Below are 70014 nucleotides of genomic sequence, written 5' to 3'. Positions count from 1 at the left end.
TACAGCAGTTAGAAGAAGCATTGACAAGGCACAGGTGGAAGTTGAATTTGAAGGGATAAGTTAATGGACAAGAGAGGAATGTAGGAGAAAGGGAAAAGAAGAGGTAAAATGGCATTAGTTATTTCACAAGAGGCAAGGAAAAGTTTTTGCAGTGGAATAGAAGAGGGAGAATGAGTAAACCTTACTCTTTTTGGAACTGGGCTCAGAGAGGGAATAACATACATCCTCAGTTGGGTGTAGAAATCTATCTTAGAGGAAATTCAGAGGGGAAAGGTAAGGAGAAAAGTGCAGGGTAGGTGATAGAAGGGAGGGAAGATTGTGAAAGGGGGTAGTCAGTTTTGCAAAAATATAAAAGACTTGGGGCAGCTAGGTGGCGTAGTGCATAAAGCACCGGCCTTGGAGTCAGGAGTACCTGGGTTCAAATCCAGTCTCAGACACTTAATAATTACCTAGCTGTGTGGCCTTGGGCAAGCCACTTAGCCCAATTTACCTTGCAAAAACCTAAAAAAAAAATACAAAACACTTGAGAAAGGACAGGGTGAAAGGAGAGAGAGAATAGAATAAATGAGGGTGGGGGAAATAGGATGGAGGGAAATACAGTTAGCAATAGTAACTGTGGGGAAAAAAAATTTGAAACAAGTTTTAATAATGACCTCATTTCTCAAACATAGAAAGTGGAGTCAAATTTGTAAAAAATAAGAACCATTCCCCAATTACTAAATAACAAAAGATAAGAACAGTTTTCAGATGGGGTTATCAAGATATCCATTTAAATAATTTTTTAAATGCCCTTACTATTGATAAGACAAATGTGGATTGGAACAATTCTGGGGAACTACCTATACCTATTGGATTCTCTAATAAGACAGAAAGAGAAAATGACAAAAGTTGGAAGAAATGTAGGGAAAAATGAGACATTAATGCACTATTGGAGGAGTTGTAAAATGATTCAACAATCCTGTGGAGCAATTTGGAACCATGCTCAAAGGGCTATAAAACCATGTACACTTTTGGTCTTGCAGTGTAACTACTAGATCTATATGCCAGAGGAGATGAAAAAAAGGAAGGAAAAAGAATCTATGTGTAAAAGGATATTTATAGCAGTTCTTTTCTGGTAAAGGGGAGCAGGAGATTGAGGGGATGTCCAATGTGATATATATGATTATGGTGAAATATTATTCTGCCAAAAGAAATGATGAACAGGATCCTCTCAGTAAAAACAAAAACAACTTACATGAGCAGCTACAAAGGGAAATGTGTGATATACAAAATAAAAGAAATATTGTAGGATGGTCAGCTGTGAATAACTTACATTTTCTTAGTAATACTGTGACCCTAGACATCCTTGAAGGACTTAGGATAAAGAATACTATTCTTCTCAAAGACAGAGCTTGATGGTGTCTGAATACAGATGGGAGAATTTTTTTCTTGAAATTTCTCTTTTTTTTAATGACTATTATGGTAATGTTTTGGATGACTATACATTTTTAATCTATATCAAATAACTTGCTTTCTCAACAAAGGAGTTTGGGGTAGGAGAAAGAGTGGAGGAAAATAAAATAAAATTTAAGTGAATGTCAAAGGTTCAGGGTGATGAGAATAAAAGCTAATGAAGCTTCTCAAGTAGTCAACTAGGAGATCAAAACTAGACATTGAGAAAAGTCAAGGTAAGAGAGAAAGATACAGAGAGAATAGATACAGAAGAGGATCCAAATTCACAAAAAGAGTAAAGAATATATTTAGTGTGTATGACAAATGGAGAACAGACCATTGTAATTAGAGTGAAATTTCAAACTCAAAATACTTATTTCCATTAGTTTAAGATTTTATGTGTGACCTAATTCTGGTGTGTAGCTGAAATGAAGAGGAGAAAGATGTCATGAGAGTAGAGAAGTTTGAAGAATTGTATGGTTAAGTAGAGAGAAGGGATAAGCATAAATATTAATATTTAAGTCCTCTAGGGTGATGACAAGGAATGAAAGAGAAGACCAAGAGTCAGGTATGAAAGCCATTAAAAAAGTTGAAAGAATGATGTGTGACTCCAAATCCTATTAGGAGGGGAGGAGAAATCTACAGCAACAAAGCTGAGGAAATGATAGTATAAATAGATTATATTTGAAATAGGAAAGGTCATTGAGAGACAGTTGGAGAGAGGACTGATTTGAAAGTGGCAGAGGAGAGCATACAATATACCCAGTCTTCTATGTGTCTTTAAGAGTCAAAAGAAATGGGCATTAGTGAAGGGAAGAATGGATGACAAAGTATCCATAATCCTTACCACAATTGAACCTTGGCATTAGTTTTTCATTCCCACTCTGGATTCTGACATTTACTACTTGTGTGACTGGGAACAAGTTATTAAACCTCCTAAGTCTCTAATTTTTCCATCTATAAAAATGAGAGCAGATAAAAATGGTCTCTTAAAACTATAAGGTCCTTAATATGTATAAGGATATTTATAGTAGTTCTTTTCTGGTGGCAAGGAATTGGAAATTGAGTCAATGCTCATCAGCTGGGTTATGGATGAACAAATTGTGGTACGTGGTTATGATGGAATGTTATTCTGCTATAAGAAATGATGAGCAAGATGCTCTCAGCAAAACCTGGAAAAGACTTCCTGAACAGATGCAATGGGAATTGTACAGTATACAAAGTAACTAATTTTGTAGGACGATGAGCTGTGAATGACTTAGCTTTTCAATAGCACTATGGTTCAAGACAACTTTGTATCTGGTCAAGGAAGTAGCTGTTCTTGCTTGTTTGTGCCCCAGCCAATGATTGCCACAATGGGGCAGGAACAAAGCCTTTCAAAGTGCATATAATGGGCGGCTAGGTGGCGCAGTGGATAAAGCAGCAGCGGATAAAGCACCTGCCCTGGAGTCAGGAGTACCTGAGTTCAAATTCAGTCTCAGACACTTAATAATTACCTAGCTGTATGGCCTTGGGCAAGCCATTTGCCTTGTAAAACAAAACAAAAAAAAACCCAACAAAGTGCATGTAACACCTAGCAATTCCAGATGCTCTCAAGGGGCCGTTCTCCCCTTGAGAAAGGTGTGCCATTTATTAAGATGTCTTAATTGAAAAACTATTTTAATCACTCTAGTCTAAGTATTCACAAGCCACTTATAACAGGAAGGCAATCCTTTAACATCTCCTGAATCGATTTGGTATCCTACTACCTCACCCACCATAGCTGATTTTCCTTTTCATTTCCCACTAGGCTTTTTTGACATATTCCAGAAGCATTTTTTCTCCCTTTAACTCTGGAACTCAAATCTGTTTCTGGAGAAACTTCCATCCACCTGGAGGTTGGAGCAGGGCTCCTAACAGATTCTCTATTTAAGAATCTATATCTGGTTCATCTACATCTTCATTTTCCACCAAAATGAATTCCTCCGTCTTTCATCATTCCCCCAGTACTTCCACTTCTCCTTTCAGCTCTCATTTGCTTGGCTTCCCTTTTAGATGTAAATTTCTAGAGGAAAGGGAATGTCTTTTTGCTTTGTATTCTCTGGCTTTGCCTAGTGCTAGGAACACATGCAAATTCTTGACCGATTAAAACTATTGTTTTTTTTTTTCAATTACAGTGGTTCCCCCTTGCTTACATGTCCATGGCATCACCTCCCTGATATCAAGGTCTCCTTTGAGAACAAACAATAAGAACCCTCCACCACCCTTTCTTAATTGCATTTTGTTTCCCCCCAATAGATTGGAGGTCCTTCAGAGAGGGATATGTGCACAATTTGGGGGTATTTATGATGGAGAATGCCATCTATATCCTGAGAAAGAATTGTGGAGTTTGACCAAGGACTATTACCTTTAATTTAAAAAAAAATTGTCTTAATTATGTAATTCTGCTATATCTCATACTATATGTTTCTTCCTTAAGGATATGATTTCTCTCTCAACACATTCAACTTAGATCAATGCATACTATGGGGATGATATAAAGACTAGCAAACTGCCTTCTGTGGGGGTTGGGGGAGGGAAGCAAGATTGGGGGAAAATTGTAAAACTCAAAATAAATAAAACCTTTCTAAAATTTAAAAGAAAAGAGAAGGATATATGCCTAATATTTCAGTGGAAAAAATTTGAGGCAAATCACCCAGAGTATCCTCTTCTCCATTCCTGCTCATCTTACATTACTGAGAAAAGTTCTGTCACTATTAATCTCTTCCTTCACTCCCCTAATACATAAAGAGGTTGCCCATCTCCTTGTCAAGCTAACCCTTCTAAATACACAAATGATTCCATCTCTTCTCCAGCAGATTGCTCCCATTATCATTTCTACTCACTCAAGTATCTTCAATCACTTCCATCTCTCACTTGAGGCCTACTAGCTAACATCTCATAAACTTTCCACCCTCTTGTGACCAAATTCTTTGACAAAGTCAAACATTATGGATGCCCCCATTTCTTTTCCTCTGACTTAATCATTTTCAATCTGGCTTGCTATTTTTTCCAATTATGTCTTAATTACCAGCTTATTATCAGTGATGTCTTAATTGCTAGAACTCATCTTTTTTCAATCCTAATACCTTTTAATATCTCTAGGTCCTTTGACATTGTCAATCACACTCTTATTGATGTTTTCTACTCTAAGGTTTTCATGACTCTATTGTAGCCTTATTTTCCTACTTCTAAGACTGCTTCTTCTCATTCTCCTCTAATGGATTGCCTAATAATCATGAATTTCTCAAAGCTCTCTCCAGAGCATCCTCTTTTCTCTCCATACTATTTGAACTGGGTGATCTCATTAACTCTCAAGAATTCAATAATCTTTAAGTTGAAGATTCTCAGATCTGCTTATCCAGCTCCATTGTTTCTCCTGACCTCCACCCTTCCATTTCCATCTGCCCATTGAACATCTCAAATTGGATATCATAAATATTGAATTATATGTATTATAAATATTATAAATACATATAAATTTATATTATAAATATTGAATTGAATTATCTTTCTCAAAAAAATCTTTTCTACCTACTATTGTGGTCAAAGGCATCCTTGACCTCGTAGTCACCCAGGTTTACAAGCTAGGAATCAACTTTGACTCCTAGCTCTTATTGTCCATGTCCAATCTGTGGGTAAGGCCTATTGATTCATCATTCATAACACTTCTCCTATATGACTTTTTCTTTCTTCTGACACTGCCCTGGTGCAAGTTCTCATCTGAACTATTGAAATCTGTTACATGTTTCTCCCCATCTTCTATTTAAATGTCAAATTGAGGGGCAGTTAGATGACAAAGTGGACAGAGCACCTGCCCTGGAGTCAGGAGGACCTGAATTTAAATCCTGTTTCAGGCACTTAATAATGACTTAGTCATGAGACCTTAGGCAAGTCACTTAACCTCATTGCCCTGCAGAAACAAAAACCTCTAGTGGCTATCACTTCCAGGATCAAACACAAAATCCTCTGTTTGGCTTTCAATGTCCTTCATAACCTGGTTCATTCTTACCTTTCCATTCTTCTTAAACCTTACTTACTTCTCAACATGTGATCCAGTAAAACTGATTTCTTTTGCTATTCCTTTTTTGTTTGTTTGTTTTTGAGTTATTTGCAAGGCAAATGAGGTTAAGTGGCTTGCTCAAGGCCACACAGCTAGGTAATTATTATTAAGTATCTGAGGCCAGATTTGAACTCAGGTACTACTAACTCCAGGGCCGGTGCTCTGTACACTGCGCCACCTAGCTGCCCTCTTTTGCTATTCCTTGAACAAGATATTCCATCTTTTTAAACTGGGCATTTTCAGTCTTACATACTCAGAATGTTTTCCTTCCTTATCTCTGCTGCCTGATCCTAGATAAAATTTCACCTTTTATAAGGAACTTTTTGGATGGTTAACTTTAATGTTACTTACTGCCTTCCCTCTTTTGATTATTTCCCATTTATCCTGTCTCTATCGTGTATTTCTATGATTGTTTGCATTTTGTTTCCCCCAACAGATTGTGAGCTCTTTCAGGGAGGTATCTGTTTCTTGAATTTTTCTGTCACCAGTGCTAGGTGACTAAGAGTAATTGAACTCTTTGAGTTTATGGAAAGCCATGCTACTGTGTTCACTTGCTTCAGAATGTTGTATTACCTGTTATGTTCCACTAACCAACCTATTTTTTTAATCAGTATAAAAGTAGTGTAATAATTTCTTCTTTGTAATATACACTGAACTTGTTTTGTTAGTATTATTCCTTGAAATTCTTGGTCTTTTCTTCCCCCATATGGATTTATTGTTGTAAAGTAATCCTTAAGTAGTTTGAGTTGCATTGCACAGAAAAAAACAAATTAATTTAAATACTATTGTCCTTTTTGATATATTGTGGTATTTAATATATTGGCTTAATCTATCCCTGAATAATTAAAGTTTCTTCAATTATTTGAGTCTCTATTTCTGCAAAGCATGTTTTAATATTGAAATCTTATAGTTGTGGATCTATCTCAGGAGATTCTCTTGTGTAGTTATTTTGGATTTTTCTCATTCTGCCTTTTGTTGTGTTTTGGTAACAAGGATTGTTGACTTGTATTGATGTATTTTATATTATGTAACTGATGAAGTTATAAAATCAATTAATCTTTTGTCATCCACTTTTATATGTCCTATTTCTTGATTTTACTTCATTTTATATTTATATTTCTTACCTTATTTTGCCTTTTTTCTATGATCAACTAAGTATATAGTTCAAAATCTTGAAAATAACATTTTTTTGAATGCTTTTCCAAGAAATTTTCTTTTGCTTTGTCCTTTCTCTTTTTTTCTAGTCTACTTTGATTTTTATTCTCTGTTCATAGGCTTCCTTTTGTATTCTGTATCTGAGGGTAATTTCTGGAGCATCAAATTTGAATTCCTCTTTTCATTTGTTATTGTTTATTACTCCTTTCCCCACCAATTTTTTTTTTGGCTGTGCCTAATTATTAAAAATGTCAATTCTTAGGAAGCAGTCCCTGTGTCCTGAGTAACAAAGCCCAATCTTGCTCAGTGGTTTTACCACCAGCCTCTACCATTTCTACAGGTTTAATTATCCTATCTGATTTTGTTTCCACCACTACATTGTATGCTGGTTGCCAGATTTTGTATCCTTTCTCTTTGAATGTAATTAAATCCTTTTTGGGGGGGGGGGGTGTTTGCAAGGCAATGGAGTTAAGTGACTTGCCCAAGATCACAAGCTAAATTAGTATTAAGAGTCTGGGGTTGGGGCAGCTAGGTGGTGTAATGGATAGAGCACCAACCCTAGAGTCAGGAGCACTTGAGTTCAAATCCAGCCTCAGACACTTAATAATTATCTAGCTGTGTGGCCCTGGGCAAGCCACTTAACCCTGTTTGCCTTGCAAAAACCTAAAAAAAAAAAGTCTGGGGTTGCATTTGAACTCAGATCTGCCTGACTCCAGGGCTGGTGCTCTATCCACTGCACCATCTAGCTACCTGAATTCAGTCCTTTATTTTAAAGGTTTTTTGCAAGGCAAATGGGGTTAAGTGGCTTGCCCAAGGCCACACAGCTAGGTAATTATAAGTGTCTGAGACTGGATTTGAACCCAGGTACTCCTGACTCCAGGGCATGTGCTTTATTCACTGCGCCACCTAGCTGCCCCCATCTACTTTTTTTTAAATAGGTTTTTGCAAGGCAGTGGGGGTTAAGTGACTTGCCCAAAGCCACACAGCTAGGTCTGGGGTCAGGCTTGAACTAAGCTTCTCCTAACTCTGGGGCTGGTGCTCTATCCACTCTGCCACTTAGCTGCCCCATCCATCTACTTTTTAAACAACATTTTGTTAATGATTAACACTGAAGCCCGAGCTCTTTTGCCTTGGGGAACATATGGCTGCACTCTCCTTTTTGATCCGTCATAACTGTGAAATCATTCTGCTTTGTTCAAATTGGCATTTACTTGCACTTTTTCTTTTACCTTTGAGACTGAGTCTCCCTAACTTGAACACATCTGACATTCAGCAGCCATTCACAGGCCCATTAATGACTTGGAACGTTTTTGGACTTTGTTTCTGACCTGCTTATTATTTCTCCTTAGGAAGCTTTACTGCTTCCTGTTCCTGAGGGTTCAACACAAGACCTGGAGGTCTTAGTGTGGATACCAGATCACTTTTTGCTCAGAACTCCTGAGCTCAAACAATCCATCAACCTCAACCTCCCCAGAAATATTTACCCATATCTGAAATAATTTCTCTTGGCTACTTGCAGAATGTATTCATTATGGAAACTATGAAATTAAGCATTACAAGCTTCCAATGTGTTTTTTTCGGAATTTTGTTGACTTTGTTCAAATGATCTCAGCAGTTTTAATATTTTCTGTAGAATGACTTTCAGGAATTCTTGTTATGTTCTTCTGGGGGGACCTTTAATTTTTAAGCTATTTTGCACTTTTTTGAGCTTTGGGTTATACAGAATAATTGGCATATTTAAAGTTGTTTTTTCATTTTTTCTGCCAAACTAATACATTCAGGATGTATGGGGTACTCAAGGAGTAGTAGTATATCTGGTGTGAGGGCTTACAAAGCCTGTTTTTCAGAGCTGCACATCTCCTTTTAGCTAGTTCCAGTTGGGCAATGGTACTATTTCTTCCTCTTCTTCCTCTAACTCTGGAGAGTCATACCCTTACATGTGGGTATTCTGCCACTTATACTTTGCAAGGAGGCTATGGTGATCAAATACTCAATGTTTTTAAGGCCAAGACTGCAAAGATTTTGTTGCCAGTGACTGTCATTTCCAACTTCAGATATAAGAGAATGCTGGCCATTAAGAGTGGAAACATTTTAAACCATGAGGAGATAAAAGTCCAAGAGATCCAGTTCTAGGTTTAAAACGTTGAACTTAATACTATTTACTTCTTATTAAATATTTTGGGAAGGAAAAGACTTAAGTACACCAAGCCATAGAAACTTTTACCACATTTTTCTATGTAGCTTCTTCTAGTTAATCAGTACTTGCAGATGTGGCTGAGTATGTAACTTTGATCATTAGGCTTGAATTTGGCTCACACAAATGTGTTCTAATAAACCTTAATTCAAAATCTTTTCATATTCAGGAAGAAAAATTGAGGAATTCTGTAGAACCCTGTCTTTGCGCCGTTTTGTAAAAATCAATTATTGGGTGGCTAGGTGGTGCAGTGGATAGAGCACTGGCCCTGGAGTCTGGAGTACCTGAGTTCAAATGTGACCTCAGATACTTAATCATTACCTAGCTGTGTGACCCTGGGCAAGCCACTTAACCCCATAGCCTTGCAAAAAAACCAAAACAAAACAAAAATCAATTATTGCCTGTGTACTCAAGTAACCCCAACTGGTGATACATACACAGTTTATGTCACTCCTGCTGGAGTCCAGCTGATCCATTTCAGGATTGTCCAGTTTCATGGTATTATCTTAATGAAGTGGCTACTTCCCACAGATACTTAGGTCAAGTGGAAAACTAGTTAATAGTAACTTAGATAACTTTGTGGTAGGCATTAAAGGGATGGTATGTTAATCGAGACTTGCTGAAGGTGTTAATTATGTGATAAGGGGTGATGGGAGTGATAGCTCTCTAAAAAGACAACTTCTAATGGAGATTTGTAAAGAAGTTACTGATCTTATAAAACTGCATTTTATATAATTGCTATTTGTATTGTCATTCATACTAGATTATGAGCTCTACGAAGGCACAATTTTGTTTTTGTATCCTTTCCCGTGACTAGCACATTGCTCTTTAGATAGGGGATGTTTAATAAGTATTTGAATTGGTTAATATTTTTGTCCATTCAGGAGTTTTTTGTGTACAGAATTCTTTTTGACCAGGGAGTTCTAAATAATTTTCTTTCAAAGTATAATATTAATTCTTAGTCTCCTGACTTTTCTTTACTCATTTTTATTTATATCTTAATGACCCTCTTTGTTTATCTGCTTCTGAGCTGGGTTATTAAGTCTCTAAACAGAGTATCCTTAAGTTTCTTCATTTGCCAGATGAGGCTATGTGGAACCCTAATCAGTATCCTTGAGCAGAGTAAAAGATAGGGAAAGAGAACTAACCCAGGTGGCGTTTCCAGTCTATGATAGGATTTCTCCTCCCTCACAAAAATCTTTTTTTTCCCTAACATGCAACAAAGTTGTATCCAGATTTGACAGATTTGTCAGGGGTCTAGGCCCAAGCTGCCCCTCTTTTCAGACAATTTCCTGGATTGACAAGCCCTCTGTCATCTAAGGATATAAAAAGGATCACTAAAGGGAGGGTCAGAGCTGTTTAGATTTGTAGGTGAACCAGTGAAGCCATAGATATTAAATCAGAAGACAAATTTTTAGTTAGAAATTCAAAAAAAATCTTTTTATTCGTAAATAAAATTCAACAATGATTTACTGTATGAAGATATAACTACAAAATATTCAGGATTATAAAAGTTTTTTTCTCTCTTCTCTTCATAGTCATTTCAATCAGAATTTAGAAGCAACTTCAAGTGGTTAATGTCAGTAGAAAAAGCATCACCACTTGAAAACCAGGACATCAGTATCAGAATAGCTTGCTGGAAATTCTGTTGTACATATCAATGAATAAGACTAAGTGCTACTGAATTATTTTCAAGGAATATCATCAATTCAGTCTGTTTTTAAAGTTTTACAAAAGCTGATATTAATATTTTTCTTTTTTCAACATACATTACTTGTCTCTTCCCCTCCTTCTTGAATATCAAAATAACTCAGGACACAAACAAACAGAAGTACTAAATCAGTATATTAAATTTAGGTAAAACCAAATAAAAGGTTTCAAATAACAAATTTAAAAAGAGAATGAGAAAAATCTATTTTTAAAAACTCCTTCAGGTTTAACAATATTTAATGCTTGTATAGATAGAGCCAATCTCAAACTGTTTAAATTCCATGGCATCCTTTGCTTCTATAAATGTTTCAGCAAGATATTAAAAGCTGATAATAACATGAAAAATATAGAACCCTGCTTTGCATCACTTCTAAGTCGTTTTGGTAGGAAAAAAATCTAAGTAATCTAAATAATTGTACTCACACAAGTACCAGTGCAGATGATATATACAAACTGCATTGAAAAAATAAAATGCTGAATTTACTAAAAAGCAGAATGACAGATTATTTTCACAATTTAATTCTTTACTACATTCTTCGCTACCAAGTCAATTCTCCACTAATGGTTACATTTACCTTTATTCCACATAAATTTTTCTCATTAGCACCAATTAAAGTTACACACAAAATTAAGGTATTCCTTATATTTTGGTCCGTAATTAGGTTTCTGAAATATGAAAGAGTGCTATGCATTGCTTTCCTAAATGTAATTTGTAAAGGCAGAATTACGTTTTTTAGACAAAAATATAGCTAGATTCCTGTTGTCCTTTGTAGTCTCATTTAACTAAAAATGTAAAAAAAAAACCTAATTTTAAAGAGCATTCAATTAATATTTAAGAGTTCATATTTCTGAAATATAAACGGTATAATTTTTCCCTGCTTATTTGATAAGAATGTACAGTCTTTGTTATTTTTGTAAATGTAAGAAAATGGTTACTTGATGCCTAAACTCCCACATTAAAAAAAGTATACTTTAAAACATTTTTGTGATCTTCCCATAAATCCATTTCAGAAAAAGGTAGACAACTTGAATAGTTATAAGGTGCTGCAAAAATAAAGATAATTCATTTTAATTTTCAATTTGTCACTTGATGTGGAAATACTTAAATAAAAAAAAACTTAAAAGCTCACTGGAAAATAATAAAAACTGACATTTCTACTGTTTTATGCATGAAAATTTACTAAGGTCATATGAAAGGAAGCATATTTCATTTCTTATTCAGTAAAATAAACACTTTCATGTCCATTAGGAATCTATATTAAAAAAAAAAGAACTGCCATGTAAATAATTCAGATTCAAAACTTTATTTGGAGATCTTGTGTTCCTTGAATGTAAAAGAACATAAATTTAAAAACACAAGACAAAAACACCCTCAAAATTAGAAATTTTACTTTAATGTTAACACAGTCAAGATTGTATTTAGATTTTTAAAAAACTGTAACTGATTTTTAAAAATACTTAAAAGTTAAAAATGTTCAAAAACCGAGCATAATACTTAAAATCCGTAATATATATAATCCTACAGTTCAGAAAGACATTTCATTAATGCATTATTCCAAATGAAATTAATCTGATTAATAATTATACAGGCAATAATAATTTCCAAAATTCTTTTTGACAACAAATGTAATCTTTTCCAAATATTCAAGATTCCAATTACATCACATTATAGAAGAAACACTAATAAACATCAAAACCTCTAGAATTTTTAAAAAGATACTATATTTCCCAATTTTATTTTTTATGTAAAGAACTCCTCTCTCAAGTAAAAGTAAATATGGCAACTGTTAGCTTTCTTAAGTTTAAAAAGAATCAGAAGGGACAGAACAGGATACAATTAATGAATAGTTTCATATTTTTAAAATGTTTTGGAATAGCTCTTCATATGGCAGTAAAAGACAAAATTTCATATAAGATTAAGAAATGTACAAATTCACTTACATTTTCACAAAAAAGGTGTTCCCATGTATTATGATAAAAGAAACTGCAATACTAATATGGTCTCTCCATTGGTCTAGAATATAAGTAAATATAACGAAGAAAAGTGCTCTACTAGAGCAACAGCAAATCCTTTTCTAGTTAAAGGAGTTTCTTCCCCATACCAGTCAAAAAGAGCAAACTTTTTAAAATTCTGAAATTTAATTCATATTATCAAGGATTAATTCAATACTTTCATATTATTCCACTCTACCTGATAAAAATTAATCTTGCATCTTTGCCCTCATTCTTAACATGTCTTTTGACATTTTCCTACCATTATTATTATTACCATGTGAAGAGAATGCCCCACCCTCCCCAAAGGATAGAATTTTAACACAAATCACAAAATATAAGTGGACAGAAAATACATATGTGTGTATGTATATATATATATTATATATATATATTATATATGCCATTCTGGAAAAATGTAGAGTCTGGTGCTTTTTCCTCTACTTTTAATTATAACACATATAATGTTATTTTAAAATATAGAGTCTACCTACTTCATGGTATTTGATATCTATGTGCATATTCCAAGTTTTTTGTTCAAAAGTACAATTAGTATTATAATGAAAAATTAGTGCCATGTGTATAATGTTCTTTTTAATCTTAACTATGTTTCAATATTTCAAGTTCTAATACATTCCATCTTAAAAAACATAAATAGTATAAACTATGAAAAACACAAAACTTTGAAAATCCATTCAAACATTATTTGTATTTGAGTGCTATAGTTTACATTACAACATAGTAGAGTACTTTTATTACAATTATTGAAGCTATTGTAAACTGACTAAATCCTCCTATTCAGAGTACATTTTAATTTCCCATCACTGTTAATAATGGTACTAAATGACTGGTAGTTTCTCTGTTTCATATCAACTCAAATATTATTATTATTATTATTAATAGCTTGAACTTTGCTTCATTAAAATTTTCACATGAATCATATTATTTAAAAAAAACAATTCCACATGACAATAAGATATAAAAACCTTTCTATTAAATGTCAGGATAACTCATGAAAATTGAGGTTTATGCTTATTATTGCTAAAGGATACTAAGACCTAAAACAATTCAACAAAATACTAAATCCACTTCTTCCCTATAAACTTAACTTGAAGAATGTAACAAATATTTAAGAATGTGACAAGTATTTAATGGAGCTTCAACAGAACATATAAGTGTTTGATATAATTAAGAACTTGTTTACAGTATTCTGCTAATTTCAACTCACTGTTAGCAGCCAAGATTTGAAAATTATAGTGACACCATGGAATGAAGAACTATACATACAATAAAGATAAAATTTCAAAGTTAATAAATTTAAATTATTCTGCCATAAGATACCAGACCACAATACTTTGTTTTTCAGAAATCTATTTAGAAATCTATCTTCTAATATCAGTTAGTTTAAGTCATCTTAAAATCTAAGAAGTTCCAACTTTTATTTTTCAATGACTTTTGTCTCTTACTGCTTGTCTGAATCTTTAGATTGAATTTCTTAAACATTCTGGAAATAATTTCCAATTTCTTAACAGATGAGTCTCTTGTTAATTGTGTGTTTGTTCATGACTCCAAAGGCTAAATGCAGTCTTAAATGTCCTATGACAAAGTTTACACATATATTGCCTTTTAAATGTGATTGCTGAAAGGGGAGGGGCATGATAAAAGAGTGTGTCTGATTCTTTGGGAACAAAGAGTTTCTCAGTAGTAGATGGGCTCTCAGACAAACCAGTAGGGCTATCAGGCTCTAAAGGCTGAATTTTGGGCAATGGTGGAGGCAGAGGTGGTGGTGATGGGGAGTGAGTTGGTGGGCATGACTCAGGCTCTTTACGTCCAGATTCTTCTGTAGTCTGGGACATATGAGACTGGAAATGGCTCCAGAGACGAAAGTTAGTACGAAAAGCTTTGTTGCACACATGACAAATAAATGGTTTCACAGAACACAAAAGTTCCTGATGACGCTCTAACTGTTTATGCACAGTAAACATTTTCCCACATTTTTCACAAGGCCATACACCAGTATCTTTATTACAGCCTGCTTCTTTTGAAGCTAAATTAGTTCCAGACGCATCATCTTGAGTATCTTCTATAGGTTCTTCCTTGATCTGAATTTTAAGTTGTTTAGAAACACTTAAGTCTTCAGGAAGACATGAAGAATCTTCTGAATCAAAATTAATTTGTTCTGAAGAATCACTGAATACTCCATCTTCTTTCGTGGTAATAAAATGATTTACTTTATTAAGCTCAGACTGGGGCTGCAGTTTTGAAGTACTAGTTACATCACCATTATGGTCAATAGGAAGAGAAAAGTTTTCTGATGGAGCCATGGTATTTTGATTATGAACTTCAACTTGATGGCGCCAAATACTAAAAGAAGATTTAAAAGTACGCATACATTCAAGACAAGTCAGTTTTTTATACTCACATTTACTTTCATGTTCATGCTTCAGGTCTGGGGAAAAGAATCTAAGGCTGCAATAAGGGCAAACTGTAGCATTTCTGCATAATCGTTCATGGTTTCCTTGTTCTAAAAGAGAGGAGAGCTTAGCATTGCAGAGGTGGCACTGGTAAGCCTCCTTTTCTAATGAACTTTCATGAGGAACATGTTCTTTTTGTTTGGTAATTTTATTTACTCCTAGTGGTTTTTCTCCTGGGTGCATTTTTATGTGTTGTTTAAACTGAGAAAGAAAACGGTATGCTTTGCCACAGTAAGTACAAATGTATGCTCCTTTGGCTCTGGATCTTAAGTTCCTTTTGATGACTTGCTGTGCTTGTGAACTGGTTTGTCCCTGAAAACCTGTTTTGCCACGCCTTAATTTAATAATCAGGGCTTTTTTAATTTCTCTCTCTCTCACTATATCAATCAACTTTCTTTGGAATTTCTCATCCAAGATACCATGTGAACTGGAAGCTGGTGATGGATTCTTCACAATTCCATGTTGTGTCTGACAATGTGTCCAGACTTTGAAGTTTGTATGAAATCGTTTATGACAAATATCACAAGCATAAGGTTTTTCTGGGTTATGGTACATATTAACATGACGATGAAGACCTGCTGTAGATCTAAAAATTTTAAGGCAATGCTTGCATTTAAATTTTCTATTTGGTCTAGTTTCTTCCAACTCACTATATTCATCTTTACTAAAATCTGAATCTGGGAACTCGGCATCTAGGTGAGTGGGGCTTGAGTTTTCTTCAAAATTATCCTCTGATCCAAGAGAACCATGCTCATTTATTTTTAGTTTTTTAAATGGCAACCTTCGGTCAGCTTGAAATCTCCTTTTTGTTACAAGTCTGCCTTGATGACTTTGTTCATCTTCTATCTTAAAAGAAAAGTTTTTATTGACTGCTGCTGCTGCATCTCCTATAGTGACCCTGATTATTTCAGAGGGATCTGAAAGTGGACTGCTAGGTTCAGTTTTTATTCGTACCTCTGTAACAGGTGAGGCTATCTCCCTTTCAGATGACTGAGAGGCACTGAAGGACCTAAGGCGATGTGGGTGTATGACCTGTGTCTGGTCAACTAGCACTGTTTTTTCAGTAGACTCTTTCAAAGATGACTTTTGAGATGCAGGACTAAATATATTCTCTGGTGCATCATTTGTTATTGAGGATGATCCTTGTGAGGTTTTCAAACTAACTGAAGAATACATAGGAACCTGACTATCCACTGATAATGATCGTCGGAGAAGACTCTTAACAAGTGGGCCACTTCGGTCAATACTTTGGTTTCTAGGTCCACTAGATGGGATCACTAATCCTAGTTTTGAATAGTACAGTAAATTTCTATCTTCCCCTTGACTGCTTCCTTTGCCAGTTTCTTTTAACAGATATGGAGCCTCTGATGAGCTACAAAGAGATAAAACTGGTGGTTGAGGTTTTTTCAAAGACATTTCTACTGTTTTCTCCCTTAAAGGCTGACTACATATTCCTTGTTTATCATTTGAAGTTTCTCTGTCTTGTAGTGGTTTTGAAGTCAACAGTGTATTTCTTTTTACCAAACCACTTCTACACTGATCATCCAAAGATCCAGGAGGCTCAATAAGCTTGGGATAACCCAATGAACTTTCTTTTGGCCACCTTCCTTCATTTAATGACAAATTGTGAAGTGGTTCAATTGGTTTTGTGACATGTGGTCTATTAGTATTATTCTTGACTGCAATGCTAGGTGAAGGCTTTGAAGTATGGCTTAGATCATGCTGAATTTGACTAGCATTCTTTCCCTGTGCTTCAATTCTGCTTTGACAAACAATAACACTTCTTTTTTGAGAGCTACTTTCATCTCCTTCTTGAAATATTTTTTTCTTATTAGGACATGTTGGAAAAGAGATTTGAGGTGTCTTGGAAACAATGTTAGTAAGGAAAGAAATACCAAGACTGTAGCCAAGTTCTTGCACAGCAGCAAGGCTGCTTTTCTCTACAAATAAAGATGAAGAGTAAATATAATTTAATACATTATCAAAAGCATCTGGTTCACAGAAGTCAAGTTGAAATACTGTTTGGGACTCATTTTCTTTATTTGTGAATAAAGTCTGAAAATATTCACTGCTGGCAGCCAAGACGTTTTTATGAGCTCGAAATTTTTGGTCTCCCACTATTAGAAGAACATCACAGAGCTGTCCTTTGAGACGCTCCTCATTTAGAGCACTTAGGAGAGAAATGGCATGTGCTGGATTTATGTAATGCAGAAGTCCCTCCATTGTTTGGGTTTATCTGAAAAAAAAATTGTATGAACAATCTTAAATAACATTGAAAATATAAGCACAAAATGTCATGTTTCTTGGTGTGAATAAATTACACACTAATCTAATACATTGAAGAATTGTTTAAAATAAAAAGTTTAACAAGTATTTTCAGACAGACACCTTGAACTAGAGTCTAAAAGGGGCACACCAATATAGCTTTTATGGAATAAAATTCCTTTAAAAATGTGCCCAATAATATGTCATAATTAATTGGGTAAATCTAAATCAGAAAAAAGTCTGAACTATTCCATTTAAGAAATATAGCTTCAAATGTCTCCCACAAAAGTCCTATTCCTAACCGTCATCATGGTATTGAGTCAACCTTAGGTTCTAAAAGCATATAATAGTAAGATGCAAATTGGTAGATTTTTACCATATATGTGGTTTTTTTATTTTTTATTTTTAGAAAAGCACAAAGAAGTTGGTCACTAGATGAAAAATTCTTTGGAACATGAAAGAAACAAACATAGATAAAATTGGTTCCAATCTTAAAAGTTCCTCTTCTGCAGAGTTGTAGAAGATAGAGGGAAGGGGATAAAGAATCAAAGGTTTTAAATGTCTATAAAATTAATCTGTTTATATTCTAAATGTTAAATCTCTACTCAGTGACATTATAAAGAACTGAATTACAGCAATATTAATTTTCTTGATAAATGAAACCAAAAGGAAGTTGTAACTAAGTTAAGAATGGTTCACAAGCTCTCTCACAAGAGGCGGATAAAAAGGGATATGCAAAGTTGCTTTATTATGTCCAAAGCCTAGAAAATATAATTTTTTGGAAATTTGAACATCATGTTTTGCAATACTCTTAAGGAGAATAAGTAAAAGGATTAAATATGAAGATAACTGTAGGTTTTGGGACATCAGTTATGCTGAAGAAAAGGAAATTGAGAATCCTGTGAAGAACTTGAGTAAGACCCTTCAGTGACTTTAATACAAAGAGAACATAGGAGAGGTCAAAAAAAAAGTATAATGTGACTCAGAATTAAAAATCCAAAAGGACTGTAGTTATCACAGATATGTCTCATAACTATAATACTTCCTTCAAGAAGAGAGCTGAAAGAGGATGGACCTGGCAAACATTCAGTAAAATCACAAAAATGGAAAATGACTTTAGCTTTACAGATAAGACATGGTTTAAACACATTTGATTCATTCTGGAATCAGCTATGGATAATCAAATTTTCAATGAATTAGATCAAGTGTTAAAGTTAACAAAAGACTAGGATAAAAATAAGATGTTAAAATAGCTCCAACACAAGCTACTTAAGCCAGAAAATGGATTAAAGGAATGGAAATAAATGTAAACTAACCCCATTTCCTATGAAAGTTGAATGGATATAAAAGAATCATCTCAAGGGAGGAAAAAAAAATTATTTTTAGATTCTAGGTATCTCAAATGTAAGCACTTCATCTTATTTATTAAACTAAGAAATAGAGAAGGGTTTGGTAATAAAGTAATAATTATAAATAAGCAATAATAATTTCATTAGCAAAAATAATTTAGAAATATAATAAACAGAAATATTGATTTAGGAATATAAATTCATTTTTAAAATCTTATGGAGAGGGATGGCTAGGAGGTGGTAAAGTGGATAGAGCACTAGTCCTCAGACACTTATAATTACCTAGCTGTGTGGCCTTAGGCAAGCCACTTAACCGCACTGCCTTGCAAAAAAAAAAATAAATAAACCTAAAATCTTATGGAGAAGTTAAAATGGAGGCACAAGTACTGACTTCAAATAGCAATATGCTATAGAAAGAAAATTATGCTTGCTGAGTCTGATGCAAAATCCAGTTAAACTAGATCATTCCTTAGAAGGAATATTTATGAAAGAGAGCATAGGAAAGAGCTCAATATGAAGGGATGATATATATTAAAAAAAATAAAGGGGTGAAAGAGGAATATACTTCGAGAAAGGAAAGCAATGAGATAGAATGGAATAAATTACCTCACCTAAAAGAGGTAAGAAAAAGCTTTTACAATGAAGCAGAAGGGGAGGGGGAGGTGAAGAGTCAATTCTTTTTTTAGGTTTCTGCAAGGCAAATGGGGTTAAGTGGCTTGCCCAAGGCCACACAGCTAGGTAATTATTAAGTGTCTGAGAAAAGATTTGAACCCAAGTACTCCTGACTGCAGGGTCCAGTGCTTTATCCACTGTACCACCTAGTCACCCCTAGGAGGAGTCAATTCTGATAAGAATTGATTTAAAGAGAGAATAACTTGCACACTAAACTGGTTATAGAAATCTCTCTTACCCTATAGGGAAAGTAAGAGGGGGAAAGGAATAAGAAGAGTGGAGAGTGATAGAAGGGAAGACAGATTGGCGGAGGGGGTAGTCAAAAGCAAACACTTTTGAGAATGAAAGAGAGAATAAACAGAATAAACAGGGAATAGGATGGAAGGAAATACAGTTAGCAATACTAATTATGAAAAAAAGTTTGAAGCAACATTTCTCCTATAAAGGCCTCATCTCATATAAAGAACTGAGTCAAATTTACAAAATTAAGTGATAAAATTTATAAATTACAGCAATTTATAAATAAAATTTACAAAATTAAGTGATAAAATCAAGTGATAAATGATCAAAAGAAAAATTTTCAGATGATGTAATCAAAGCTGTCCATGGCCACATGAAAAAATGCTCTAACTCACTACTGATTGGAGAAATGCAAATGCAACTTCCAAGATACTAGTTCATACCTATTAGATTTCCTAATAGGACAGAAAAGGGACATAATAAATATTAGATATTGATGGAATTATATACTGATTCAACCATTCTGGAGAGCAATTTGGAATCATGCCCATGCTATAAAACCATGTATATCCTTTGACCTAGTAATAATAATACTAGGTCTGTAAACCAAAAGAGGCAAAAACAAAAAGGACCTAGGTGTATAAGGGCTCTGTTTTGGTGGCAGAGAATAAGAAATTGATGCTCATCAACTGGGGAATGACTGAACAAATTGAGGTATGTGATTAAGAAGGAATACTCTTCTGCTAAAAGAAATGATGAGCAAGATACTCTCAGAAAAACCCTTAAATGAACTGATGAAAAATGAAATATACTATTTACAGAGTAACAACAATATTGTGAGATGATTATCTGTGAGTGACTTAACTATTCTCCGTAATACCATAATTCAAGACAACTCTGAAGGAGTACTGAAAAATGCTAGCCATCCTCAGAAAAAAAAAACTTCGTGGCTGAATATAGATTGAAGATCTTTCTTTTTACTTTATTTTGATTACACATGTATAATGTATATTAAATTTCTTGTCTTCTCAATGTGGGGAGAGGGGAGGGATAAAAGGAGAGGATTTGGAAAGTTTTAAAAATGAATGTTAATTGTTTTTACATGTAAATGGGGAAAATAAAATACTAAACAATGAAAAATGGGAAAAAATAAACTAGATCATTTCCAGAGTTTGAAACAATTTAAGTGGAATTTCGAAAACAATTCTGTTCATCAATGACAATAGTCACATTTGAATTCTATGTACTTAAGAAGAAATACAAATGGCATCAAAGGAAACAAAAAGAGGCCAAAAGCAGACAGATCAAATCAAATATAAAAAGAGGATGTCTCTGGAAGAGGTGACACAACTTTTAAATAATTTCATAATCTATTTTCTAACTATCTGAAAGTAAGAAAAACTATGGGAAAAGGGCTATTAATAAAGTATCCATAACTAGCAAGCCAAATGCCTAATTCTTATCTCTATAAAATCTTTTTGAGAACACACTATATGGCATTCTTTATATGTCTCATTAAGCCATCCTTGATGAAAATGCGAAAAGGTAATATACAAGCTTTTCTAAACTATACTCTATAGCTATGTTCTATAGCAATCTAATTCGATAACATTTATCAAGCACCTATATTCAAAGTACTTGTATTAGGCAGAATATTTATCACAAAACTTAATAAAAGTCAGAGAGAATACAGTCAGCCTACTATACTTATTTTTTTACTATAAATATAACTTAAAAATTTTTCTTCTTACAAGGTTTATGTGAAAGTGTGAAAATTGTATAAGAGTCCTTGATAAGGAAATTTTTCTATGACAATTCTTTGATTAATAGTATCATGTGAGGAATAAGAGAAAAAATGATGAAGTTCTCCAGGTAGTCTTGTTCTTGGTTGGTGACAAGTTCTATAACACTAATCTCTTAAATGAGATCAATTAATCACAAGAATTGTTTATTACTCCCAAAGCAAACAGCAAAAGAATATGGAGCTGATGACCCAATAAGAAGGTAAGATTAAGTACTTGTGATGTAGGCACTGACTCAGTGCACTGAGCCTGAAGCAAGGAAGATCTGAGTACAAATACTAGCTGGGTAAATCATTTAACCTCTCTCAATCCACTGAAGAAATTGCAAACCACCCTAGGATCTTTGCAAGAAAACCCCATGGAGAATTCAGGGAAGCCTGGAAGGATCTGGATGAACTGATGCTGAGTGAGATGAGCAGAACCAGAAAAACACTGTATACCCTAACAGCAACATGGGGGTGATCATCTTTACAACTAATGTTTCTGACAAAGGACTCATTTTTAAAATATACAGAGAACTCAGTCATATTTAAAAAAAAAAGTCATTCCCCAGTAGACATGGTCAAAGGACATGCAAAGGCAATTTACAGATGAGATCAAAGCAATCCATAGTCATATGAAAAATTGCTCTAAATAATTACTTATTAGAGAAACGCAAATTAAAGCTTCTCTGGGGTACCACCTCACACCTCTCAGATTGGCCAATATGACCAGAAAGGATAACGCTCATTGTTGGAAGGGTTGTGGGAAATCTGGGACATTATTACATTGTTGGTGGAACTGTGAACTCATTCAACCTTCTGGAGAGCTATTTGGAACTACACCCAAAGGGCAACAAAAATGTGCACATCCTTTGATCCAGCAACACCACTACTGGGTCTATACCCTGAAGAGATGATCAAAAAGGGTAAAAACATCACTTGTACAAAAATATTCATAGCAGCCCTGTTTGTGGTGGCAAAGAATTGGAAATCAAGTAAATGTCCTTCAATTGGGGAATGGCTTAGCAAACTGTGGTATATGTACACTACCGGTCTATTAGAAACCGGGGGGGATGGTAATTCAGGGAAGCCTGGAGGGATTTGCATGAGCTGATGCTGAGTGAGATGAGCAGAACCAGAAAAACACTGTACACCCTAACAGCAACATGGGGGTGATGTTCAACTTTGATGGACTTGCTCATTTCATCAGTGCAACAATCAGGGACGTTTTGGGGCTGTCTGAAATGGAGAATACCATCTGTATCCAGAGAAAGAACTGTGGAGTTTGAACAAAGTCCAAGGACTATTCCCTTTAATTTAGAAAAAAACCCTGATATCTTATTGTCTGATCTTGTTATCTCTTATACTTTATGCTTCTTCCTTACAGATATGCTTTCTCTCTCATCACACTCAATTTGGATCAATGCACAACATGGAAACAATGTAAAGACTGACAAATTGCTTTCTGTGGGGGTGGGGTGGGAGAGGGAAGTAAGATGGGGGAAATTGTAAAACTCAAAATAAATAGAATCTTTCTAAAAAAGAAAAAGAAAACCCCACGGACCAGTTTTGGCACACTGTGCTCAAAGGGATCACAAAAAGTTGGACACCACTAAACATGAGAAATTCCATGACAGTTCTGGAGTATATCCAGGCATCCAAACTTAACATGTCATTAGTATGGAAAATAAACACTTAATATTCAGGTTAAGTCTGTAAGCTACCACATACATATAATATATGATAAATTACAGATTACAGTGTTGATTGGCCATAAGTAGTCAACAGCAGAAACTCTCCTTGTCCCTAAAGACTGGATAAAAAGTTTGCATCTGTACCTAGCCAGGTTAGTGGTCAACTCCTCCATCTGAGTCATTAACAATGAATAACCTAAAGTTTTGCATAAGGAGACCAAGCTCACCTTGAGGAAGTTTTCACAAACAACTGTCACTGAATGAACAACAGTTTTTCCACCTGTTCCTTATTACTTATAGGATAAAGACTGGACTGTTTGATGCCCAACTTTGAATTCTACACCATCACCACAGAGGATTTGTAACAAAGGGAAGAATCAATGACTCAAACAATAAACATTTATTAAATACATGCTTTGTGCCAGGCACTGTACTAAGTGATACAAAGTGTTCCACATCTATGTTCCTGAACTCTAGCTTTCTATTCATAATTTCTGCCACCTTTCCTTATGCCTTGCAATTCCAAACTTCTGTTCTTTACCTCTCAGTTCTTTCTCAGGCCATTACCTCCACACTAGCTACATTCTTCTCTTACCTTCCCAATTTTCCTTATCTTGATTCTTAAACTCTACAAAGTCCTCTTCCCTTGAGTTACCTGCCTCTTTATCTTGCCCTGCTAAATCTCATCATCATCTGCCTTCCTTATTTACATGATGCTGAACAAAGCTGGAGAAAATCATGAAATTGCTGACTGGGTCCACTACAAATTAATGTTATGTAATCTCAAATTAATTACATAAAATTATATAATCTAAAAAGACATCACTGTGACAAGGTGAGGATCCTAATCAATTCATTATCCTATTCACCACAGACTATTTTAAAGTCTTTTATTATCAGCTGAGTAGGTTCATGCACATTTCACTGAAAAAAATCCATTCACTAAGAGTTTGCTCTTCTCTCCAACTGCTCATCTCACAGCACTCTGATATCTTCCATTATCATTGATTCCTTCACCCAATCTCATATAAAATGTCCATGGAGGGCAGCTAGGTGGCGCAGTGAATAGAGCATCAGCCCTGGAGTCAGGAGTACCTGAGTTCAAATTTGACTCAGACACTTTAATTACCCAGCTATATGACCTTGGGCAAGTCACTTAACCCCATTACCTTTAAAAAACTTTTTTTTAAATAAACAAAATGTCCATCGCATCCATATGATAACTTTTAGGAAGACTGGAAGCTTATCCTAATTATCATTCTAAGTAGAATGACTGTTTCAAAATGTGAATTCTTTTATTCTTTTGGGTTTTAGAGTTACAACTGTTTAAAAAAAAACTAATTCAAGTTAATAATTAACAGTTCTTAACATCTGAATTCAGTTATCATTATCTTAAATTTTCAGGGTCTAGCCCCATGCTAGAATGAAAGTGTAAGTGATTTCATTTCAGTCAGAAATCTGCAAAAAGAAAAGTTTTTCCCTTTAGAAAGTGGCCCATCAGTTTAAATCAGGAAATAAGATCTATAAGCAGTTTAATGAAAAGGAGCTGCTTACAGGCTACTGCTCAGTTACTTTCAGAGACTGCTCAGAGACTTTCCACCTCTTAACTTTAGGTAAAACTCCAAGTCTCTGAAATGACTGGGATAGCAGAGCTAATATGTAACTGAGCAATAGCCTGTAAGCAGCTCCTTTCAATCTGTAAACTTCTAGCTCTCATAAAAATTGCTAGTCTTAAAAAAACAAAAATTATACAGTTCCCATTGCAATACTACATCAACTACCTATATGGTTAACATTAAGTATCTAAATTATTATAATAAGTAAAATTGTAAAGATTCAATTCCTGAAGAATCTCATTTTCTTCATCTTGAGATTTATGAGTATATAGACAAAAGTATACAAGATTACAAAACAAAAATGTGAAATCCATCTACTTAAGGAATTAAAGAAACATTTTTGTAATGTTTGCTTTGTTCTAAGAGATAATGTTTCTTTTCCTGTCTTAGCAGTCTCAGTTTTTGTCTTACGAAAGAACATTAGAGCTCAACTAATTATATCAAAAGGATAGCCTGTAGTCTATCCTAAAATTGTCTTTAAGAATTCCATTTTTAGCTAAGGATTTTGAATTATTTTAAACATTGGAAAAGTTTATAAGTATTTTTTAAGTATTTTATTTTTAATACACTGTTCTAAAATGGTTATAAAAACAGGTTTGTATGGCAACTTTTAATGAATTCATTTTCGGTACTAGAATCCATATTATTATATTGTTGATGTATTAGTAGAATCTCAATCTCCAAATGAATAATACCAAACATAACACTAGGTTTTAATTTTCTATTTGTAATTAGTTTCTGTGTATAGAGGCATGCCATGGTTCTAAAATCTCACTTTCCAATAAGGAAATGTAAGTTTTGATCTCATTAAAATTGTATTGAGATTTGTACCAAAGATAAAAAGATCTCTTCAAGTAACTCTCACTAAAAGACCTGTGAGATAAGATCTGAAGTCACTGAACTACATCAGATATATCATGAAAAGAAGAAATAGGCTTCAATTTTACTTTTTTGTGCTTCTTATCTGTACAGTCTATATAACCAAAAGGGGATTTGCTCACTTTGACAATGTAAATGCTTCACCTATCTTTGTTTAATGTCATAACCCTTACAGTGATTCTCCATTAACTCTTGGAAATCTTAGGTTCCCAAGATATGTCATTTCTCCCCCTCCACCTTCTTGGGGCTCCTGACTTCTAGTCATTCTGCCACCATACTTTTTGTCTTCACATTGTTTGTCTCCTTCTCTGCCTCCCTTTCACCAGCCAAAGGTCTTCTTAACTCTCCTTGGAGTTAAGAACTTCTTAATGGTATAGGTACAGTCATGGCACATGCACTGAAACTTGTTGAGGGTGCCATCCCTACCTTGTCCCCAATTATTTTCGTCACAACTCCATAAGACACCTTTAACTCTAATGAAACTCCTTGCTTTATGGATGAATAGGATTCTGTTTTACTAGTTGGAAACCCTAGGTCCCCTGAGATTCTCTAGTTCTTTTCCTGCCTGCTCTATCCTGAGAGGGCAAGTCAAGGAACCATCTTCCACTTAATGGAACTCATTCTACTTGCACACTACCGTATCTCCTTTTTGACCTCTTGGTTAAATTTGTTTCTTCCAGACTACAAGCCTTCCATTTCCACTTGATCCCCCTGTGATGGTTAACAGCAAATTGCAACAGCTTCCTTGGACTCTGCAAACTCTCCAGAGATTGGGCCTGAAATTACTAGCTCTAAGACATTACAGAAAATGGATCATCCCATGAAAAGCATTTTATTCCCATGTCTCTTTTGGGGGGATTATGATGGGGTCCCAATTAATGAGCCCGTCTAACATTAAGATCTGATCTGAGAATTCTTCCTTGGTCCTTGCTTAAACCAGGAATTCTAAATGACTAGTCCTACAATCCCTATCTTCTACCTCTTGCCCAAGATCAATAGGGTTATCTCTTCTTATGCAAAGATCAGTCAAATTCTTCCAGCATCTGGAGTATTCTTTGATATACAAAAACCCTTTTCACAAGTATTTGTTATAATTCAATAGGTCTGTCCCTCTGGTGACACCAACTTCTGATCTCTAGACCCACAACCATTTGTCTCCTCTCTCTCCCTTCCTCCTCCTTCCCTATATAAAGATGGTATGTAAGACAACTCTTTGCTAGATTATCTCCCTACTCTCAGCCCTCTGTGCCAAAACAGTGCTAAATAAAATGTTAACTGGCCTGGGAGAGAGAGCCCGTGTCTCGTGAATTCTTTCTCAGACAAGCACCAAGCCCAATATTATGGTGGTGTGAACCCCAAAAATCTATACATATTATATTTATCAATATTTGGGAGATTCCAAAAGAAAGTATGGGAGAGAAGAGATATTAGACTGACTACCAAACAGAAGGTCTACAGAGCCATTGTGCTGACCTCACTGCTGTGTGCCTTTCAAATCCAGAACAGTCTACCAGCACCATATCAGGAAATTTAATCACTTTCATTAAAATTGCCTTAGGAAGATTCTGAAAATCACCTAGCAGAAGAAGATAACAGACACTGAGGTCCTTTTTCAAGCTAAACTGCCTAACATTCCAACACTACTAAAAAGAATGCAAATACAATGGGCTGGACATGGCTGTTAGAATGCGGCTGTATGCTTGCCAAAAAAACTATTCTATGGAGAACTCACACAGGGAAAATGTTCACAAGGGGGTCAGAAGAAATGTACCAAGACACCCTGAAGGGCTCATTGAAGAACTTTAGAATTGATTGTACATCTTGGGAAACAGGGCCTTACCAGTGAAGGGGTTGCACTCTATGAGGAAGGCAGAATTGAAGCTGCTCAAAAGAAATGTGACATCTGCAAGTTTAGAGTATCCACCCCAGGTGTTCACATGGATTGGGCTCAACCTGTGGTAGAGCATTCCAAGCTCATATTATTCTGATCAGTCACAGTCAGACACACTATCACTTGGATGAAAACATAGTCATGTCATTTTGGTCTTCGATAACAAAAGCAAGAACCATCAGTTTTTTTTTTCTATGGAGATGGATGGTATCATCCTCCATAGGTTCTTTGTACATGATTTGAGTAGTCAAAATAACTTGGTTGTTCATAATAATTCTTCGAACATCCTCTTGGTTCTGTTCATTTATTTTACAGTTCATTGTTTCATGCAAATTTTTCTGTGTTTTTCTAAAATTTAACCAACTCATCATTTCTTATAGCACCAGAGTATTCCATCACAATCATATACCACAACTTATTTAGCCATTCTCCAACTGATAGACATTCTCTTAGTTTTCAGTTCGGTACTACAAAAAATTAGTACAAATATTGCTTACTAAGGGTTCTAAGTAAATTTTTTAAAATTAATTTTTATTGAAGATATTATTTGAGTTTTACAATTTCCCCCCCCATCTTACTCTCCCCCCCCCCCCACCATGGAAAGCAATCTGTCAGTCTTTACTTTGTTTCCATGTTGTACCTTGATTCAAATTGGGTGTGATGAGAGAGAAATCATATCCTTAAAGAGAAGTCTAAGAGGTAACAAGATCAGGTAAAAAGATGGGTTTTTTTTCCTAAATTAAAGGGAAATAGTCCTTGAACTCTGTTCAAACTCCACAGCTCCTTATCTGGATACAGATGGCACTCTCCTTTGCAGACAGCCCAAAATTGTTCCTGATTGTTGCACTGATGGAATGAGCAAGTCCTTCAAGGTTGAACATCACTCCCACGTTGCTGTTAGGGTGTACAGTGTTTTTCTGGTTCTGCTCATCTCACTCAGCATCAGTTCATGCAAATCCCTCCAGGCTTCCCTGAAATCCCATCCCTCCTGGTTTCTAATAGAACAAGTGTTCCATGACATACATATACCACAGTTTGCTAAGCCATTGTCCAATTGAAGGACAGTAAATGTTTCTTTTAAGGAAAAATTCATTGCTAACTATACTCTCTAGTGTTTTTTTTAATAGGAATTTGTGTGTGTTTTCTCAAAAAAGCCTTTTCTGTATCTGTCGATTTAAACATATGATTTTTGTTTTCTTTTGATAAAATAGTTCTGTATGTTGAAATCATCCCTGCATTCCTGGTATAAATCCTACTTGGTCACCATGTATATAATCTTTGTGATATATTGTAGACTCTTGGCTAGTATATTATTTAGAATTTTTGTATCCATATTCATTAATGAAATTCATTAATGAAATTAAATTTTCTTTTTTTGATTTTACTCTTCCTGGTTTAGTTATCAGCATATTTGTTTTATCAAAGGAGTTTGGTTAGGATCTCTTCTTTGATTATTTCCCAAATAATTTAATATTGGAATTAGTTGATCTTTACATGTTTGATGAAATTCACTTGCAAATTCATTTGGCCCTGATGTGTTTTTTTCCCCCGATGCTTTTTTTAAGAAAACTTATTTAAGACCTATTTGATTTCTTTTTCTAAATTAGGTTTACTTATTCTATTTTCTCTTCTATTAATCTAGACAATTTATATTCTTCCATTTCACTGAAATTGGCATATAATTGGGCAAAATGACTCCTAATAATTGCTCTTATTTCATCTTCATTAGTGATATACTCAACTTTTTCTTTTTTGATATTGATGGGGATCATAATAACCAATAGTTTGTCTATTTTATTTTTTCATAAAAGCAACTTCTAGTTTTATTATTTCAATAATTTTTACATTCAATTTTATTAATCTCACCTTTAATTTTTAGGATTTACAATTTGATGTTTAATTAAATATTTTTAATTTGTTTTTTTCTAGTTTTTAAAAATTGCACATTCAATTCATTCATCCAACTCTTTATTACATTTAGTAAGCACTTAGTTATAAATTTTCATCTGATTATTGCTTCAGTTGAATCCTATAAAGTTTTGATGTTATTACATTATTATCATTTAATAAAATGATATATTATTTATGTGACTTTGTTCTTTAAACCACCCACTTCCAATTAATTTTTAATGTTTCCAGGATGGCTTATTGAATAGAATTTTTTTACAATATTATCTGAAAAGGGTGCATTTAATATTTCTGCTTTTCTGCATTTATACAATTTTTATGCCTTAATATATATGGTTGATTTTTGTAAACCATGTACCACTGAGAAAAAAGATGTACTTATTTGCCTTGCAAAAACCTAAAAATAAGAGATAAATAAATTTATTAACTCTACCTTTCAATTTGTTTGAGATCATGGTTACTACCCCTGTTTTTATTTTATATCAGCATAACAAATTCAACAAGGTCTTTCTTTTTACTCTATGTGTTTCTCATTTTTTAAATTTGTTTTTTGTTTAAAAAAATATCAATTTCTAGTTTTTAATTGATTCTGCTTCAACATTTCCATTTTATGGGTAAATTTATCTCATTGACATTCAAAGATATTAGTTATATATTATCCTGTATCCCATTTTTCATCAAGGTTTAGCCTTCTTTCTCTCTTTTTACCTAATCCCTCTCTAATTGACTTTTTTGGTCTGTTTTTGCAAGGCAAATGTAGTTAAGTGGCTTGCCCAAGGCCACACAGCTAGGTAATTAAGTGTCTGAAACAGAATTTGAACTCAAATCCTCCTGACTCCAGGGCTGGTGTTCTAATCCACTGCCCCACCTAGCAGCCCCTCTAATTGACTTCTAACAACTACTTCCCTAATTGACACCCTTCTTATTCTCACTTACCCCTATTTTTTTTAAATACCATCCTTCTAAGAGTTCCTCCCTTATCCTCTCATCACCTTTAAAGACTCCTTCCCTCAATCTCCTACTCCTTAATTTGCCCACCACTTTAAAGGCCTTCCCTTACATTCCTATTTCTTGATCTGCACACCCTTCTAAAATTCTCTCCTCTAATGTATCCCACTGTCCTCCTATTTATAAGTCAAGAAGCCTTTCATATCATTCTAGATGTATGTTACTCTCTTTCCAGCAGTTACCACAAACATTCTCACTCCCTACAGTCCCTCCTACAGTTGCAAGCTCCAGTTCATTCATCTGTCCTGAAACCAAATCAGGGACTTAGCTTTCCTGTGAATGCCCATAACCAGCAAGGTGCCTTACCTTTTGTGACTACACTTAATTGGTTTTTGGTCTGTCCTCCTTGTTCAGTCAAAGCCCAGGACCATGACACCTGTACTTGTCTTCCAAAGACCTTGTAGGGCTCCATAATCTTCCCTATATCAGTTGTTTTACGCTTGAATGAAGCTAAAGGGCTCAAAGGTTTGACTGCCCTAGGTCTTACTGTTTGTGGATTCAGTAGAAACAGTCCAGAGGTATATGCATTTCAATCAGGCCAAGAATTATTCTAGGGAGGTTGAGTTGTACCTAACAACCTCCAAGTTATCCTAGGAATACAATTGCTTTATCCTGACTTTTAATCATTTTTGGCACTCAAAGTTTACTTTGAGGTGTTATTTTATATTGTTTGTGAGGAAATTCAGAAGAATTAGGTAATTTTCTGCCTTATTCTACCATCTTCCCAGATTCCTCCAACCTGCAAGGTATTTCTAATGCAAGAGATAAGGGAAGTAGAAAGGTATGAAAATGTCCAAGTCATCTATGTATTTGTTAAAGTTGGCAAGCATTTCCAAAAACAACCCAGAAGAATTAAACAAAATGCAGGCCATATTAATTTATCATAAATATGAACCCACAGCACTTAAAATATCCAGCACAATCTTTTTACTAAGAGAATTGCAAGCAGTCATTAATGCTGAAGTTTCTTTCAAACATTTCATTTAGAATAAGGACCTTTTAGGCAAAATATACAGGAAAATTAGCCTTCCTCTAAAGGTAAATAAACTATATTTGGACAAACTTTCTCAGCCTGCATGAAGTACAATCTTCTGAGAGTCTGCATAAAAACTTCAGAAATTCAGAAATCTGAAGCATCACAGTATTCAAAAGGCCTTTATACAATATCTCCTCATAATATACTTGGCATTCATCCAGTATAAACAGGCTTGCTTCTGTACTGTATTAGGATTAATTATTCTTCAAATGTTTGGTAAAATTTACTTGGGAATCCATATGGTTCTAGGTATTGTTTTTAGGGAGCTTAGTCAATTTCTTTATCTAAGTGTGTAATTAAAGAATTATATTTCTTCTGTTAATCAGGGAAATTTTTATTTTTATAAATATTCATCCATTTTACTCAAGACTGTTAGATTTACTGGAATATAATTTGGCAAAATAACTCCTAATAAATGTTTTTAATTTCCTTCTTCTAAGTGGTGATTTCACCCTTTTCAATTTTGGTATTGGCAACTCAATTTTTCTTCTTTTTTTAAATGAAATTAAGTAATGGTTACCTTATTTATTAGCTTTTCCATAAAACTAGTTAATAGTTTTATTCATTAGCTTAATGTTTTTCTTACTTTCAATATTGTTAACCTTACCTTTGATTTTGGAGATTTCTAATTCGGTGTTGTGATATCTTCTCAAAGTTTGTCAAGTCAATGTCATGAATTTTTAGAGTGAAACTATAGTTTAAACATTCCCTTCCTTTTTGTTACCTTGCGGATATTAGGTAATTGGGAAAAAATCATCCAAGTCTCATTGCTCCAAGGTGTTAGTAACTGCCAAAATTATTATATATTTAACTTATTCCAACTCACCCAATTCTGCTAAAAGTTGAGTCTGCTAAAAATTCCAAATACTTAAAGAGTTGTCTCTTTCAACTGCTAAGGCTTAAAATTCATTAAAATTGAAGAATGAAAGAAATCATTAATTGCTTAAGTTCTATGGCTACTCTGTTAAACTGATCAACAATTTAATTAATTATCCACTAATTCAATTACCTTTACAGCTAAGAAATTAATTCTATTCTCATTAGCCAAAAGCTGAGCTCTCACTGTTTAAGTATCCACAGGACCAACAGAAAAGAACTTCTTTTGTTTCTTTTATTCTCCCTTGTAACTCTTGGGTTCAATTCTCAGGTGGAAATGCTGTGACTACCTAATTTGCCTCACTAAGGGTTCAGGTACTTGATCTATGCCAGGGAAACTTTACCACTCTTTCTAAGAATACTTTAGAACTGAGGTGTCAAACATGCAGTCTCTCCTAAGTATGTCAGAATGGGATAAGCATTTATGTAGTGTTATTATGTGCTAGGCAGTGTACCCTATAGAAAAATTATTTCCTTTGATCTTCATAGCAATCCTGCTATTATTGTCATCTCCTTTTTATAGTTAAAGAAACTGAGACAAGTAAAAGTTATATAAGTTGACCAGGGTCAGTTATGTAAGTCTCTGAGATCATATTTTCAATTCATGTCTTCCCGACTCCAAGGCCAACATTCCATCCACTAATCCACCTAGCTATCTAATTGGAAAATATTAAGCAAACATTTAAAACCAATAAAACACAGATAACATAAAATTTTAAAATGAATTAGTGGCTCTCATTTCTTTTTGAATCTGACACCACTATTTTAAAATATTCTCTTCCAGAATTTAGAGTACATGTTAGATCCTCCCTTATTTTCCTGTCTCACTAATTCTAAGATTAGGGGTGACTAGGTGGCGCAGTGGCTAGAGCACTAGACCTGGAGTCAGGAGTACCTGAGTTCAAATCCGGCCTCAGAAACTTAATAATTACCTAGCTGTATGGCCTTGGGCAAGCCACTTAACCCCATGTGCCTAGGGAAAAAAACCTAAAAAAAAAAGATTCTATAAGGTTAAATTTTCAGGTCTCTAATATTGTGTCTAGAAACAATAGGAGTCTGAAAATGAGGTAAAAAATTGAAGGATGAACTCACGATTTTCTTCATTCAAATTAAAAAAAAAGGTAAGTTCTTTGTACAGATCAGATTAAAATTTTAGCCAAAGGGCTCAAAAAAATACAAGACTCACCCTTGAAACAAAAAACACAAAGTTAAAATAAGGGGCTAAAGGGGGACGGCTAGGTGGCGTAGTGGATAAAGCACCAGCCCTGGAGTCAAGAGTACCTGGGTTCAAATCCGGTCTCAGACACTTAATAATCACCTGGCTGTGTGGCCTTGGGCAAGCCACTTAACCCCATTGCCTAGCAAAAAAACAAACAAAAAAAAAAATAAGGGGCTAAAGTAGGATCTATTATGCTTCTACTTAAGTAAAAATGATAGGAGTAGCAATCATGGTCTCAGAAAAAGCAAAAGCAAAATTAAATTGAACTAAATGATTATCAGGGAAAGTACATTTTGCTGTAGAAGGTACCACAATCAATAAATACAATTTTTTTACAAGTTTCTTTGATAAAGAACTTTCTTGGGGGCGGCTAGGTGGTACAGTAGATAGAGCAGTGGCCCTAGGGTCAGGAGTACCTGAGTTCAAATCCGGCCTCAGACACTTAATAATTACCTAGCTGTGTGGCCTTGGGCAAGCCACTTAACCCCACTGCCTTGGAAAAAAAAAACCTAAAAAAATACATAGGAAAAATATATAGGAATATATATATAGGAAACTGAGGCAAATTTGTAAAAAAATACATTTGCCAATGGTAAATGGTCAAAAGATATTAATAGGCAGTTCCAGAAGAAAAAAATTAAGCTATTTATAGTCATGGGGTGAAAAAAAAAGCTATAAATCACTGTGATTAGAGATATGCAAATTAAAACTACTCTGAAGTACCTGCCTCACATCTAGCAGAAATTACTGAAGTTGGTGGAGTTGTGAACTCATCCATTCATCTGCAGAGCAATTTGGAACTAGGCCCAAAGGGCAATCAAACTATGTAATAACCTTTTGATCTAGCAATGCCACTACTAGCTTTGTTAAAAGCATAAAAAAGGGGAAAGGACCTTCATGTTTTAGTGTAGCAAAAAAAAAAAAAAAAAAAGAGGAAATTGAGAAGATGTCCATCAGTTAGAGAATGGTTGAACAAGTTATGGTACATGATTTGATGTAACATTGTTGTATTTTAAGAAATGATGGGCAGGATGGTTTCAGAAAAACCTGGAAAGACCCATATGAATTCATCAAAGTGAAGAGAGCAGAACCAGATCATTGTATAGAACAACAGCAATACTGTAATGATCATCAACTGTGAAAGACTTAGTTACTCTTATTAATACAATTTAAGTCAATTCTAAAGAGCCCATGATGAAAATAGCATCCATTGCAAAGAGGGAACTGATAAATTCTGAGTGCAAATTGAAAAATTTCTCACTTTATTATTCTTATCTTTTATTTCTGACAATGCTAATGTGAAAATATATTCTGAATGGTTTCGGTTATACGACTGCTAAAACACTGCTTGACTTCTCAATGGGTAAGGGATTGGGTAGAGAAGGAAAGAATTTGAAACTCATGCCAAAAAATAATAAATTGGAAAATTTTTTTAAAAGGTTTAATGAATTATATTTTTAAAATGCTGATCTTTATTTTACTTTGAATGTTAAGTAAGCCCATAACATTTTTTTTTGTCAATTATAATGCTCTCTTAATTATAGGGTTGGATTTTTTAACACCCATTATTCCTAACCAAAAAAAAAAAATACTTCACTGGTTTTGTGTTTTCACTAATGAGAAATCACTAATTGTGACTTTCTTGTTTGAGCAGTTCTTTACCATTTTTGATCCTAGAGGATTCATCTAATATGCTGGTAGCCTGCCTCGAAATACTAATTCAGGGATGATGGTACAATATTCAAGCTACTGCTATCACTGCTATCATTCAAACAACTGTTATCACTACTAGTCAACTTCCTCTTCAAGTCATACAAACTCCTTACCAAACAATGTTTTATATCCCATGTATTTGGTACAAACCATTGTTGGTAACATATTCCAGTCTATTTACAACACTGACCTTAGGACCATTTTCAATTGTAATTATATACAGTATTCCAAGGTTCACAATCACACAGAATCACCAGGAAAATACTATTATTTAAAACATAGATTTCTGAAGCAAGAAGCAACTTGGAATCACTGAAAATTCTGCTCAATTTCACAAAATCAAGGTATCAAACTCTGCCCCTCCCTATTCAACTTTGAACCCCATACAAATGTAATTTTACTGTTGCATGGAGATGATGAATGATAGATGCAGAGAAACCTGGGAAGTCTTGTATGTACTGACAATGAAATGAGCAGAACCAGAAAGAAAATTTATTGAGCAATCAGTACCTGATAGTACTGCAAAAGAAGACTAATAATGAATGTTACTCATCTCTTAACAGGATAATGGACTTGAGGTACATAATGAGACACACAACCAGACATGACCAATGTATTAAATTATTTTTCTTGACTAATTAATGATTTAACATTTAAAAAGTACAAAGAGGAAAACAAAGATTGAACAAATGGCAATTCTGTTATTGTGTTAAATTTATCACTTTTTAAAAATTTTATGTAACAAATTCATGATCTCCTTTACAATCTCTTTTGTCCAATAGATGCTTAAATTTTAATATCTATTGGTGATTGAGTTTATAATAAATTTTAAGTTAGAGAAAATTTATGAGTCCAGTTTATTGTAACCCTGCATAAAAATCAAACTTGTGCAAGATACATCTACTGATGGATTAACTCAATAGGCTACCTAAGCAATACAGATTCTTCATCCTCTTGATTTTTTTTGTTTCTTCCAAACAAATAAATAAATTGCTATAACCATTATTCACAATACTAATTTATATTCATAAAAATGGCCCAAAATTCCCACACATCTGAAGTAGTTTTGGAATAAAAAAATTAAATCATGGGGCTTTAGTTCTAAGGGGTGTTTCACTAAATCATAAATTAGTAATATCTCTCTCTCTCTCTCTCTCTCTCTCTCTATATATATATATATATATGGTATATGTAAATATATGATCCTGGTATATTCAATACAAGGTCATAAAACTGAATATAAGAAGATTAAAGTAACTGAGTAATAAAGTAATAATAAGTTTGAAAGAAATACAGTGAATTTATGGAAGGAAAGGGCTACTAGATGACTAAAGAGGACAGAGCCACCCCAAGTCAAAAAACAAAACACAAAACCCAAAGCAGGCTAAAATTCCCATGCCAATCAATACTGGGATAAGATCTATGAGGATGACTTCAGTCAGATAGGGAGGAAAGGAAATGGGAAAAGAAATGGGAAGGAAAAAACACTTGAAGAAAATAACATCCTCCCATATGCCACATACCACTCTCCCATAGCCCAAGTTCCGTAACCTTTTTCTTGTTTGTTCAACATCCTCTCTTTCATGCTCTTCTCCAAATAACAGTATACTTCCTATTGCTCCAAATTACCTCCTTCACTTCAAATGCCACATAATTCTAATTTTAAATCTTTGGAGAGGTGGCTAGGTGGTGTAGTGGATAAAGCACCGGCCTTGGAGTTGGGAGTACCTGGGTTCAAATCCAGTCTCAGACACTTAATAATTACCTAGCTGTGTGGCCTTGGGCAAGCCACTTAACCCCATTTGCCTTGCAAAAACCTAAAAAATTTTAAAAAATAAAAAAAAAATCTTTGGAGAGAAATGGTTAGTACTTCAGCAAAACTATTTAGGACTGGGATTTAACAGAAATACATATTATCTCTGAAAGTCAGATAGTACTACATATAATGAGGAAATGACCGTGGCAGTAATAGTATATAGTCTAAACTTTAGTCAGAAGAGTAAAACTAAAGTTGTAACTTTAACAGTAGCAATATGATTGTGAAAGAAGTCAACAGAGATTGTATTTGTTATATCTCCTCCACAGGGTTTGACCAATAAAAATATTCTGCAAAAATTAGGTAGATACATAAACTTGAGTAGTGTAATAATTAGTCAGAATTGTCCAGCCAGTTACAGAGAATCTTTTCCTTTCCATACTGTACTTCCCAAATATTCACTCTTCAAACTATCCATTCTTGGCATAACGCTTGCTCTTACCTTAAGTTTAACATTTAGAAAAAAAAAAAGAATTACAGTGGTTACCTCCAATCTACATTTTAACTACTCAGAAGGTGCCAGCTTTTATAATTCCTGTACCTTCTGAATTCCAATTAATTCAACTGGAAAAAAAGACTGTAATAAGTATTTAGATAGAAATAAGAATCAAAACTGATTATAGACTATTCAAAGTTAACCAATAAACATATTAGATCTTCAAATTCTGGTGATTCTCATTTAGTGCAAAGTGCAATTGTTCTAGAATTACTCTCTTCAGTGAATTCTTCTGTTCCAGAAACAATAAAGCCAATATAGGTACTTGTAATGTCAGCTTTATTAATTTAATTAAGACTACAGCAAGCCCATAATTTACAAACAACTACCCTTACTCTACTTTTTATCATCTAACCATTAGAAACAAACCTAGGGCTTTTAGAAAACTCAACAATAAAATGAGGAAGAAAGTTATAAAAAGCAAAGTGCTTTAGAAGAATGGATGTTCAAAGGCATATCCTTATACAAAACTTATGTAGAAGCACTCTTCAATCAATAATCTACTGATATTTTTTCACTTTTTTGTTTCACAAACTGAGAATGCAAACACTTCTGAAGGGATTGAAGGACACATTCTCTTCTTGGCATGAAGTAAACAATTACGTTCTTTTAACACTAGACTGATTTCAACTGCATTTTGGAAAAAAAAATTTTGATTTGGGGAGAAAGTTATAGGAGAAATAATTTTGGGAGTACAGAAAGCACTTTATAAATGGTCAGGCCTGGGTAAGGTGTAGAAATGGTGGGGAAAGAATTTAGTGATGAAACAATGATTACTGATAGAGAAAGGTCTCTTGGAAGTAGATGGAGTGCACCAAAAAAAGTATATACACTCTATGTCAAGTCTATTCTGGGTTAACCTTACAACCAAGAATGGGGAAGAAAGAAGAGCTTTCTTCCTTCTGTCATCTGCTCCCAGGAAGCCAAAATTAAAAGTAGTATTATTGGTACTGCAATTTCAGTTCCATTATGTGTTAAATTTTTATGGTTTTGCTTGAGACTACCATTTATAGTACTTTTTTCAAGCAAAAAGATTTCCAAGGTCCAAGAAATAAATTTAAGGATATTTATTTCTGCAACAAAACCCATTGTCTTTATAGCTTTTGCTTAATTACCTGTGACAAAAAGGAAAGAATATAAATAAAAAAATAATCCCCAAGTCATGGCAATGCAAATAAAGATTTAAAAAACAAACACTTACTCATACAATTTCAATCTAATCATTTTCAACTAAAGCCCAATGCAGGACAGAGATATTTAAAACAAATAAACAAGCAAACAAAAGAATCACCATGGATAATCCATTAAGGAGATAACAAGTTAAATTAAATCACAAATTTTAGAGGTACAGATTATCAGATCATTTAAGATATTTAAATTCTTAAATTGGGTCAAGTGACCCCCCCCCCCGGGAATTCATAAAAAGATTTCAGGAGGCCCATGAACTTTAAGAAAATTATGCTAATATTTAAATATGTTTTATTTCTATTGTAATACTATAAATTTTATCCTATACATTTAAAAAGATTTTTCTGAGAAGTAGTCTATAAGCTTCCATGACATACACAGGAAAAATGATTAAGAACCTCTCATTTAAAGGGATAACAATATAAATAAACAAAATAAATCAGACTACATTTTCATTCTTATTGCCAAAGAAATAAAGATTAGACAATAAATATTAATTTTAAAGTAACAAGAATGTTTATTTAAAATGTATTATTTTCATCTACAAATTGAATAAAATAATTATGTAATGTATTGTTTTTTTTTTTTTAAATAAACTCATATGAGAGTCATGATCAACTTTGATGGACTTGCTCACCAGTGCAACAATCAGGGACAATTTTGGGCTTTCTGCAATGGAGAATACCATCTGTATCCAGAGAAAGAATTGTGGAGTTTGAACAAAGACCAAAGACTATTACCTTCAATTTCGGGGGAAAAAAATTATCATATTATGTAATCTTGCTATCTCTTAAACATTATTTTTCTTTCTTAAGGATATGAATTCTCTCTCATTACATTCAACTTAGATCAGTGTATACCACGGAAACAATGTAAAGACTAACAGACTACCTTCTGTGGGGGTGGGGGGAGGGAAGCAAGAATAGGGGAAAAATTTTAAGTCAAAATAAGTAAAATCTTTCTTTAAAAAAATAAAATAGCATATTGGAATGAGAAAAAAGGTAAACTAATTCTGAGAAGTTTAAAAAATGATAAAAGTTTATAAACACTTTATATGTACTTATACTCTATCTGTAACAATGAAGCAAAGGAAAAAAAACCTAGGATCTACAGATCTTTATTTTTCATTTTGCAAAATAATCAAACAGAAACCTGACTAGTTTTCCATATGCAAGAGCCTTTTTAAAGGCAATCTTTTACTTAAATCATTAGTTTTATCTTTAAAATCATATTAAAAGGATTTAGAATATAATTTTCAAGTTGCTTCATTCTTTTATTGCTTTAAAAAGATAGGAAAACTGAGACCCAATGATTTTCCCAAGATCCCAAAACAAGATGGTAGGTGGTATAGCCACCATGAGAGAAATCTTATGACAGTCCAATATTTCCTCAATACAATCATGGAAATTTTGAGGTTTATTCTTGAGTACTTTGGCTTCATAAGACAATTCAAAATTTAATTTAAAAATAAACAACATGCTCAATTAAATATTCAATGAAACAGAAACTAGCAAAAACTTTAGTAAAGATATAATTAAGTGGTACTAATATTCAAAATGGAAAATTTTACTTTAGAAAAGAAAATATGCTACATGCCTGTATTCTCTAATGTGTCACTGTATCTATTCCCTCCAATGAAGTAGACTGTAAACTATCTGACAGAGCACCAAGATATACCCCCTACCCCCTTCCTTGCAACAAGGATTAGTTCTCCCTGAAAGACAACTGTAACAAACAAAACTCTGGCTCAAATTTCATTCCACTACTGTGATAAGAGAAAGACTGTGATGGGAAAGAAATACTGGCTCAAAGATTTTGCCTCCACTATGATTAAGAATGAGGAACTGCCTCAAAATCTAAGACTGTTTCTAGAATTTAGAATATCACATCAATTGCAAAATCAAGGTTGGAAAATAAGTCAAAGATCCAATTTGAACCTCTGGCAAGTATCCTTAGCTTCTTCTCCTGCTTTCTTTAAAATTCCATTTTGGGGGGCAGCTAGGTGGCAGAGTGGACAGAGTACCAGTCTTGGAGTCAGGAGGACCTGAGTTCAGATCCTCTTGGGAGTGTGCACTCACTAAGTTTTGTGACCCCTGGCAAGTTCCTTAACCTGGATTATATTGCCCGCACTCCCAGTTAAATACAACTTCAATTAATGGTTCACTGTATTGTTGAGTCTGACTGACAGACTTACTTAACAGACCCTCAGATAATTTTTATCATAATTACTAGTGACACCAGAAGAGACAGACTAGGTTCAATCAAGATCAAGTTTTCCAGCCCAATAACCCTTTAGCACACACAAGGTAGATTTTTGCTTCAGGAATTTTACAGGCAAGAAAAATAGACTGATAAAGTTGCAATACTATCTAGAAAAATTGGAGAAGTAGTGTTTTGAATATTTATTTGAATATTTGTCTGTCATTTATAATTACTAAATTGCCTTGGCTACCCTACCTGTCTAAATTCCTGAGAAGTCCTGATCTTACATCTGATGTAAATCTTGAGGTCACAACAATCGTTATCATTAATAATATAAATATGATGGCTCAGTTCACCTTCAATAATCTCTGATGGAATTTTTTTATGGAAACCCCAGTTTTAATAACTCTGGTCTGGTTCTGATCATTTTGGTTTGTAATAATTGTCAGTAGATTCAAAAGCACTGTAGTCTGATTGAACTTTGTTTAAAAAAAAAAGTATGGACTGCTAAACTTACTCCTGTTATGAGAACTCTGGTCTGGTTAAACAGTTTTTTAAAATATTTTTATTTTAAATAGTTTAACTAACTACTCTTACATATACATACATGTGTTTATATATATATATATATATATATATCAAGCTATTCAACATGTATAATAAACATAATATATAATAAATGCAATTAAATGTGTCAACCTATTTACTACAATTTGTTATATATTTTATATAACATGATTATATGCTATGCATACATAATATATCTGAACATATATAATATAATGAATATATATTTATAGATATAACAAGTTAAACTGTTTTATATATATGTAAATACACACACACACACACACACACACACACACACACACACACACACAGAGGAAGAGTGAAACAATTTGAGGGTTTTAGTCAAAGTCCACAGTTTCCTATTCTCTTTAGATATTAATTAAAGTCCCACAAATTTCAAATTATACTCATTACTTCTTTCTCCCTATATGTGTGTATGTATGTAGATATATGGAGCTATAAGCATGTTTAACCAGCTATGATGCAAACGTTTATTTAAGAGTTTAACATACACAAAAATATGGATGTACACACACACACACACACACACACACATACAAATGAGAGTGAACAGAAATATAACATCCTTGACATGAGGGAGAATCTTTTGATTTTGAAATACTGCATATGCTTAAATTAATTAATGAGACTTCATATTCAAATTGTCTCTCCCTGATGTCTGTAATTACTGCATTTCTAATGTTAAATTAATCATCCTAAAAAACAGGGACTTCCTCTGATCTTTTGAGGGCACAAAACTTTTAAGTGCAATAGTGAGAAAACTGAGGATAACTGAAATACTAAATTCCTCAAAACTTTTTTATTATTTATGTTGAATTTGATAAATTAATAGGGAAAATTATGTTCTAAATGGTAATACTTTTGGCCACCTTTATAACTGAAGTTCTATAACTGGATCAAAATTTATACTGATCTCTGAAGTTATAGGGTCTAAACTGAAAAGTCAATGAAATGATTTTTTAAAATACATTCACCTGGATTAATGTTACTTGGAAACCAGTAACAGTTGCATCTGTGTCAAAAATTAATATTGTTCTGTGTTGGCATTATGCTTGCAATTTCTCATATTGTGATTTGTGAAAAAACATGGTTTAAGAGATGCTGTTAATTGGGTAATTCAATTGTATTATTAGAAGGTTAACTCCTCTTTTGATCTGAATGCTATGAAATTATGAATGAGGTATCACTTACTGAAGACTTATGCTATAATTTAAAAAAAACATGTATACTTTGATTTAAAATGAATAAAATGATCAACTATTAATCAGTGATGGAGAAGGTTTTGGGGGGATTCTGGATCTTCAGGCTTGTTAAAAATCAAAAAACCTTATTGACTTTGTGAAAGGAGATACAAAGATGTACATGACTAAGGAGAACTTCTCTGAAATATTGTGATAGGTCAAATATAAAGGATTCTATTGCTTTTATCTTACTCTCCTGAACTTGTGACCACAGGACTCAACTTTCTTATGCAAGTGACTAAGGAAATTAGTTCTTAGAATTGCCACCTTCCTACTTACTCATTGGTTTAACAGTTACCTATTCATTTATTACATATATCCTCAAAGTGGGGATTGGATAAAGATGTGATGTGATTTTCTTTAAAAAAAACATTTTCTTTTTTAATGGATTAGTAAACTTTAATTGAGGTGAAGTGAAATGAGTTCACTAGGTAGCGCTGTGGCACTAGGCTTGGAACCAGGAAGACTCATCTTTGCAAGTCCAAATCTGGCCTCAAACACTACTTATGTGATCCTAGGTAAATCACTTTAAACCTGTTTGCCTCAATTTGCTCATCTGTAAAATGAGCTGGAGGAAATGAAAAACCACTTTATCCTTGTCAAAAAAACCCCAAATGAAGTCACAGAGTCAGACATGACTGAACAGTAATGACAAGATGCTCTTTTTTTTAAAAGGTTTTTGCAAGGCATATGGGGTTAAAGTGGCTTGCCCAAGCCCACACAGTTCAGTAATTATTAAGTGTCTGAGGTCGGATTTGAACTCAGGTTCTCCTGACTCCAGGGCCAGTGCTCTATCCACTGCGCCACCTAGTCACCCCAATACTATGCTCTTAACAAGATACATGCACAAAAATACACACACACACACACACACACACACAGAATACAAATATAAATTATCCTTGACCCTAGGGAGGAACTTTTGATTTTGAAATATTACATATGTTTAAATTAATTAAACATTAATTAAGCTCTTCTATGGAAGAGTAAAAAGATGAGGTTATTTCTACTTGAGAACCAGGAACTAGGTACTTTGCTTTGAAGTATTTTCTATTTGATATAAGATTATACTTAAAGGACTCAGGATAACTATATCTATGTAAGTATAAGTAGTTTTAGAATTTCAACTGTTAAGGCAGCTAGGTGGTGCAGTAGATAGGTCCTCCTGATTCCAGGGCTGGTGCTGAGAGTTCAATTCCAGCCTCAGACACTTAAGAATTAACTATGTGATATTGGGTAAATCACTAAACCCCATTGCATTGAAAAAAACAACAAAAAAAAAGAATTTCAACTATTGTGTCAGTGAAAAACAATGGAAAAGGCCAAGTATTAATACTTGTGGGTAGGCCTAGGCAATACAATAAAACTGACAATATTTCCTAAATTAATTTGCTTATTCAGTATCATACCAATCAAACTACCAAAGAGTTAAAAGAATAATAACTGAATTGACCAGGAAGAAAAAAGATCAAGAACATCAACAGAATAAATGATTTTTTAAAAAATGGGTAGGAATGGAAAATGGAGGCCTAGCAGTACTAGGTCTCAAACTACAATCATTCCTTGACATTTGCAGGTTTCACATTTGTGGTTTTGGTTATTTGTACACATGCCATCATGAATTAAATAGGGATTTTTGAAGATTTACAATTTACTGTGGAAAACAGAAAATGCATATGATGTGAACAAAACAAAAAAATTTATCAAGTCATAAATGCATAAATATTGCATACTACTAATCTACTATAAATTTATGCTGCATTCTTTTTGGAAACACTTCCTCTTTGTCTCTCTACCATCCAGACTCCCACAGTGATCTTTTTTTTTTATCTTTTGTGAAATCTATGAAGTAGTTGCTGAAGCTACACTAGGAGCTGTAAAGATTCTGTATAGTGATTGAGATACTAATCTCTCTCATATAGAAACTACAACTTTTTAAAGAGTGAAATATATTGTTTTACTTTTTTTGCATTAAATAAAAATAAAATTATTAAAAATAAAGGTCTGGTGGCAGCTGGGTGGCACAGTGGATAGAGCACAGGCCCTGGAGTCAGGAGTACCTGGGTTCAAATCCGGCCTCAGACACTTAATAATTACCTAGCTGTGTGGCCTTGGGCAAGCCACTTAACCCCATTACCTTGCAAAAAAAACCTAAAAAAAAATAATAAAGTTTTAGAGTGGGGCCAAGAGGTATTGTTTTCACATTTGTGTGGTTCCTATGAATGTCAAGGGATGACTGTATATTACAAAGCTGTAAATATGTAAACAATTTGGTACTAGAAATGGTTACCAGGTCATTTCCCCAGGTCAAAAATGGATATTCACTATCTACAAACCAAAATATAGTAAATTAATTCAAAGCTTGACATTAAAGATACTCTACAATCTGTCCCTAACCTAATTTTTCCCTTCCTTTTCACTATTTTCATACTCAGAATCTATACTCCAGGTCCTCAAACATACCTTCAGAATTTTGTATTCTATTCATGTCAATCTCCCACTCAAATAATGCTGCCTATTCGTAAATGCTCAGTTGCAATTAGATGGAATCAATTTCTCTAATCCTTATTAACTCTCAATTCCTCTCTAAAATAGAAAATCTGTGCCTCAGATAAAACAATTTTAATCCCTATTTCTGGATCTCAAGAACCTCCAAAAGATAAAACCTTTATGAATAAATACCTAACTAATTCACTCAGGGCTAAACCCCTCTTTTCTCTACCTCTTACCACACTCCACTAGCAAAACTGCACAAACTGATCAAATTTAGAGGCTTGCAACAGAATGCCACTCCTCTCTCCTACTAGTGCCTCAGAGGTGCCAACTCCAAATGACAGAAACTTGCTCAGGCCATGAAAGCCATTGAAACTATAGTCTGTATTTGGCCAGGGAGGAGGAAAGAAGTACAGAATCTGCACTGAAAATAGAACTCCTCTATACTTGATCCCACCCAATTCTCAGTGCAGAGGGAGATCCAAACTGCAAATAGCAGAAGTTTGCTTAGGTTGCAATAGTGGCAATGTAGCGATGGTCTATGCTACTGGGCCAGAGACCTGAGGAACAGAGGTCTTGAAAACAGTGTGTGTGTGTATATGTCCATCAAACTTGAGGAAAAGAGCCCAGCATCCAGCTGGAGTCAGTTTTGTCCTCCCTGAAGTCAGTTGGGCGTAGAGACCAAGGCTGTTGATCCATGCTTGTCCAGTGTGGGAAAGAGGTTGAGATGCTTTGGGATCTTTTGGGAGGGACACAGGAAGAGAATAACAAAAAAAAAAAAAAAAAAAAAAAAAAAAAAAAAAAAAGGGGAAAAGACTAAAACTACTAAAAGGAGAAAGAAAATTACCTTAAAAGTAAAAGGATAAAGTGACAAAGAAGACATTAACAGAACAAAGAAATAATGGCTTCTAGTTCTAGTAAATGAGTTCAGGCATCTATAAATAAAAGGTACAAAATGAAAGAAAAGAATTGAATACCTGATGAGGCAGGGGGCCCAGTAGATTTTGAGGAGACCACAGAACCTTAGAATGTTGTTCCTGAGTAGTTTAAAAGAGAAATTAGAATTATTAATGCAGAATTTATGGGCTGTACAATAGAAATAGGCAGAATAGAAAAACTTTCATCTATAATGCCACATTTCATAAAATAAATATAAGACAACTCATTAGGAATTACATTAGAAATACAAACATATACATATATATAAATATATAGACATGTATATAGACATGAACAACAATCAGAAAGGGAAAAAAGAGCAGTAACATTAAAAGAAAGCATGCCTTCCATATGAGCAAAATTCTGATCTCAAAAAGGGAAGTATAAAGACTTCAGAATTAAAATTCTCCTAAAAGGACATATGTCAAACAACCTGAATAGCATAAATCAGAAACTATAAGGATTACTATTCTGAATTTCTTTGAAAGTAAAGCACTACTCAAAAGGATCCAAAGACTGTCTCCAGGGGAAAAAAAAAATCCAAGGCTGCAAAAATTCTAAGGCATATTGTAGCCAAATTGTAAAATTACTTTGAGAAATGACAGATTCTGCAAGAGACAAGGAAAAACTTTCAAATAAAAAGGAAAGTAAATTTATGTAACAAAAGATTCTTCTACAGCATCTAGAAAACAAGATAATGGAATAATGTGTTCTGAAGAGCAATGGAGTTTCAACATGAAACCCACAGTGACCTACCCTGAAAATCTGAGACTAACAATAAATGAAAAAAAGATGTTCAAAAATAATAAGGCATTCAAAACATCAACAGAAAACATGACCAGAAGAGATTATTTGCTTCACAAATATCTAAATAATAGAAATACAAAAAGAATATCAAAATAATAACAAAGGCCATTAAAAGACTACATTTTAAAAGTACACAAAAAAGATAAGGGTGAAAAAAAATCAAATAGAGGTAGGGAAAGAGAAACAGGCTGGAGGCATCATGGACTAGCCTGAACAACACCCCCCCCCAAAGGTGCATCATTTTTTTTTGTGGGTATAAATTACAAAATAGGTCGCTACATAAAAACAAGAGGGGAAAGACAATAGCAGATAATATAGGATATGCCTTAATCAATACAAAAGCTAATAATGAAGGGAAAAATCACTGGTAGTCTCCAGAGGGGAGAAGAGACTAAAGGAGGAAAGGTGAAAGAAAAGAAGGGATTAAAACTGGAAAAAGAAAAGAAGAAATGTTATTCAAATGGTGGGAGGGGTATACCACAAATGAATGTTCCTAAGGGAGAAGAGAGAGATTCTATAAAAGGAGATAAGGATATTATGGCCTGCCTCAGGAAAAAGGGAAAGTAACTGTTACACAGAGGAGGGAAGGGCTTGGACCCAGAGAAGACTGAGGCAAATGAGAGGGGAAAAAATGGCTAAGAAGGTCAAAAGTCAGTAAAGAACTGCTTTAATCAGGAAAAATTCTACTGAAAGGCAATATCCTCTCTATCACCTATAGGAATTTGTATTTTTCTATGAATGAGGCACAAGAATAAAAAGGGGGGAGGGGAAGAGTTCAAAAAGGCAAAAACAAAATAGGTACATAAAAGGTTTTAATTCCACAAGAAATACAAAGAACAAATAACTAATAGAAAAGCATAATTCTAGAATGGAAAGAAAGGGAGGGCAAATAATGAAAAAGCAGGGGAAGGAAAAGGTGCAGAAATGAAATTTTTTAAATGAACAAAAAAATTGAAGGAAAAATGGGAATTCTATTTAATTAATTCTATATTAATCCTATATAACTGAGAAGGGAAAAAAGAAAATAAGAATAAAAAGATAAAAGAACCACAAAAAAATAATTAAGCAAAATTTCAAAGGGGAAGGGCTGGTAAGAGGTCAATATCAAAAAATAATAGAGGCAAATAAATGAAAATATAAACCTAATTTACATTTTTAAATGTGAATGGATTCATCAGTTCAATTTTTTAAAATGACATGTTTAGAAAGGAAATAAAATCCTACAATCTGTTGCTTATGTAAAACAACATTTTAAAAACAAAGATTTCAATGTTCCTCTCTTATTTTTGGATAAGTCTAACAGAAAGATAAACTAAAGAGAAAATATAGACCTAAACAAATTCCTGGAAAAATCAGAGATAATAACTTATGCATCTTCTAAACTGGACTACAAAAAATTATATGAATCTTTCAGGACCACAAGGAACTTTTGTAAAAACTGACCATGTAGTCAGCCACAGAGATATTGCAAACAAATGTAGAAAGGCAGAAATAGTAAACACTATTTAGAGTACATAGGACAATAAATATTTGATATTTATCTGATATATATTCTTTGATGATTCTATTGATAGAAACCATTATTTGATATAGTTCTGGAATTGATTCAAAGACTTAAAAAAAAAAGACGAGAAAGACAAAGGCCCAAAATGAGACTCAGACAACAGTGAAATTCTAAATAATAATTGGGTCAAGAATAAATCATTAAAACAATAATTATTGAAAAAAATGATAATGATGAAACATACCAAAATTTCTGGGATGCAGCAAAAGAAGTCCTCAGGAGAAAAATCATATCCCTATAAATATATATTATCAAAATAGAAAAAGAGAGGATTAATTAACTGAATTTTTAGTTTTAAAAAATTATAACACTTACAAATAAACCTAAAATAAGCACAAAGGAGAACAATTGAAAATTAGAGGAGAGACAGATAAATAAAAAAAAATTAGATCTTTAAAAAGACAGATAAGATGATGTATGTTAAGCCACTCTGAAAATTAGAGGGCATAAAATATAATTAATAAAACAGCAAAAATGTAAGATGAAATTATAAGAATCAGAAGAAATAAATCACAGGCTAACAAAAGGAACGCTGAAAAATTAAATGATGGTTCCATCTAATCACTGAAAAAAATTGAATCCAGTCAACAGAAGTACTGAATATAAATGCAAACACTTGCTTTTACATATGGAGACAGGTCCTAATTAGTCTGAATCCCAAAAATATCATAAAAAAAGGGAATAAGACCCACATGTCCAAATACACACACACACACACACACACACACACACCCCAGTTCTTTTTGTAGTGGTAAAGAACTGGAAATTGAGTAGATACTCATCAATCGGGGAATAGTTGAACAAATTGTGGTATATACTATTGTGATGGAACACTATTGTTCTGTAAGAAATCATGAATGAAAGGACTTCAGAAAAGCCTGGAAAGACTTGCATTAACTGATACTGAATGAAGTGAGCAGAATCAAGAATACATTATAACAGCAACAGCATGTAATAATGACTATGATAAACTTATCTATTTTCAGAAAGACAATTCTAAAAGACTTGTGATGGAAAATACCATATACATCCAGAGAAAGAACTATGGAGTCTGAAAGCAGATCAAGGCATACATTATAAATTATTTAAATTTGTTTTGTTTTTGCCCTCATAGTATTTTGTCCCTTTTCTTCTGATTCTTCTTTCACAACATGACTAACATGGAAATATGTTTAACAGAGTTATACATGTATAACCTATATCAGATTATTCACTGTCAAAGGGAAAGGGGGGGAAGGAAAGAAAGTAGAAAAATAAGAAACTCAAAAATCACACAAAAAATGAGTGCTGAAACTATCTTTACATTTAATTTGAAAAAAAGAAAAATCACAAAAACCAAACATAATACCTGCTAAGTAGTGGCACTGTGCTAAGCACTTAATATTATCTCATTTGATCCTCGCAACTCTGTAATGTGTATGCTGTTATTATCAGTTTTAGAACTGAGGAAACTGAGGCTAATAGAAATTACATAACTTGACCAGGGTCACAATGTTTGTGTCTGAGACTGGATTTGAACTCAGGGGTTGCTGAATCCAGGCCCAACACTACAACCACTGAGTTATCAGCTCCTTCTAAGACAAGAAGGGACCCTAAAATAAGGAGGGAATGTAGAGGAATGAGGGGTAAAAAATCTTTGTATGAAATGATAAGGGATTGGTATCCAAGACATATGAACTAACAAGAATATTATAGACCAAAAATTATTCTCCAACAGATAAATGACTAAAAGATATGAATGAATAGTTCTTAAAAGAAGAAATGGAGGACGAATAGGTGGCACGGTGGATAGAGCACTGGCCCTGAAGTCAGGAGGACCTGACTTCAAATCTGGCCTTATACACTTATTTACTTGGGCAAGTCACTTAACCCCATTGCCCTAAAAAAAAAAAAAAAAAAAAAAAAAAAAGAAAGAAATGGGAAATACTCTCAATCAAATGAAAGAATGGTCCAAATCCTTAATAAAGAAATGTAAATCAAAATAATACTGAAATTATACTTCATACCCTGAAAATGGGCCGAGATAACAAAAATGGCAATAGTTGTTGACAGTGTAGTGGGAAGATAAGCACACTGATACATTGTTGGTGGAGCTGTTTACTCCATTTTTGAGAAGCAATAATGAAAATGAAGTGGTTAAAATGTCCCTCTGACCCAGATTCTATTACTAGTGTTATGCCCCAAGGAAATAATTGATAAGAAAGACCCCATCTACACCAAAATATTTAGAGTAGCATTTTTGGTGATTATCAAATTATTGGAAACAAAACAAATATTCATAGATTTTAAAATGACTAGACAAAATGTATCGAATACAGAGAAATGTGCAAAGATCTCCGGGACCTCATTAAGAACTGAGTAAGAATCAAAGAACATGACTAAAACAAAAAGAGATAGCAACTACAACGGAAGTAGAACAATCCATATTCTTACAAAATAAAAAGTGTATGTTTCAAAATTATAAAGAAACGCAAGACAATACCAACCTACTCCTTTGAGGAAGTGGAGGGCCAGGGATATTGACTATTACACCTGGGTTTCAAAATACTAATCAGTTGTCCTGATTTTTTTCCCTCTTTTTTTGGGGGGGGAGGGGAGGAGCAGTTAAAAATTCTTTTTTGTTATAAGGGGAAAACTTTCTGGGAAAAGAAGTACAGATTCTGGGAAAAAATTTTGCTGACATGAAAAAAATCACTAAAAGCATTTTAAAATGCTCAAATAAACTGGCAAAGAACAAAAACTAGGATGGCAATGTTGTATGGAGCTATGAAAATTCAAGCACACTATTATTCTGTTGGCAAACCTGTGAATTGATCTAACCTTTCTGGAAAGCAATGTGAAATTATGCTAAGAATGTGACTAAAATGTCTATAACCCTTTGTTCTAGAGATTCTACTGCTAGGAATAAACCCTAAGGAAAGGAAGGATGCAAAGAAAGGCCCCAGAATCCAAAATATTCACAGAAGTTCTTTTTAACAAAATAAGTATAGCAGCAAAGATCTGGAAACAAAAATGTCCATAGGGTAGGGAATCCTATACTATGAAAATCAATGTGAAGATGAAGTCAAGATAGCAGAGCAATAGGAAGCAAACAGTTCAGCTATCCTTCCCCCCTTCAACCACAAAGTCCTCCAAATATATATGAAATGGAAATCCAGAAAAATCACAATGAGTCATTATTCTAGCTCACAGTGGTAGAGACAGTGCAAAAAAGACAGACTGGGACCTGACAGTTTCAGAGCAGGAAAACGCTATAGCAACTCAGTGAAAGGTTGTGCACCAGGGCAAGAAAAGGTCCCAAGATACCATAGACAGGCAGGTGCCAAATGGCAGCAACCCATTTGGGATCACTAATTTAGGGTGATCTGAGCAGAGGGTCCTGTGTAGGAAGGCTCTAGACAGTGGAAAGAGAAAGATTAAGTTTAGAAGCAAACAGTAGAGGATGCCTCAGATTCCAGGAACAGAATTGGACTCAGTCCCAGCTTCTAGTTCAATCTGAAGCTTATAAAGGATTAACCAGGAAAGCAATCTCAACCTAAAGGTGAACTTACAATTCTTTTACTCTGAACCAGTAGAGTTTTCCAGATGGCTGAAATAACCTCTTAGGATCTGAATCTGTGGAGGTAGTATATACACCATGCTAAACTTGGACTATTCCCACATTTTATCAGATTTGCCAGTTTGCAAAATGTGAAGGGAGACCTCAGATTTGTTTTGATTTGCATTTCTCTTATTAAGATTGGGAACATTTCATATCATTGTTGATATGAAATATTAATAATTTGATTTTTTAGAACAATTCATATTCCTTTTCCACTTAACTACTTGAAAATATCTTTTGGTCATATATTTGTGTGTGTATGTGTGTTGTGTATTTATATTATATTGAATACCAAACTGCTATCAGCGAAATTTGATCACAAGGATTTTCCCCCCATTCATCTAGTTCCCTATTTTAGAAGCATTAATTTTGTCTGTATAGAAGATTTTCAGTTTCATTTAACAAGTTATCTATTTTAGTTTTTTTAGGTTTTTGCAAGGCAATGGGGTTAAGTGACTTGCCCAAGGTCACACAGCCAGGTAATTGTCAGAGACCACATTAGAACTCAGATCCACCTGACTCCAGGGCCTCTATCTATCTTATCTTTTGAAATTGCTTCTACCCTTTGCTTGGTTAATAATAAATCTTCTAGGGGGCGGCTAGGTGGTGCAGTGGATAAAGCACTGGATAGAGCACCAGCCCTGGAGTCAGGAGTACCCGAGTTCAAATCCAACCTCAGACACTTAATAATCACCTAGCTGTGTGGCCTTGGGCAAGTCATTAACCCCACTGCCTTGCGAAAACTTAAAAAAAAAAGAATAAATCTTCTAGGGGCACAGTGGATAAAACACCAGCCCTGGAGTCAGGAGGATCTGAATTCAAATGCAGATTCAGACACTTAATTCTTAGCTATGTGGCCATAGGCAAGTCACTTAACCCCCATTGCCTTGCCCCCCCCCCCAAAAGAATAAAGTTATGACTATAGTTAGCTAATGCTTGAGAAACCCAAAGTCCCCAGCTTTTGGAACAAGAATTCACTATTTGACATAAACTGTTGGGAAAATTGAAAAACTAAGGATAGACTAAAATTTTATACTGGATTCCAAAATAAGATAAAAAATGAACACATGACTGAAATATAAGGATAATACCATAAGCATATTAAGAGAGTAAGGATTAGTTTACCTGTCAGATCTATGGAGAAGGGAAGAATTTATGACCAAATAAGAGAAAATGAACATTATGAGATGTAAAATGGACAATTTTGAATATATTAAATGAAAAAATTTTTGCACAAACAAAACCAATGCAACCTGGAAGGAAAGTAAAAACGCTGGGAAATACTTTTTACAGTCTCTGATTCTCCTTTCATAGCATGACTAAAGTGGAAATGTTTAAATGTGTCAAAAAATATGATTGTACACATATATTAGACTGCTTGCTGTCTTGGGAAGAGGGGAGAAGAGAGAAAAAAATTTAAACTAAAAACTATGTAATGGGGAAAAAATACTATTAAGTGAAAAAATATATATATATGTATGTTAAAATTTGTCTTCACGAGTAACTGGAGAAAAATAAGATATTTTAAAAACAAAGAATAAAATTCCTGGAAGTATGAGAAATATATTATCTGCTTCTCTTCTAAATTTTTAATAGTATGATCTTTAAAATTAAGGTTCTATTTCAACAATCATATCTGTCAGTTCTTTCAGTAACTAAGGATGTTCATCAGGGTCATTTGATCTGAACTCATTAAGCACTTTCTTACTGGTCTCCTTACTTTTATACGGTTTTTAACCCTTAATAAGCCTAGACATATATTTCTTTTTTTTAACTTATTTTTATTAAAGATATTATTTGAGTTTTACAATTTTCCCCCAATCTTGCTTCCCTGCCCCCACCCCCACCCCACAGATAGCACTCTGTCATAGACATATCTTTCTTTTCCAAATCAAAGAACGTTCTCATTGAAGAAAATAAAACTGAGTAGTTTCATCCAAATTGAGCAACAGTCCTATCTTTTCTTTGATACAATATTACCAAATATAAAAATAAAGTGTTTTTTTCTTGTCTTTAGCTTTACTTACCAGTCACAGTTTATTAAAGTTTTAGTACTTCTAAACTATTTTCATAGCTTTTTACTTAGCATTTATGTATTTATTCTGTTACCTGACCTTGTTTTCCACACTATATCTTTTTGAAATACTAAGTTGGTTGGTCAAAACTGATCTAAGTTGCTGTTCATCATACCCAGCTTTTCACTTCCTGTCTCTGTGCTCATACCTGAAATGTATTCTCAGCCTACTCCTTCTTACAATCTCTAGTTTCATTCAAATTCAACTCAGTATCTCCTCATATGGGAGGCAAATCCCTATTGCCAAAGTTACTGTGACCTACCAGCAAATATTAAAATGTTTTATATTTATTGTACATGTTTTCTCCTCAACAGAAGGTAAAGATTGTTTTATGTTTAGTGTCTTTTTATTCTCAAACAATGCCTGGTACATTATAGGCACTAACATGTTTGAATTGGGGAATGAATGTATATAGATAGTAAATCTAGAACTGGAAAAGGCATCTAGTCTCACCTTTTTGTTTTACAGATGGGGAAACTGACAGTCCAGGGAAGTTAAATAAACTGACCAAAGCTACAGATGAGAGTTGAACCACACTATTCTTTCCACTGAGGCACTTTCAGCTCCTATTGGCAAGTTTCCTCTGCATCCACATTGGTCCCTCTGGACCACAGGTTCCCAATTTCGAGTTGATAAAATTTCAATGAGCAATATTAATCATATTTTTATTTGTACTAACACTCTAACTGTAAATTAAAATTTCCTTCAAATACCAGTACAGGAGACAAACCACAGTAAAATTAGGCTTCATCAGACAGCCAAAAAGATTGATAACACAATAAAAGTTAAGAATTCCTGTTTCAGACAATTCCCTTTTTTCTTTCTGATAGAAATTGTATTTCTTTGTGTCTTCAGAATTTCTTTTTCGAGAAATTCTTTATCCATCCTGGGCTACTTGCTCTTTGAAATTGTAGATCAAGAGGTCCTTTGAATTTTTTGACATCAGTTCTCCCCAATTCAGACTTTCCAAAATCCACTTTCCTTCCTCTATCATAAAATCAAGGAAGGAATGTTAAGTTCCTTTCACCCAACAACCATTAGTGGAGTGAAATTTTAAAATATGCCCCATAATATATGAGGCCTGCATTACAACCAATAGTGCTAATTATTATATTTCCTAATGTTCATTTCCTAAAAAAGTAGTACGTTTAAGTACTTAAAATTATGATACTGATATTTCTGTGTATTTAAAACAATAATGTGATTACACAAGTAAGCTTATAGCTACAAACATTATTTCTGAAAAGTATATCTATATATTTAAATGACTGCTGCTATACTCATCACTATTTAAGTATTAATCGAAGTAAAATTAAGCTTTAGTGAAAAAATACTACCAAATAACAAAAATAATTCTCTTCTCCAGAAAAAAAAAAAACCTGAACTGAATAGATTAATTTAATTATGAATCTAACTCCTGAGAACTTGGGTATTGATTTCATGACCAAGATATTAAATTAAAAACCAATGTAAGGCAATCTGAAGCCCTTGCCAAATCCTTACCTCCATCTTTCCTGCCTTGAAAAAGAAGTACTGGAGCGAGGACACAAGATATCACAAAATTTAAATTATTAACTTAATAAAAAGACATAAGGAATTTCCTTCCACATTCCTTATATAATGAGGTGATTTATTTAGTTGTTTTTATGAATTTTATACTTTTAAAATAAATAAATTCCTATCTTATATCCATCTTGGACACCCTATTTTGAAACTATGGTAGGTTCTTCATAATTCCAGAAATAATGACCAGTTGTGTCAAGGATCTTTGAATTCACTACACCGATAAGAGGCCACAACCCATCAAAAGCTGCATGAGTTAAAAACTTGGCTGCCCTGTGGCCAGCTTCTCCAAGCGCCTCTCCACCCTTTGCCAGGTTGATCGCCAACCCCAAGTGAATGCCAGTAGCTGGACTGGAATCTTTTCCACCTGGGTGGGCGCTGCCGCAGCCTGACTCGGGAGCCCGCTTCCTTCGGGTTTTAGGTAGGGCTTGTATGCAGCCAACGCACAAGCCCATGGTTTTAGCTTGAATAAGGACTTCAGCTGCACCTCCTATCTGCGGTTTAAACTTTGACTTTGGCCTTGCAAGCCCAGAACAAAAACCAGCAGTCTGCGTGTGAGATGTCCCGGGGAGACTGGCGGAGGGGGCAAGCAAGGGGAATGTCCCGGGGAGGCTGGCGGAGGGGGCAAGCAAGGGGAATGTCCCGGGGAGGCTGGCGGAGGAGGCAAGCAAGAGGGATGAGCACTGGGTAAGAGCCTGCTATGTGGCACCGTGGTGCCAAATGCTTTACATTTACACAAAAACAACTGTGTCTTCTCCCGAAAAAAAAACCCGAACTGAATGGATTAATTGAATTATAAATCTAACTCCTGAGAACTTGGGTATTGATTTCATGACCAAGACATTAAATTAAAAACCAATGTAAGGTCGTCTGAAGAAAACTCTAGGTGGCGGGAGTTGAAAGAAGAGGCAGGGGTCCTTTGACCCCTCAGACTGGGGGTGGTGTTTCACTCGGGCGGCCTAGCTCTGAACGAAGGGGGTGCCACGGGGGTTGGGGGGTGCCCTCTCTAAGCAGGGCGGGGGGCACGCGGGCCGCCAGCCTCGGCATACCCAGGGCGGGCTCAGCCGCGGTGGGGGCGGGCGAGGAGTCACAATTGGGGGAGGGGGTGCCCCGTTAACCTTTGTGATCACCTTAGGGATCCGCCGCATGCCGGCTATTTCCGAGCCTCTCTCCCGCGCCCCCATTGCCCGACCCCACGGAGGACCGCGCAGCGGGCGGGCGGCGGTGGCACAGTCACACCTTAACTCTTGCCTAGGACGCGAACACGCGCTTTTTAGACGAGGGTGTTTCAACTGTTCCACGCAAAAAACGTGCGCTGACCCCTAAAGGTGGCCGCACTCACAGGGAATGTTAGTTAAGGGCCTTCATTTAAAAAAAAAAGTCTAAGCGCAGGCAGGGAACAGAGCGTGCGCAGTAGGGAGAGCGGGGTTAACAGTACAGAGCGTGCGCAGCCTGGAAACACAATCGCCAGCGAGAGGGCAACGGGCATGCGCGGCGCGACCCAGAACAGGGCGCACGCGCAATGAGGGACCGCAACCCTCTAGTGGAGGGGGGGAGGGAAGAGGAGAGAGATCACCTCAGAGTTACGTCAGGAAAGACCGTGTTTTACTGAGAGGCTAATGCCGACTACAGACCCCAGGAGTTCTCAAAGAGCGAGAGATTTGGCGGTTACTCACCGACCCTTAGCTCGGAGTCGGACCACGGGCCTAGGTCCGCTGACGCTTAGCTCGCGGGCGCCGCCGCCGCTGTGATTCCATCCATCTTGAATTTGACGTCATCCCACACCAGGGATGAGGTCATCGCAGGCAGAGCTCGTCACGTGCGCAGCGCTCCCATTGGTCGCCGGCTGCCCGGGGCGGGGGGGGGGGGGGGGGGGGGGGGCGGCTTGGCCCGCAGCCTCAGGCTCTGAGGGCCCGGGGGCGGGGGCGGGGGAGGGGCCGGCCCGCCGCGTGTGCTTGCATCTGCAGCCCCGAGAGCCCCAGCCCCGAGCCCGCCTTGTGGAGCGGGAAAAGCCCGGCTGCACTCGGGAGCCGTGGAGTCGCTGCTGCCCCTTATTTCCAGGGAGGACCCGGCCCCACGTGTTGGATGGTGTGTGTCACCGAGACCCGGGTTCAAATCCTGCCCTTGACGCTTTAAACGCGCAGGCAGAGCCCTGGGATCTCTCAACTTCAGTTTCCTTATCTGTTAAAAAAAAAAAAAAGGGGGGGATTATACTAAATGACCCTTCCTGCTCTAAATCTGTGATCCTTCTAAAGGAAAGCTGCTCCCAGAGGTCCCCCCTGCCCCACACCAAAAGCAGATGAAGCCTCTCTTAAAAGGGCAAACAGCCGGCCCTGGAGTCAGGAGGACCTGAGTTCAAATCGGCCTCAGACACTTCATAATGACCTAGCTGTGTGGCCTTGGGCAAGCCACTTAACCCTATTCCCTTGCAAAAACTTAAAAAAGGAAAAAAGAAAAAAGGGCAAACAGAAGTTTGAATTTTGAAAATGGTTTTAAGCACCCCAAGTGAGTGTAACTTCCAGATGCATGGCACGGCAGACTGAGGTCCACCTAGTGTGGCCCATTACCCACCCTATGAAGGGTGGACTGGGATGGGAGAAGGAAAGAGTTCCAGTTCTCGTTAGATTGCAGAGGCCGACCACCTTCTCAGTTACCTCCTACTCAAAAATATTCAAGCCTTAAGAATATTTTCGATTTTGTTCAAGCCCTAGTATGAGACTAAGGACTGGATAGTTAAAGCAAAAGTACTCAAGCCCTTGGCACACATACTGTAGCTGAGTTTTCATTGGTATGGGAAATGACCCCAACCAGTGCAAATAAAATGTACCTTCAGTTAATTTTTTTTTTTTAGTTTTTATTTTGTTGTACTCAGTCTTCAGATTAGAAAACTGAGGCAAAGGTGAGAAGATGTGCACAGGGTCGCAGAGTTATTAAATGTCTGAGGTTAGATTTTTAACTCCACTGCTCTGCAATGCAAAGTAGTCGGAGAAGGGAGGACACTAGAAAGTGAGGTGATCAAATAAGGCCTCACCTGAAAAGAACTGCATTTTAAAAAAAGTCAGGGATTCGGTGAGGCAGAGGTGAGGAAGGTGCTTTGGAGGCAAGGAGTAGGTACATCCTTAGGAGACGAAATGTGTGAGAGCCAAAAGGCTGATTAAGCAGGATTGGGGATGGAAGAGGGAAGAATGTACAATAGGAAATGACAGGTTGGGAACCGGTCAACTGGAATTTTTATGAATTTTATTCTGGAGGAAATAGGAACCACTGCCCCTTATTGAGCAGAGATGTCATACTGTCAGATAATGATTTTGGTAGTCGTTTTGGTTGATGATAGACTGAATTGAGGGGATTTCAGTCAAGGAGTTCCAATTAGGAGGCATATCAATAATCTGGTTTGGAGATGATGTGGGTCTAAGGGAGGAGAAAGAAGATATGATGAATGTTAAAAATGAGCAGAAGACAAGGAAGGCTAACATCTCTGGGTTGTTTGATTATATGTCTGCAAGGGATTATCATTGTAGCCACTGGCTACTTGAGTTCAGTTCTACCTATGAGAAATCATTATTCAGGCTCACGAAAGCAAGGGTGGAAATAAAACAAATTTATTAAAAAGGTTACAAGACATAGGAAGGGCTAGGGAGAGAGAGAGAGAGAGAGAGAGAGAGAGAGAGAGAGAGAGAGAGAGAGAGAGAGATAAAAGAACAGCCAAGAAGTAGCATTGACTGGGCCACAAATTGGTAGAGAAGATTGTATTGCCTCTTATACAGAGGGCAAAAGGTGAACTCCCTTTCTCTCACTTAGACCAGGATTTAGGTAAAGCCTAAGGAGATCAGGATACAAATTTTACATTAATAAATCAATGGTCCATCAAGAATGGGAAGGATCTCCACCCAAGCAGCTTTTTTCGGTTACAATTGTTTCCCCTTACAATCATAATTCTCTACTTCTAGTCAATCTATATCTCCACCCAATTTTCTTTGTTACATTCACAATTCTCTTCATCCTTCCCCTGCATGTTATAAGAAAGGCTTAATTACTTGGAATAAGGATTGTGGATTACACTTTAGCCAATTCCCTTTAGAAAATAACATTTCCTTTCTATAATTATTCCTCAAAATAAAAATATTACAAATGTAATGACCTGCATGCTCTTCTTGAAAATTATTAACCAAGGGCCTGCTAGGTGAATAGATGAATAGATAGATGAATAGATGAATAGAAATAATAATGAATAGAAACCTGCCCTGCAGTCAGGAGTACCCGAGTTCAAATTCAGCCTTAGACACTTTGGTACTTACTAGATGTGTAACTCTGAACAAATCCCTTACTTCATTGCCTCACCACCCTTCCCCCTAAAAAAAGAAAATGTGTGAATGAAAACAAAGTACTTTGTTAATATATTATAGAAATAACCTATATGCTGAATGTAAAAATGACTGAGAAATTAAGGGTATATAGTTATTTTGAGAGCATTCTAGACCAACTTTTTTCTGCCTACCCAATGGAATTAAGTTTTAAAATTTATTTTTTCAATTAAGAAAGGTCTATCTTCTGGGACAGCTAGGCGGCACAGTGGATAGAGCACTAGCCTTGCAATCAGGAGAACCTGGGTTCAAATTTGCTCCCGGACACTACTTAATAATTACCTAGCTGTGTGTCCTTGAGCAAGTCACTTAACCCCATTGCCTTGTAAAAAAAACTATTTTCTTTGTCAGTCACCTTTCCTCCCCCCCCATTGTGAAAAAAATAAAAACAAAATTCTTGTAACAAATATGCACAATAAAGTAAAACTAATTCCTTTGGCTGTATCCAAAATATGTCAAGCCCTTTACCTTTCTGTCAAATTGGGTAGCAGATTACTGGTCATTGCATTGGTCAGAGTTATTCTTGTTTGAATTATTTTCCTGATTCTGTTCACTTCACTCTGCATCAGTTCATATAGGTTTTGTCAGGTTTCTCTTAATCTATCCTTTCTTCATTTCTTTAAACTCACTAGTGTTCATTCTTATACCATTCCTCAATTGATGGTTTAGTTCCAGATTAGTTTCCAGGTTTTTGCCATCACAAAAAGATTTGCTAAAAATATTATTATACATTAAAGGTCCTATTGCTCTTTTTAAAAATCTTTTTGTTAGGGGCAGCTAGGTGGCACAGTGGATAAAGCACTGGCCCTGGAGTCAGGAGTGCCTGGGTTCAAATCCAGTCTCAGACACTTAATAATTACCTAGCTGTGTGGCCTTGGGCAAGCCACTTTACCCCATTTGCCTTGCAAAAAAAAACCCTAAAGAAAAATCTTTTTGTTGTATAGACTAAATAGTACTATAACTGGATCAAAGAATATGCAGGTGAAGCAGCTAATTGGCTCAGTGAATACAGCAGCAGCCCTGGAGTCAGGAGAATCTGAGTTCAAATCTCAGCCTCAGAAACTTAATAGTTTCCTAGCACTGTGACCTTGGGAAAGTCATTTAACCTCATTACCTTGAAAAAAGAACAAATTTTGCAGGTTAGTAGACTTTCGAGTGTTGTTCCAAAATTCCTTCCAGAGTGAATAGACAAAATTAGAGACAACTTCATCAATAATGTACTTTACAGGATCTAGGCACTTTCTTTAACTGAATCAAATTAATAATAAATCAATATACATTTGCTATTTTTTGGTTAAAACAATTAACTTTTTTTAATTTTATTTTTATTTAAGGCAATGGGGTTAAGTGACTTTTTAAGTATGTTTTGCATTTAATTCTGTGAACCACTAAAGTTACTGCTAATTAGAATGACTTCAACTTTTTATTGTAAATGTTCCTGAGAATATCTAAGATTATACATTAGTACAAACACATCATCTTTATTTAATATCAAACACAGAGAGTTTATCTTGGGACATTCCAAATCAAAAAACTGCCTTGTAAGCTTACTTAAAAGCTTCTAGACTAAGGGATAAAACAAAATATTTCGGATGGGGAAAGAACTTGATCTATTTTATCCCCATCCCCCAAATCATAAAAACCCTTTGGAGTACAAATTCCTCAAATACAAACGAATTTGCATTTCAGACACCAGACTTGATTCTGACATTTGTTTTTGTTTGGAAATATAATGTAAATAGTTGGGATCAGTTTTGAATATGGAGGAAATGTTTAAGAAAAAAAATGAGAAACTATGACAACCAAGGCAACTTCAGACTGTCTTGTTTAAATTAGCTAATACTGAAAAAAATGGCAAGTGAATTTTTAAAAGCATTCTTTATGAACTTTTTCTTCTCCCTTTCATATCAAACTCCCTTGACATCAGATGAAATTCAGCAAGTTAACTTGTACACCTAATGTTTGGTTTGAGGATTATCCCAAATTCCTGGATCCATATACTGATTCTTAAGGATTGAATTGTTTTTTCCTGAAAGGATTTAAATTTTTTCTTGATAGGCAGAAATCTAATAAACTGTAACTCCACTTTTCTATCAGTCAGTGTTCAGTTAGAACTATATTGGAATCAAATTTATCTTTTTCTAATTTAAAAAATGTCATGATCTTTGATTTAAAAAAACATTTTTTTAAAATTTGAGAGCTAGTCAAATTCAAGTCAAATAAGAGTAAAACAAGTCTCTAGATTATGTACTATACATAGGAAATGTCTTTCATTCTATTTGGATTTCTAGATGTCTAAAGGTTCTCTTGTATTTTTCTTGCTGATCAGTCAGGTCTCTTCTGACAGATAACAAGCTGTTATGAACTGGAGTTCTTCACTTCCTAATAGATCAGTATCCTAGGGAAACTATTGGAATTAAGAATCTAACTTTCTTTAGATAAATTTTTATGGCTTAATTTTAAAGGGAAATAATCCTATTATTTTAGAGCAATATAAACCAGTTAAGGACAAACTGGAAATTATGTGGTATTGTCAGTGAATTTGCATCTACCATATTTCCCCATGTATAAGACACTCCCACGTATAAGATGAACCTTAATTTGAGGACCCGAAATTTGTTTTTTTCCCCTTTGTTTTTTGGCAAGGCAATGAGGTTAAGTGACTTGTACAAGGTCACACAGCTAGGTAAGTATTAAATGTCTGAGGCTGGATTTGAACTCAGGTTTTCCTGACTCAGGGCTGATGTTCTATCCACTGGAGAGTCCAGAATTTGAAAAAAAAATGTATTATATAAAGTTATTGAGCCCAGGTTTTATTCATCATGAAATTCAAAGACCTTCTGCTCATAGCTTTCAGGCATCTTTTGGGCAAGTCTGGTGCATGGATGTATGCTTAATCCAACTAAAGCACCAGTTGTGTGCTTTGAAATCACTTTTTCATCAGCAATTCTTGCCTCATGCTGAACCATCTTTGTGGACACAGGAATTCTAATGGCCCTTTGCTCTTCAATCCATAGCTTCAATTCCCTCTCTAGATCAAACCATTTGACTGACTTGCCTCTCATGGTCTTCTTCTGCCATGGCATTTTCAGTAGCATTTCTTCTTCCCCTAGCCAGTCTCGGATTGTTTTCTTAGTTGGAAGAGGACCAACTGATGATTGGCAGCACGATTTCCATTCTCTTTTGCAAACTGGATTACTTGAACTTGAATTCAGCACTATATGAAAATCTTTTTTTGAGCCATTTCTGGGCAGAACTTGGCAAAACATAAGCTAATATACTGGTAACAAAAGCAAAAGAATAAACACAAAGACAACAAGTGCAAAAAAGCAGTAAATGCAAGTAGAAAAATCTATAACCACTATGTAAGAGGCATCCAGTTTCAAGACCCCAAATTTTTCAAAAAAGTGTGTGCTGTACATGGGGAAATATGGTATATGTTCTTAAAGAATAGCTGAATTTTTCTTGCAGAATCCTCCTATAAGAAACAATCTAATGTGAATGGATTAGAATTCTAGAAGATCAGTAATGAAATTAGATATCTTGCTTTTTTATTTGAACTATTTCATTATCTTAGATTGAAACTGAGCTGTCCTAGCCATACCACCTCTACTCAGAGCTTTTCATTTGTAATATGGACTCTGCAACTAGGTCCCTTATATTGCTTGAACTCAGGCTTCCACTTCACATCTCTGCTGGCTCCATACTGTTCCATCTTTTTTCAGGCTGTCACCTCCCTAATTGGTAGGGAAGCTCTAGGCACCCCACCTATGATAGTTCAGCTACTGTCTTTACATAATAGGGCCTATTCCTCCACTCAACTTCCAAGCCCACTCCACACCCTGCTGCCTAAGCATTAGGCATGCTTAAAGCACTGCTTTCCCACTGTTAACCTGAATTCTGCCCTGGCTCCCTTATCTCCAGTAGACAAATTTTACCTTTGTCAACCCACAGGGGCTATTTTGCTTTTTATTCTATGCTTCTTGTTTCTGCTTAGGAAATCTTTTTTTTAATTTAAATTTTATTTTATTTTTCCAATTTCATGTAATGGTAGTTTTTCAATATTCATTCATTTGCAAATTTATGAGTTCCACATTTTTCTAAAATCCTCCCTTCCTTCCCTCCTCTCCAGTGGTGAGTGGTCTGGTAAAAATTGTATATGTACATTTGTGTTGAACATATTTACATATTAATAATTTTCTCACTGAAAATCTGAATTTTGCCCCTTGGTCTCTCAAGGGTAGATTGGCTTTCATTGTATCTTGCTGGGATCTAGATCTCTCTCACTCTTCTTTATAATATTTATTTTTTGGGGCAGCTAGGTGGAGCAGTAGATAGAACTCCAGCCCTGGAGTCAAGAGTACTTGAATTCAAAACCGTCCTCGGACACTTAATAATTACTTAGCTGTGTGGCCTTGGGCAAGCCACTTAACCCCATTTGCCTTGCAAAAACTAAAAAACCAAACAAAAATATTTATTTTTCTACTCCCCATCTCTGATTGGTTAATTTTTGCCATATGTGTCAGTACCTTGGCTTCCTCTTGCTTCAGGGGCAACACCCAGACAAGACCACAGGTTCCTTGTCTCTGATTTTTCAGAAACTGTCTTTTTTTATTTTTAAACTTTCTAGGACCCAGGTCTCTTCTTCTCAGGCTTATTCTATTCAATTCCCTAAATATTTATTAAGTGCCAACTATTTGCCAGCTCCTGTGCTAAGCACTGGGGATACAAATTTTTAAAAGATAATCCCTGCCCTCAGGAAGTTTACAGTCTGGTGGGACCAAACAACATACTAAAGGAAACTGGAAGGCCCAGGGTTGAAGGAACAATGAAGAAGGCATCTTGTTCCTCAGAGTTCGGACTTTTTCAGATGGAAAATAGAATGAACTGCAAATTAAGTCCAGATCCATAAATATGAAAGACTTTGATGGAGTCTACTTTTCTACTTTCCAGCCCTGCAATCAGAGGGAGAGGAGGTTGAGGCAATCACTGAGTATTCAAGGTTGAGCTAACCTGCCTAATCTAGAGATTTGGGGTGATTTAGCTCTTTCTTGAAGGGAGATCTTGTTCCATGGAGTTCAGCCCAGAGATACAGATGGAAAATGGATTGAGCTACCTGAAGCTAACCTAATAGTGCTACTTGCACTCAGATTATCTGGAAATTTTTCACAGATTATCTGGAAATCAACTTTTAGCTTTGATAGGTGTGTTTTTAGCTCATATGCTATAGCCCAGGCCTTCATGTCATATATGGTTTACAATAGCCCCAGTGTCAAATATATTTGTGGTGTCACCTGGACCCCACCATTGAATTCAAGCTGCTATTTCAGTTTTTACCATTACCAGTCAGCTGATGACTTGAACTCAACCAATGTATCTTTTTGCTCTTGGAAGTCAATTTTTGCTTTATTTCTTGCCAATACCTAAGCCTCCATTATACTTCTTGTCTTCTTCAGTCATGCTGCCTCTAGTAGGATGATAGCCTCCTGCTTGATAATCTGGAATTCAATCTTACTCCTTCACCTCTGATAGATCAGCTTTTGCCTTTTCTTGGCTCTTCAAGCTTGATCTACCTTTCCTTCTCTACTTGGATCCTCATCTATTCACTTAGAAACTGAATTCTATTAACTGAGTTTTTTAGCTCTGATAGGTTAGTTTTTTGCCTAGAATATATGCATTTGATATATATACTTTTCCTGTTATGTCATGAAGTATATATATACATATAACATGAAGTATATATATACTTCATGACATAACAGGAAAAGTAACATATTAGTTGGAGATACCATTGTGCCCCTTTTGGATAAAAGTTAATATAAAAATTCTGAAAGGAAAATTTATGGACTCCTTTTAATTTGAGAATATTGGGGTGGCTAGGTGGTGCAGTGGAAAGAGCACTGGCCCTGGAGTCAAGAGTATCTGAGTTCAAATCAGGCCTCAGGCCTTTAATAGTTACCTAGCTGTGTGACCTTGGGCAAGCCACTTAACTCCATTTGCCTTGCAAAAAAACCTAAAAAAAAAAAGAGAGAACTTGGAACCACATCACACTGTTAATGAGTGATTAAAAGAGAATTTATAACCTTACAACAATAATTGAATAAAAGAAAAATTTGAATCCACAATGGCAAGTTTAATCAAAGGAAACAAAAGAGAGAATAACTGTTTGGAAATGTAATACACAGAAGTGAAGAATAACCTGTAAGAAGAAAAACAAAAACCACTAATATTAAAAGAAAGCATGATATCCATATATGCAGAACATACTGATGTCAAAGACAGGATAGAGACAATTTATGATATAATTCTTCTAGAAGATCATGATAGATTAAAAAAAATCTTAACATTATAATGTAAGCAAGAAAAGTACCCAAAAGTTTTGAACATAGAAAGTAAAAATTGAAAGAATCATGGATCACCTTCAGAAAAAACAAAACAAAATAATAGGCCACTAATTTCAAAACAGAAAGTGGTTAAATTTAACTGTTCCACTGAAAAACAAATTCTCTAAATGATCAGGAGAAATAGATTCAATTAAAAAAAATAGTATATTCTGAAAAACAAAGATCAAAATGCAGCCCAAGGTGACTCACTTTAAAAGTCTGAACCAAGCCATAAATAAAAAATAGAGTGTAAAAAAAAAGAGGTGTGCAAAACATTCCTAAAAAGAAAACTAGATCTGAAGAAATTTTTTTCATAGACAATAGAAATATGAAGTAACAAATTTCTAATTTCTTTTGAAATTTGCACCAGGTAACTAGAATGAAAAGCAGAAGTAATGGTCAAAAAACTCACATGTGAATCAGTGATTTTTGTTTTGTTTTTGTGCCACTATATAGGACAGTTAGTTGGCATAGTGGATAGAGTGCTGGATTTTGAATCAGGAAGATTTACCTTCCTGTGTTCAAATCTGACCTTAGAAACTTACTAGCTGTGTAACCCTGGGCAAGTCATTTTCTCCGTTTGCCTCAGTTCCTCATCTGTTAAATGAGCTGGAGAAGGAAAACGGCAAACCACTCCAGTATCTTTGCCAAGAAAACCCCAAATGAGGTCACAAAGAGTTGAACATGACTGAAAAAAGACTGAACAGCATCAACAAAATTACCTAATAGGAGAGCTCAGAAAGGCAGGGAGGAGGAAGAAAAGGAGACTATCTAATGTATCTTAATCAAGTTAATGGCTAACCATGTAAAGAAAACAATTCCTGTAGTCTCTCAGGAGAAGAGAGTGAATAAGAGAATGAGTGAGGAGGTGAGGGAGAATGAGTAAGGAGCTAAGAATGGAGTAAGTCTTATTTCAGTGGTGGGAGGTGGGACCACAGATGAATCCTTCTATGGGGAAGAGATATTCTATAAAGTAGTTAAGAACCTTACAATAATATATAATAAATATTTTCTGCAGGGCCTAGAGAGACTATTCATTCAGCCTCAGGAGAAAAGGAATCAGAGCTCCTGAGAGCAATTGACATCCAGAAGAATGAGGGACAGGGACCCAAGAGATTTTAAGACAAGTGGGAAAAAAAAGTTAACTAGGGGAGGGCAAAGTCAATAATTGTCATAATTGGAGCACAGGAAGAATCCTATCATGGGAAAGGATCCTCTCTATCATCTACAGGAATTGATATTTCTGAGTGAGGCACAACAGAAAAAAAAGGAACTTAAAGGACAAGATCTATAAGAATAACAAAAACTATTTAGAAAAAGACTTAAAATAGAGAATAAAAGATGTATTTGTTTTTCAGTTATGTCTGACTTTAGAGTCTCATTTTGGGGTTATCATGGCAAAGTACTGGAGTGGCTTACCATTTCCTTCTCTTTCTCATTTTACAAATGAAGAAACTAAGACAAACAGATTAAGTGACTTACTCAGGGTCACGTAGCCAGTAAGAGTCTGAGACCTGATCTGAGCTCAGTAAGATATCTTCCTAACTTCAGGCCCCAACACTCTATCCACTGGGTCAGTTATTTGCCCTTAAAAGATAGACTAATTCTAAAGTTCATGAATGTAAGAATAAAAGTCTAGGACAGATAGAAAAGAAAGATAATTAAAAGATTGAGAGAAATAATCTTTTTAAAAAGGTACAAAAATGAAATTAAAATGAACAAAATAAGTTGAAGAAGAGGAAAGGGAGTTCTGTTTACTTAAATGAGAAGAAAAAAAAGCAGGAAAGTTAAAATTTATTTGCTGGGAATCAAGGGGGGGATAAAAGGAACTAACAGGCAAAACTCCAAAAGTAGAAAAAAAGGGGTGGTAGTGGTGGTAGTGTGGGTTTCAAGTTGAGGGGAAACAGTGCCAATAGGAATTGAGTTATTTTAAAATAGATTATGTGAAAATGACTAATGAGACATAGTACTCTTTTTATAGAAGAAAGGGTGAGGGATCCTGTTTTGCAAAAAATAAACAACAGAAAAATGAAGGAAAATATAAATTTGATTCATGACTTTAAATGTCATTGGACTGAATAAGCAAAAGGAAAAGAATGAAAGATTTGATAAGGGAAAAAAACATAAATCTGTTATAAAAGACTTTATACAGGGGCAGCTAGGTGGCACAGCAGATAGAGCACTGGTCCTGAAGTCAGGAGGATATGAGTTCAAATTTGTTCTCAGACACTTAATAATTACCTAGCTGTTTGGACAAGTCACTTAAACCTACCACCCTGCCAAAAAAAAAAGACAAATATAGAATAAAAATATGATACTAAGGTATAACTTTTACTTTGTATTGAGGAATCAAAAAAATAATGGTTACAAAGATATTAATCTAGATAATAGCTTTAACAGAGTTGAAGGCTATATAGGAAAGAAGTTCAAAAGCTAAATGCATTTCTATATAATAGTAACGACATCCAGATTGGTAGAGAACTTCCCTCCTACTTCCTACCCCTTAGATTAATAAACTACTAACCAGGACCAGGAAAGGATTAAAATTTGACATGCCCCCAATGATGGGAAATTTTTTTCCCTAGATTGATCAAAGCAAGGTCCATGCTCTCTAGAAATACAAATCACATTAACTTCTTTGCAAGGCCTTCGTCGAGTATACCTTGCAGAATTCCATCTCACTTCTAATTGCTAACAACTAGAAAAATGTCAACTAAAGTGAAGGACCCACTGTCACCAATATTATTCAAAATTTTTGGGAAGAGGTGGAGTTAAGATGGTGGAATGAAGGCAGAAAATTCTAGAAGCTCTCCCCTAGACCACTTTAAATTATGACTCTAACCAAATTCTAGTGTTTCTAGTGAAACAATTTTCCAGCCCAAGACAACTTGGAAAATCTGTGGGAAAGGTCTGTTCCACCAGGATTGGAAAGGTCTGCAGTATGGAGCAAACTAGATTCAGTCATCTTGGAACAGCCCTCAGGGCACCTGGTTCCATGGAAGCACCTGGGAGGTGACAGCTGGGGTGGTTTCCAGCCCAGAGATTGCCAAGGACAACTTGGAAGGTCAGCAGAAAAACTGCCACACCAGAATGAGCACAGAGCCCAGCCAATGCAGGCCTCAAGGCAGACCCAGCCCAGGGAACTAGAAGCAAGCCTGCAGAATCACCCAATAGCTGCTGGCAGAGTGCTCAGTCCACTGATGGTAAGGGGGTCGGGAGTCTGCAAAGGTCCCTCCATCCAGAGGGACTTCCTCAAGGACTCTGTTTCTTTGCCCATACTCAGATCCAGGTTTCAATCTGGAGCCCCATACTACCATAGAGAGTAGGGACTCTCCTCATGGTCACAGGGCAGAGGCGAGTGCTTGTGTCATCTACAGAGCAGAGTATAGACCAGGAGAGTAGTGAGAGCCTCTCACAAGACCTTGTAGGAACTGAGGTGGGGGGGGGTGGTGCTGAAAATAACTACAAAACCTTTCAAAAGCTTGGGAAAGTGTATTCTCCACCC

The 70014-nt window shown here is 35.1% G+C and overlaps 1 protein-coding gene and 1 long non-coding RNA gene across 6 annotated transcripts; one reads left to right on the top strand and one right to left on the bottom strand.

The window, feature by feature from the left end:
- Positions 1 to 12047: 12047 nt before the first annotated feature.
- On the bottom strand, positions 12048 to 57544 carry ZBTB21 (zinc finger and BTB domain containing 21). Of its 5 annotated transcripts, none has more exons than XM_074213829.1 (4): positions 57439 to 57544; positions 48708 to 48758; positions 46191 to 46250; positions 12048 to 17273 (listed from the first exon to the last, which is right to left on the bottom strand). In XM_074213829.1, the coding sequence occupies exon 4, from the start codon at positions 17258 to 17260 to the stop codon at positions 14108 to 14110; it is 3153 nt and encodes a 1050-aa protein (XP_074069930.1). In that variant the 5' UTR covers positions 17261 to 17273; positions 46191 to 46250; positions 48708 to 48758; positions 57439 to 57544; the 3' UTR covers positions 12048 to 14107. The 5 variants fall into 5 exon arrangements, with proteins under 5 accessions (XP_074069930.1, XP_074069931.1, XP_074069932.1 ...); XM_074213830.1 differs by having other exon boundaries at positions 57443 to 57544; XM_074213831.1 differs by lacking the exon at positions 57439 to 57544 and adding an exon at positions 56893 to 57403.
- On the top strand, positions 51714 to 54852 carry LOC141506766 (uncharacterized). Its single transcript, XR_012473971.1, has 2 exons — positions 51714 to 52064; positions 54668 to 54852. It is a non-coding gene; the product is annotated as an uncharacterized LOC141506766 (long non-coding RNA).
- Positions 57545 to 70014: the final 12470 nt, after the last annotated feature.

Source organism: Macrotis lagotis, chromosome 1 (assembly GCF_037893015.1).
Source record: "Macrotis lagotis isolate mMagLag1 chromosome 1, bilby.v1.9.chrom.fasta, whole genome shotgun sequence".
Taxonomy (NCBI): Eukaryota; Metazoa; Chordata; class Mammalia; order Peramelemorphia; family Peramelidae; genus Macrotis; species Macrotis lagotis.
Note: the sequence above shows the minus strand (reverse complement) of the source record. Positions and strands in the feature narration are given on the sequence as shown.

Bases quoted from the DNA above. Each gene is read 5' to 3' on its own strand.
- ZBTB21 (XM_074213829.1), bottom strand. From the start codon at position 17,260: ATGGAGGGACTTCTGCATTACATAAATCCAGCACATGCCATTTCTCTC.